At 43.3% G+C, this 72,089-nt stretch overlaps 1 protein-coding gene across 1 annotated transcript; it reads left to right on the forward strand.

Annotated features, from left to right (window-relative positions):
* Positions 1 to 39,950: 39,950 nt before the first annotated feature.
* On the forward strand, positions 39,951 to 53,172 carry LOC123483182 (NACHT, LRR and PYD domains-containing protein 7-like; the record flags this gene model as incomplete). Its single annotated transcript, XM_045212695.1, is given in 8 exon segments — positions 39,951 to 40,088; positions 40,091 to 40,169; positions 40,616 to 40,996; positions 40,999 to 41,375; positions 41,377 to 42,401; positions 42,664 to 42,846; positions 47,714 to 47,837; positions 52,651 to 53,172. Coding segments are annotated over 8 exon segments (2,829 nt in total), but the record flags the coding sequence as incomplete, so codon positions are not given.
* Positions 53,173 to 72,089: the final 18,917 nt, after the last annotated feature.

A 72,089-nucleotide genomic window follows, 5' to 3' on the forward strand; every position in this document is an offset into this window, starting at 1 on the left:
GTCTGATCAGAGCCTGAAGGTAAGGAGGTGCCGTTCCCCTCACAGCTCCGTAGGCAAGCACCATGGTCTTGTAGTAGATGTGAGCCTCAACTGGAAGCCAGTGGAGTGTGCGGAGGAGCGGGGTGACATGAGAGAATGACATGAGAGAACTTGGGAAGGTTGAACACCAGACGGGCTGCAGTGTTCTGGATAAGTTGTAGATGTATCCTCTGTTTAAACATTTAAACTACAATAACACTTAAAATACCAATGTGATACTTTTTTGTATGTCTTTTATGTTGGAAAACACATTGTATATGGACATATGCTCCATAATTGTACAATTGTACATGGATATATTGTACTTTTCATAATAAAACATACTTTAAACAAGAAAAAGCACGTTCATTGTGAAAACAATTTCGTTACCGATTTTACATTGTCCTCTCCCAGTCACAGGTTGACTTTTGTCATGAATTTTGCCCTTGAGTCAGAACTGCACGATTTCCTCTAGATATGCCAGCTGCATAGTCAAAATTGGCTATATCGTAAACATTTGTGGAAAATAATTAATTTAAGGTAAGGATTAGCAGTGAGGTTAAGGTTAGCATTAAAATCAGATATTATTACTTTATGCCTGTGCCAGCTAGTGACCACTTTGCGGAACTGCCTCCAGGGCAAGATTCATGACAATAAATGCCAACCTGCCTCCCAGTCATCCCCTCCCTATCTCTACAAGGCTGCAGAACATGCAAGCTAGTGATGCGTGGGGTTGTCTCATAACCCACAGTCCCCAGGCGGGTGGGTGGCAGGCAGGTTCAATACAGAGAAAACAATAGACTACATAAGAAAATCCATCAATGGATCATTATTGTGCAATTTACACTAAGTGGACAAAACATTAAGGACACCTGCTCTTTCCATGACAGACTGAGCAGGTGAATCCAGGTGAAAGCTATGATCCCTTATTGATGTCACTTGTAGATGAAGGGGACGGGACAGGTTAAAGAAGGATGTTTAAGCCTGGAGACAATTGAGACATGGATTGTGTAAATGTGCCATTCAGAGGGTGAATGGGCAAGACAAAATATTGAAGTGCCTTTGAACGGGGTATGGTAGTAGGTGCCAGGCACACCGGTTTCTGTCAAGAACTGCAACGCTGCTGGGTTTTTCACGCTCATGGTACACCACACAAAGGACATCCAGCCAACTTGACACAACTGTGGGAAGAATTGGCGTCAAAATGGGCCAGCATCCCTGTGGAACGCTTTTCCAACACCTTGTAGAGTCCATGCCCCGATGAATTGAGGCTGTTTTGAGGACAAAAGTGGGGAGGTAACTCAATATTAGGAAGGTGTTTGATATAACGTCTTTTGATACAGCATTTTATTAATGTCTTTAAAGTCATCAGCTGTAGGTGAGAGAGAGGAGAAGGACACGCCATGTGTTGTGTCGGTCCCGGATGGGGGCCAGAAGGCCGCGTGCCAAGATAGATTAGGGGCCACTGTTGCTCATCTTAGAAAGAGTACGTGATGGAATGGCCTGGCTCTGGGTGCCACACGATACTATGTATAGGGATCCTATTGTCTCCTGAGTGGCGCAGTGGTCTAAGGCACTGCATCGCAGTGCTAACTGTGTCACTAGAGATCCTGGTTCGAATCCAGGCTCTGTCGCAGCCGGCCGCGACCGGGAGACTCATGGCGGCGCACAATTGGCCCAGCGTCGTCCAGGGTAGGGGAGGGAATGGCGGCAGGGATGTAGCTCAGTTGATAGAGCATGGCGTTTGCAACGCCAGGGTTGTGGGGTTCAATTCCCACAGGGGGCCAGTATAAAAAAATAAATAAATATGTAAGTCGCTCTGGATAAGAGCGTCTGCTAAATGACTAAAATGTAAATGTAAATGTAAAATGGAGATGAGTGACACTCAATAATGGTTGGCAACTGTGGGATGGAAGTAGCTCGGAGAGCATTATATAAACTGAGAGGTTTCCTATGGAAGTCATTCAGATGACAAGAGGCTACGCCCGTACCGCTTGCCATTGAATCCAGTACTGTAACCATTAAATAACAATGAATCAACTCTCCATCTAAGTGGTCGACTACTCTCTTCCATCCTGAAGTACGAGATACCAGAGAAACTGGTCATAACAGTGTTGTGAATATTTAGTCCACTCAGTGTATAACCTGTAGCTACACTGTGCAGTTAGCACCTTAACAGAGCGGCCCCTGTCTTTATCAGCATCATAAAAGATGACAGTATTTCAACCACATCAAATATGCATCCAAGCCAAAGACTAATGACACAGGAGTGGTATCTGATTCTACACTATAGGAACCTTTTCAAGTGGTTATGAGAGGTCATATTATTTCATATGAGTCTGCCATAAAACAAAAGGGAATGACATGTGACTGGAGGAGATCGCCTGCCCAACATCCTCTATTCTGACCAACAGAGACAAATCCAGTCCCTTTGAACTACCTAGATCTGTCCAGCAGGGTTGCCCACTCAGTCCTCTGCTCTTCGCTGTCTCCCTTGAACCCCTGGCGATACAAATAAGGGATCATCCTAATATCCAAGGTCTTAAAGTAGGAAACATAGAAAGCATCATTTCGTTATATATGCAGACGATGTGCTTTTATACCTCTCAGACCCAGTAGCCTCTGTCCCTAACCTACTAGACTTAATCAATTCATTTGGCAAACTATCTGGAAATTCAATACATTGGGGGAAAAAGTGACCTCATGTGTCTCTCAGATAATTGTACAACAAGTGAGCTAGAGAGGATACCATTTAAAGTGGTGCATGATCACTTAACTTACCTGGGTCTAAACATACCTAGAAACCCAAAGTTTATCTTCAAGCTTAACTACAGTGATCTGGTTGCAAAGCTAAAACAAAACATAGAGAGCTGGTGAATATTGCCTCTTTCTACGATGGGGCGCATTAATGCCATAAAAATGGTTTCTCTTCCCAGGTTCCTTTTGTAACCAACTTCACATATCCCCCCAGAAGAAAGGCACACGGACACCCACACTTCAGGTTGACTCAGGTTTTATCTGCAGTAAAAGATATCAAACAGTGATGACAGGCATTGACAGGACGGTCACATCCACACGTTCACTGCTCTCAGAATATCTCTCTCAGACTGAATCCACAAAGTGATCGTATAGTATACATGCGTTGTGTTTAGAAAATAACAAAAATATAGAAAAGCATACCTGCAGTAAAAGATATCAAACAGTGATGACAGGCATTGACAGGACTGGTTAGGTAGGACACAATATATATTTTAGATAGGAGCAACAGTAGTGAAACATACCCTCAATGTGAAGTAATATTAATCCATAAATACAGAGCACAAGTACAACCCTTTTATATAAACCTTTTAAGGTAGTAAGAAAATAAACATTCACTTAGTTTCAATAAGTCACCTGCTGGCAATAGCTAGCGTGACGTTGTAGTGCAGTGACCAACAGTGCTAGTTAGCTCATCATTAACATGGCTAGCTAAGCCAGCAAAAACTTGGTTCACTTGCAGAAATAAGTCTTCAATACATTAACAGCAAAATAAATATATACATAGCCACATTTGCTATTGACTTTAGGATATATGAACCAGTTTTCCAAAACACTTATGTCATACAGCTTTAAACCGTTTTTATATCCAGAGGAACACGAACCTGCTCTCAGAATATCTCTCTCAGACTGAGGAGCAGGCAGACCAACTTCCCAAATAGGGGAGAGGCACTCCAAACCCACTAGTTGTTCTTTCAAAAGAAAATAGTACAAAAATGCTAAGTCCGAAGACCTCTCGCATTACCAACCTTACTACAATGGCAGCAAATATTTTTATGAATTCAGTAACACAAAATGAAAGGAAACTTTATTTATATCACCCCTTTTCCTGAAGTGAATGGTTTCACCCACTACTCCACCAGGAACTGCACCGTTCTTTGACGTCTACATCGCACCCAGGTTGATGGAAACTTTACATTTTCACTTTGTTACACTTTATCTTTGCCAGAATCTTCCTATTTGTCTTACCTCATCATTTTTTAAGACTTTGGACTCGGCAATCTTGTCATTTGTCTGGGGTTACAAAAACCATCGTATTCGTAAAGCCCACTTGCAAAAGCCCAAGGAAAGTGGCGTCTTAGGCCTCCCCATCTTTAAGCATTATTACTGGGCAGCAAATGCCAGGGCATTAACGTCCTGCCAACTGGGTTTCCCTGATCAGTTGGACACTGTTGTCCCCCTGTGGCATTAACGTCCTGCCAACTGGGTTTCCTGATCAGTTGGACACTGTTGTCCCCCTGTGGCATTAACGTCCTGCCAACTGGGTTTCCCTGATCAGTTGGACACTGTTGTCCCCCTGTGGCATTAACGTCCCTGCCAACTGGGTTTCCCTGATCAGTTGGACACTGTTGTCCCCCTGTGGCATTAACGTCCTGCCAACTGGGTTTCCCTGATCAGTTGGACACTGTTGTCCCCCTGTGGCATTAACGTCCTGCCAACTGGGTTTCCCTGATCAGTTGGACACTGTTGTCCCCCTGTGGCATTAACGTCCTGCCAACTGGGTTTCCCTGATCAGTTGGACACTGTTGTCCCCCTGTGGCATTAACGTCCTGCCAACTGGGTTTCCCTGATCAGTTGGACACTGTTGTCCCCCTGTGGCATTAACGTCCTGCCAACTGGGTTTCACTGATCAGTTGGACACTGTTGCCCCCTGTGGCATTACAGTTTTTCTCAATTGCTAAAACACTAAAACCCATTGGCTGAACAAAGTTCTCAGTTGCCTGGACTCATTTAGCTAATTATGCAGTCTGTTGTCAATACCTTAAACCATTTCACATGGTAAAACACAATATGCAGATCTCACTTAGACTTTTCAGCAAAACTCTAAACACATTCTCATTCTCAAAACACATTCTGCACTCTAATGCACATGTCATCCATACTGGTAAACACAAGTGGCAACAATCAAATACAAATAGAGAACACATGTCATTGATTGAACACAACCACTCAAAATGGATTTAACCTGTTTCAAATGATGCGACACAACCAATATAAGGCAGTTCAGAGAGCAAACAGGTTGTTGAAGGTGGGAAGGAGAAAGTCTGAGAATGGATAGAATAAACAATGTGAGAGGACGAGGGACGAAAAGTGCGATGCGAGGTGGGCGACGAGGAGGAAGAGGAGGAGGAGGAGGGCAAGAAAGAGGAAGAGGAGGACGAAGAGGAAGAGACAATGATGGAAAAACATGAAATTTGTTTTGAGAACTGTATGTTTTGAACAATGTGTTTTCTATTTTTCGGTGTATTGTTTACTGACTGCTTGAGAGTGTTTATCATTTTGATTACTTTGTTTATGATTTGAGAGCAGTGTTTGATTTTGAACACAGGTAAAAACTGTTTTGAGGCGAATGTTTCATTTTGCGAGAGGAGTCAGAGGTTTTGTAAATAGTGCTTGAAGATTAGGTTTTGTGTTTAATGTTTTCAGGAAATGGAGCAAGGTTTCAGAAATTGTGTTTTAGCAATTGAGAACAACTGTAATGCCAAACACCACAGACTACAATTAAAATGTACTCTCCATAAATATGACCATTTACGTCACATTAAATTAATCTCTTTTTCATATATCACTTCTAAACTGACAAATAAACATCAAATATACCTTTTACAAAGACATCAGCACGTTTAATACATTTGTTTCAAGCAATAGAGCATATGCTTTGAATACTGGTCTGTAGGGCAAATATTCAGTTTTGGGCAAATTCTCATATCACTTTGCTCAATGTGTCACATCCAAGGCTTTTGTATGGCTGTTGAAATGTGCAGAACAGTAATCAGCTATGCCTGCCCCATATGTACTGCCCTCTTTGAGTTGTTGCTGGTGCTGCTTTACTTTCTTGACTGTGTCATGTGATCTGCGCCTCCCCTTGTCACACTCCATTGAAGCAGCATCAGCTCTCACAACTCCTCTCTGATTGCTTCCAGTGTCACCAAAGTGCTGCCAATACACAATCAGTCCATCACATTTGATATAGCAGTGGCTCCCTCATTGAACGTGGCTACTGCCATACTGGCAATGAGGCTTTTGCCCAAGAAGACAGTTTTTGGGGCATCGCAACCATATTAGAGTTCAGACATTCATTTGCATTCAGGGTTCCTCCGTGCTACATTCTTTTGAGGACTTTATCATTTGACATCCTGTGATATACAGGTACCATTTTCTGTGCATCCTCTCAATTAAAGAATGTATGGCCTCCATGTTTTTTTGCGACTGGGTGGATCTTTACCATTTTCTAGGGCTGGCTGGTACCAGCACCAATGTACACACCTATCCCGTAGTTGGAAGTGAATCCTCTCTTGTGCCAAGAGCCATCAAAGGATCCATGAATGTCTATGATGGCATCCTCATCCTCCTTCAGCAACTCTGCTATGTCTGGGTCTATATCTGCGTATTCTAATTAGCTTTGCAGCACTCCCCATTGGCTGTTGCCCTCTCTGAATCTCTGCTACTAAAGTGGGGGAAAAAGTACTTATTATGATGTCTGCTTCGACATTACAGTCATAACTGCAGGACTAAATATCAGCATGTTACCCTATGTACATATTAGCATATCAGCATGTTACCCTATGTACATATTAGCATATCAGCATGCATTTACTTTATGTAAAGCTAATTTCTCAGTAATCACAGTTGGCTACTAAATATTATTTATCCACAGCAAGTCACCTGACAATAATGGGCTACTCTCCCTTTTTATTGACCTGTCACTCTCCTGTCATGTCTCTGATATGAGCTGAGACTCAGGGAAGGAATCCCTAGGACTTTGTTTATTTTCTTTAGAGCTGCATAACCAAGTCCAAGTTCGTGTGCTAGAAGAACCATCCTCACATTTATATAAAATGCCACATAAAATGCCACATCTCCCCTGGAGCCCTCCTGCAGCCTGGAGGAAGTGGAAACACTCCTCCTAAATGCATCACGATCCCCTTCTCAGGGTGCACATTCTATCATGACAGAATTACACAATCCCTGGTTGGTGGGGGTCTATGGTGATTTTCAGTCCAGTGTTTAGACACTTAGGGCAAATCAAATCATGTACAAGTTGGTTTCTTTGTGACATGTGGAATAAAAGCCACTGTCTGTCTGTCTGTCTGTCTGTCTGCTGTCTGGTTGATCGCTGCTAGCTGTCATCTTCATCTCAACTAATGTGCGTCTCGACGCGCTGCTGCCGGCCTCCTCCTTTTCCTCCTCTACCTGTACTGCCACTGCCTGGATCGGCTGATCAGGCTCATGATTTCTTTCATTCACTGCTTTTCTCGCATTGGCTAACTGAGATCGCCTATTTTTATCCACATACTGTAGGTATATTCTTCGAGATTTTCTCATTTTGTCTTTCTTTACATGGATTCCTCAGGGAGATATTTTCAAACAAGGAAACGCTATGCGGCACGTGAGGCCTTTTAACCAATCAGGGTTGCGGAAAGTGCCATTAAATGCCAGTAACCAATCAGGTTGCGGAAAGTGCCATCAAAATGTCAGTAACCAATCGGATGTCAGTAAACGCCTCCTCTTTCAGCCTCACGTCACAAAGGATATAGCCATATATGGACTAGTAATGATCTGCTCCGGAAAACAAGCTGTTGAATTATATATGATTCAACATGGAGAGTTTGAAAAATAGCTGTTGAATTATATATGATTCAACATGGAGAGTTTGAAAAATAGCCGGTTGAATTATATATGATTCAACATGGAGAGTTTGAAAAATAGCGGTTGAATTATATATGATTCAACATGGAGAGTTTGAAAACAAGCTGTTGAATTATATATGATTCAACATGGAGAGTTTGAAAAATAGCGGTTGAATTATATATGATTCAACATGGAGAGTTTGAAAAATAGCTGTTGAATTATATATGATTCAACTTGGAGAGTTTGAAAAATAGCGGTTGAAGTTCTACATGAAACATGCTAACAAAAACGACATTTATGCTAGGTGTAGTTGACGGAGTTGTGATAAAATGATACAAACCAAGTATTTATATACATTATTGCCGATGTAATTGGACATTTTATGGAAGTATGGAAGCTATAGTTCGAAATATCCCAAAATCGGAACATTGACAGATGGAAGCAAAATCACAATGTTTTGCCTGTGGTGCCTGGCCTTAATATTTTACAATTGGTTTCGATTTATAATGTCCGATTATCAAATGGGCATGAACAGGGTCAGGGGAACAGCTCGACTAGCGAATGGAGGCTGCTTTCCTGCCTGTTAATTTTTAGTTTTTCAATCATATGCTGTGTATACTCTGGTTATTTCACTCCAAACATCCACCACTGTTTGAGGAGCATGCAGCCTCTCGCTGCCCGACAGGTGATATTCCGCCCAAACTCTGTATGCCATGGGCTCTCCAACCCTGTTCCTGCAGCTACCCAGTGCTTCATTTGGGAAACCAGGTGGAATCTGTTTTGGATCATCAATAGTAACATGTTTTCACAAGGAAACATATTTCACTAAACTGTTGACAGCCCTTCTCTCTGCGCGCTCGAAAAATGAATGAAGGATAGAGGGGAGGAGATGGGAAACGCCCGGTGGTGAGATATTCTGTAGCTAAAGGTAATATGTCATCCTATTAATTATGAACATATTTGTTTTCTTCCTATTACTAGACTATATTAAAATCTAATTCTGTAAACCGGAAGGCTAACTCTGTAAGCTGCCCTGCACAATCAATGAACCAACAGCATGGCCTAGGCCTATACGTTCTCTCCCAGACTCATGGATAGGAAGTGTGGAGCGTAACATAAGGTAACCAGTCCATCCACTATGTATAATAATACAGTCATCACTCAAAGGACATTACTAGAATGTGTTTAATTGTGGAGTCAAGGCTAGACCAATTATGTACCGAAGACATCTTCAATACTTTTTCTGTTTTTAATGTTTTTCTGCCGTGTGTAATATGCAGTAGGCCATGTATTGTATAATGGTTCAATCATTATTTTATCATTAGTTTTTTTCGGGCTTGGTCTCATATATAGCCTATGTGAATACATAAACTCTAATATACAACATCCACAACAACCATGTTTTTCACTCAGTTTCAACCTGTTGAACTTCTTTCTTGTAATGGATCAATCACAGTGATGTGAGTTTTAAAAGCACCATACTGTTATGATAATAAGTGTTTGATGTGAATTGTTTGTGTGGTCCTCTGTAGCTCAATTGGTAGAGCATGGTGCTTGTAACGCCAGGGTAGTGGGTTCGATCCCGGGGCCACCCATATGTAAAAAAATATATATATGTATGTGCACATGACTGTAAGTTGCTTTGGATAAAAGCGGCTGCTAAATGCCATATTTAAGTTTTGTTGTGTGAGAGAGAGAGTCTTTGTTTGAAGTTGTTGAGTGGTTTTTGGCAATACACCGTAGATGTACGTGTTACAGAGTAGAGGAGTGTTCCAGGGTAGATAGTGTTCCAGAGTAGAGAGTGTTCCAGGGTAGAGAGTGTTCCAGAGTAGAGAGTGTTCCAGAGTAGAGAGTGTTCCAGAGTAGAGTGTTCCAGAGTAGAGAGTGTTCCAGAGTAGACAGTGTTCCAGAGTAGAGAATGTTCCATGGTAGAGAGTGTTCCAGAGTAGAGAGTGTTCCAGAGTAGAGAGTGTTCCAGAGTAGACAGTGTTCCAGAGTAGAGAATGTTCCAGAGTAGAGAGTGTTCCAGAGTAGACAGTGTTCCAGAGTAGAGAGTGTTCCAGAGTAGAGAGTGTTCCATGGTAGAGAGTGTTCCAGAGTAGAGAGTGTTCCAGAGTAGAGAGTGTTCCAGAGTAGAGAGTGTTCCAGAGTGAGAGAGTGTTCCAGAGTAGAGAGTGTTCCAGAGTAGAGAGTGTTCCAGAGTGAGAGAGTGTTCCAGAGTAGAGAGTGTTCCAGAGTAGAGAGTGTTACAGAGTCGAGAGTGTTCCAAAGTAGAGAGTGTTCCAGGATAGAGAGTGTTCCAGAGTAGAGAGTGTTCCAGAGTAGAGAGTGTTCTAGGGTAGAGAGTGTTCCAGAGTAGAGAGTGTTCCAGAGTAGAGAGTGTTACAGAGTAGAGAGTGTTCCATGGTAGAGAGTGTTCCAGAGTAGAGAGTGTTCCAGAATAGAGAGTGTTCCAGAGTAGACAGTGTTCCAGAGTAGACAGTGTTCCAGAGCAGAGAGTGTTCCATGGTAGAGAGTGTTCCAGAGTAGAGAGTGTTCCAGAGTAGAGAGTGTTCCAGAGTAGAGAGTGTTCCATGGTAGAGAGTGTTCCAGGGTAGAGAGTGTTCCAGGGTAGAGAGTGTTCCAGAGTAGAGAGTGTTCCAGAGTAGAGAGTGTTCCAGAGTAGAGTGTTCCAGAGTAGAGAGTGTTCCAGAGTAGAGAGTGTTCCAGAGTAGAGAGTGTTCCAGAGTAGAGAGTGTTTCAGAGTAGAGAGTGTTCCAGAGTAGAGTGTTCCAGAGTAGAGAGTGTTCCAGAGTAGAAAGTGTTCCAGAGTAGAGAGTGTTCCAGAGTAGAGAGTGTTCCACAGTAGAGAGTGTTCAAGAGTAGAAAGTGTTCCAGAGTGAGAGAGTATTCCATGGTAGAGAGTGTTCCAGAGTAGAGAGTGTTCCAGAGTAGAGAGTGTTCCAGAGTAGAGTGTTCCAGAGTAGAGAGTGTTCCAGAGTAGAGAGTGTTCCAGAGTAGAGTGTTCCAGAGAAGAGAGTGTTCCAGAGTAGAGTGTTCCAGAGTAGAGAGTGTTCCAGACTAGAGAGTGTTCCAGAATAGAAAGTGTTCCAGAGTAGAGAGTGTTCCAGAGTAGAGAGTGTTACAGACTAGAGAGTGTTCCAGAGTAGAAAGTGTTCCAGAGTAGAGAGTGTTCCAGGGTTGAGAGTGTTCCAGAGCAGAGAGTGTTCCAGAGCAGAGAGTGTTCCAGTGTAGAGAGTGTTCCAGAGTAGAGAGTGTTCCAGGGTAGAGAGTGTTCCAGAGTAGAGAGTGTTCCAGAGTAGAGAGTGTTCCATGGTACAGAGTGTTACAGAGTAGAGAGTGTTCCAGAGTAGAGAGTGTTCCAGAGTAGATAGTGTTCCAGAGTGAGAGAGTGTTCCATGGTGAGAGTGTTCCAGAGTAGAGAGTGTTCCAGAGTAGAGAGTGTTCCAGAGTAGAGAGTGTTCCAGAGTAGAGAGTGTTCCATGGTAGAGAGTGTTCCAGAGCAGAGAGTGTTCCAGGGTAGAGAGTGTTCCAGAGTAGAGAGTGTTCCAGAGTAGAGAGTGTTCCAGAGTAGAGAGTGTTCCAGAGTAGAGAGTGTTCCAGAGTAGAGAGACCCACAGTAGCAACTGTAATTGAGTACTGACAGTGTCTGCTGTGGCAGGTGAGAAGGTGCAAGTTACCTGAGAAATATCTAATCTCTCAATGTTCTAATCTCTCAATGTTCATCTCAAAGTGCACCAAATTCATGCATTTAGCTGTTGAAATGCTCCGGACCCCCACACTGTCTTTGGGCTAAGCCCCCAATGTCTTCAAATCCTAGAAAAGTCCCTGGACAGGCCTCACTCCAGTCACAGCTACAACCACCACCACCGACTACCGCTACTGTTACCTCTGGGAGAGAGGAACTTCTACCCCTGGGGTGAGAGGAGTTGCTACCCCTGGGGTGAGAGGAGTTTCTACCCCTGGGGGAGAGAGGAACTTCTACCCCTGGAGAGAGGAGCTGCTACCCCTGGGGAGAGAGGAGCTGTTACCCTGGGGAAAGAGGAGCTGTTACCCCTGGGGAGAGAGGAACTTCTACCCCTGGGGAGAGAGGAGCTGTTACCCCTGGGGAGAGAGGAGCTGTTACCCCCTGGGGGAGAGAGGAGCTGCTACCCCTGGGGAGAGAGGAGCTGCTACCCCTGGGGAGAGAGGAGCTGCTACCCTGGGGGAGAGAGGAGCTGCTACCCCTGGGGAGAGAGGAGCTTCTACCCCTGGGGAGAGAGGATCTTCAACCTTGGAGAGAGAGGAGCTGCTATTAGGAGAAACTGCGACCCTGCTCGGGAAGCGCTGAACGATTGGTGATTGTTGGGGCCTGTTTTGCAGGAACCTCAGTGACGAAGATTGCTCAACTTGCTGATGTTTCACAATATGCCATGGCCGTCTCAGTCACCAGGTCTCTAGAGTTGTAGAATGTATGCCAAGGCACATTTGTATTAATATAGTTGATGATATTGTTATGAGTATTAATATAGTTGATGATATTTTTATGTGTGTTAATATAGTTGATGATATTGCTATGTGTATTAATATAGTTGATGATATTGTTATGTGTATTAATATAGTTGATGATATTGTTATGTGTATTAATATAGTTGATGATATTGTTATGTGTATTAATATAGTTGATGATATTGTTATGTGTATTAATATAGTTGATGATATTGTTATGTGTATTAATATAGTTGATGATATTGTTATGTGTATTAATATAGTTGATTATATTGTTATGTGTATTAATATAGTTGATGATATTGTTATATGAATTAATATAGTTGATGATATTGTTATGTGTATTAATAAAGTTGATGATATTGTTATGTGTATTCATATAGTTGATGATATTGTTATGTGTATTAATATAGTTGATGATATGTTTTGTGGACAGTGTTATAATAGGCCTACTCTCCTTAAAATGTTTTGGATATAAATTAGATGCGTGGGGTGAATTTCGTTCTGTTTCCATCTGTGTGCCCCAGGGTGATCGCTCCTACACTATCTAGAATCTAAAAGGGTTATTTGGCTGTCCCCCATAGGAGAACCCTCTGTAGAACCCTTTTTAGTACTAGGTAGAACCCTTTTGGGTTCCATGAAGAATCCTTTCTACAGAGGGTTCTACATGGAAGCCAGAAGGGTTCTACCTGGAACCCAAAAGCGTTCTCCTATGGGGACAGCCAGAGGACCCTTTTGGAACTCTTTTTTCTAAGAGTGTACTGTATCATAGGTCTATAGACTTGTCTTCTCAAAACAGGCTTAAAAACACAACAAGCAACAAACAAACATTTTCTCTTTCTAATCTACTGTTAACTCTTTTTCACTCAGGAAGGTATGTTGTGTGAAAGAGAGACAAATGAATATTGTGGAAAGACTAACAACAACTTACACTTCCTCAAAACAGGTTGTGTGTGTTCATTAGTGCCCACCGTAGCAAAAACGCTTTGGCAACAGAAACCGTTTAGGTCACGTTGTACAGCGTTTGGAGTAAACTGTTTATGCATTGTTGCAAAACTGTTGGCTGCTGTGTAAACTAATGAATACGACCCAGGTAGTAGCCTACAACTCGGCTGTTGATGTCCGCCAGATGCTGAAACCTGAACTTAGCCTGAGGGGTGGACTATGATGCAAGCTAGATATACTGGTTTTCTAAAAGCTAGATTCAGAAAGATTCACATTCCAGCTCAGGCCTCATCCATAGGAATGTACAGAGTGCCAGTCATCAGGAAGGTGCTCTCAGAATGGAAAATATATAATGACTTGACAGTTTAATCATACAAAATGGCGCTAACTGGATGTGGGCAAGTCAAATTCAATCAGTGGAGGTTGCTGAGGGGAGGACGGCTCATATTAATGATACCATTCCACCTATTCCGCTCCAGCCATTACCACAAGCCCGTCCTCCCCAATTAAGGTGCCACCAACCTCCTGTGAATTCAATACATCAATATTCATTCATCCTAGTTCTACATTTCACATTTCGTATGATAAACGTAATTGTATCATAGTTCTACTATAGTGTAGCGATCTGTGCAACTTCCGGCGTGAGCTTACTGTGAACACTGAGGCTGTACCCACTTTAAGTTACAGTTTTAACAGAGACCAAGTAGGCTATTTGATCATAATGTAAAAAAGGCCTCCAATAACATTTAACATGGAAATAGCTGTTCTATCATTCAGCCTACAGTAGCAGCCAATGTGTGGTGTTCAATGTAAGCCTACATTCCATGAGACATTCAAAAAACATGCAGAGCTTGACATTAACCTGTTTATCTACTTGTCCTTCACACAAGGAGGAGGTGACTGAAAATGTTGTTGTGTTTGATGCAAGAAACCACTTTACTAAATAAAATGCATCATTATTCCCATGTACTATGATGCAATTCCAACCAAGTAACCCAATTGGCGCCAGTGGCGCGATGCGTAGGTTGTTTGCCTTTTTACAAGTGCAACCTGGGTTCACTTCCCTGCCCCGCTGTTTGCTACATTGGTGTCAGAAGTAGTATGGTGTCTGTGAGGCCATCAGATTGCACGGCCCGGATGTGTGAGGGGTCTGAGTAGTCGAAGCACGAGACTTGCTTTTATAGGGGGCAGTGTGAGACAGGTTACAATTCCCCATCGCAGCAATAGGGTTAACCTAGTTTTGGCCAGCGACCTGGGTTCACTGCCCTGCCCGCTGTTTGCTACAATATTAATATCACAGGCTACCCGACGTCCGTTGAACAAAGAGACAATATGAGTGAAAGGATTTTAGGATAATATCAGTAAGTGTTGATTTAAAGTTGTCTTCTGGGTTCAGCCTTCTAGCTGCCTTTATCAATAGGGTGAAATATAACAAATGACATGGTCTCAAAGTTAGGAGATAACCAGTCCCAGTTTAAATCGCCCATGATTTCCATTTCATTATTTCCCCAGAGCAGCAAGGGAATCTAGAGACTCAACCTTTGCAGAATCAGAATCACCTTTATTCGCCAAGTACATTTGCATGTACATATGTAGGATCTTAATTTGAGCCAGTTTGCTACAGCAGGAAAATATTCCTGCAGCAACAGTAAATGTGATTTATAATTAATGGACATTTTTGTAGCGGTTGATACATTTTTAGTAATGGAAACTCAAGTCTGCCATTTCCAAGTGGAAATTACAAACTTCAGAAGCCTTTTTAAAACCTCAAATACACTACAAGTTTTACATTTACTGCGTTGAGGAAAGTTATTCTGCAGTGGGGGATGATCAAATTAAGATCCTATATCTGTACACATAATTCTACATGGTGATTTTTTACATTTTAGTCATTTAGCAGACGCTCTTCTCCACAGCGACTTACATACATTGCGTAGTGCATACATTTTCATTTTTTATACTGGAATCGAACCCACAACCCTGCCGTTGCAAATGCCATGCTCTACCAACTGAGCTACATACCTGCCGGCCATTCCCATAATAATTAAAATGTCCTGTTGCTGCAGGATTATTTTCCTGCTGTAGCAAACTGGCTAAAATTAAGATCCTACATCTGAAGCAATACACCTCTCTTTGATGTACATGGCTATATCAGGATTGACTTTTGACCATTTGACATCTTTTATTTACTGTTGTTTAGGCTGGTTGAATGAGTCGCCTATAAAAGCTACTTCATCTGCAAGAGAACAGGCGGCTGCACCAGCGACTGTAAGAAGTTATGTGATTTCCTCATATGAACGTGAAAGTAAGTGTGTAGCCTACGCAGTTACACAATGGCTGTTGAAACTGTGGCACATATTTCTCGGTAACATTAGAAGTCGGATGAATGTGTTGATATGTAGGAAAGACGGGCAGACCCTGGTAAGTCTAGGCTAAACTACAAACTATTATAAGGTTAGGTCGACTTCAGACATTCAATAGTCAGAGTAGGTTTGAGCTATGATCACTTATCATGCTGACAAACCTGATGGTCTCTGTTGGAAATGGTGTGTAAAATACCATGCCTAGGCTACAAGCTCTGTCCTGCTACTGTTAGGTCTATAACGTTATGGGAACTGATCTGAACAGGTTTAGGCTGGTCATCTAGGCTATAGCTGAGGTCAGTGGTGATTTTAGCATGTCAATCTTGGTGGGGCAAAACATAAATAAAGGGGGGATGCATGCCAGCAAAGCCACTCCACAACACAACACTAAACAATACATTCATTGCACTATAACGGTGACAAACGGTGGCCACAAACTGTTAGGGCCTACATAAAGCAGAGTCCCAACAGCAGAGTCCCAACAGCAGAGTCCCATCAGCAGAGTCCCAACAGCAGAGTCCCAACAGCAGAGTCCCAACAGCAGAGTCCCAACAGCAGAGTCCCAACAGCAGAGTCCCAACAGCTGTCCTATCATTTCTCTTCATTATTTCTCTTCATATGACAAGGATTAAAAAGGATTTGCCTGTAGATTGTCGACCTGATTCGTGATGATGACTGCTGGCTAAGATTTTGAAAGTATGATGTTGACATGATCAGTCCAATCAAAGCTACTGTAGATATAATGTGATTTGATGTCATTTTATCGGTGGCCAATGACCTTCTTGGATGGGCACTTCTAATGTAACTCTGTGGCAGCACCCAAGGGGCTTGAATTTTTTTAGCTCTACCCTTAGACTTGGCAGTGACGTAGTGTCCCCATGAGTGACAGAACAGTGAGCCAATCACGGCGCAGCGCTCCGTATTTTCCGCTGGCTGCCCCACCACCACAGAAAGCACTGAGCTAGGCTGAAACACCTGCATTTTGGAGCTGCCTTACTCAAGAAAGCAAAAAAGAGACCATGTTTGTATGCGGCTTTATTAACTCAATGATATATATATATATTTATTTATTTAAAAAAAATTGCAAACTGATATGTGACACGTACTAATGCCAAAATAACATGCAAAACAGGAAAGGCCACCTGCCCTGAATAACGGGTCGCTGGTTGAGAGAATGCCAAGAGTGTGCAAAGCTGTCATCAAGGCAAAAGGGTGGCTATTTGAAGAATCTCAAATATAAAACATATTTTGATTTCTTTAACACTGTTTTGGTTACTAAATGATTTTATATGTGTTATTTCATAGTTTTGATGTCTTCACTATTATTCTACAATGTAGAAAATAGAGAAAATAAAGGCAAACCCTTGAATGAGTATGTGTTCTAAAACTTTTGACCGGTCGTGTATATATTTTTTACGTTGTTAGCAAACTGATATGTGACATGTATTAATGCCACAATAACATGCAAAACAGGAAAGGCCACCTGCCATGAATGTCGGGTCGCCACTTGCTGAGGTATAGACCTTGATCTGCTTTACACAACAACAACAAAACTGTTATACATTATAACCTAGCCTACTTTAAATAATATAAAATCTCTTAATTGTTGCAAAAAACCTTTCTTTATAGATCACTGATCCCCCCAGATCAATCAAGCCTGTTTTAGCCTTTCTGTCTACATTCTCAGATATGTTTAGAAAAGAACAGATTCAAAATAATAAATGGCCGACTTTTAATGAATACAAATAAGTGTGTGACATGGCCTTGTGTTGCTGCACTGTCTATAACTACCTTAACAAACAGTGACTTATTATTATTATTGACAGTTAACATGGAGAAGAGATGTCACAACTACATATTCATGTGATTGCATTAAATAGCCGACTGTTTCGATATGTCTGTTAGTAAATGTTTTGTAAGAGATAATTAATAAATTATAACAATTCACATTCAAGAATTACTGTGTTAACTACAACCAACATGTTGGATCTCTGTTTAGGGTCAGTGATCTAAAATGAGTCTCTCTGGGGAGAGAGAGGAGGGGGCCCTGCCTCTAAAATGAGTCTCTCTGGGGAACATGACACCAAAGATAAGAGGTGAGATGACAATTTTGTTTAAGAATTATTAAGAGTTTATTTCCTAAATGCTATTTCCACAATTTTTCACATGTGTTTTTTAATCAGAAATGGTTGCTTATATACCTTCAATATTACTGTTCTCAGATGTTTAATTAATAGATTTTAGATTATTTTTATTGTAAAACGCTCTATATCCATTGTTTAGCTGAAATTGAATGTTCGTATCCTGTATATTTGACTGTATTATCTGGTTGTCTCACCTACAGTGGGGAGAACAAGTATTTGATACACTGCCGATTTTGCAGGTTTTCCTACTTACAAAGCATGTAGAGGTCTGTAATTTTTATCATAGGTACACTTCAACTGTGAGAGACGGAATCTAAAACAAAAATCTAGAAAATTGATTTGTATGATTTTTAAGTAATTAATTTGCATTTTATTGCATGACATAAGTATTTGATACATCAGAAAAGCAGAACTTAATATTTGGTACAGAAACCTTTGTTTGCAATTACAGTGATCATACGTTTCCTGTAGGTCTTGACCAGGTTTGCACACACTGCAGCAGGGATTTTGGCCCACTCCTCCATACAGACCTTCTCCAGATCCTTCAGGTTTCGGGGCTGTCGCTGGGAAGTACAGACATTCAGCTCCCTCCAAAGATTTTCTATTGAGTTTAGGTCTGGAGACTGGCTAGGGCCACTCCAGGACCTTGAGATGCTTCTTACGGAGCCATTCCTTAGTTGCCCTGGCTGTGTGTTTCAGGTCAATGTCATGCTGGAAGACCCAGCCACGACCCATCTTCAATGCTCTTACTGAGGGACTGTCACATGCCGGGCTAGAACTCCGGTCTCAAATGTGTAGAGCTGGGGGTACTACCCCTTAGCCACAGAGGAGATGTTGTAGGACCCAAATGAAACATCCAAGGCAATACTCCAGGTAAGTAGATTTAATGTTCCAAAACAGGAGGCAAAACAAAACAACTCCCGAGGGGAGAAAAACAAACTAAAGATAACTTCGAATAACTTACTAGGACTGATACGGTGGGACAAAGCAGGAGACACATAGACAGGACGCAATAACCAAGTGAGAAACAAGGGAAAACACACAGCTAAAATACTCAAGGGGAAACAAGGCACAGGTGACATAGATAAGCTAATTAGGACACATGAGGAAAAACTAAGGCAAAGGGGAACACAGCTGACCTCTAGAGGCCAGGAGACAAACAGGGGAAGCAGGAAGCTGACAGGACCCCCTCCTCTAGGAACGACTCCTGACGTTCCTTCCAGAACACCCTGGCCCCAGGGTGCGAAAATCTCGGATCAACCCTGGGTCCAGGATGTCCCTGGCCGGAACCCAGGAGCGCTCCTCTGGCCCGTAGCCCTCCCAGTCCACCAGATACTGCAGAGAGTTCTGGACCCTCCGGGAGTCCAGTATCCGGCGGACTGTGTAGGCTGGCTGGCCGTCTATGATCCTGGGAGGTGGCGGGGTCTGTGTGGGGGGCAAAAGGAGAAGACAAGACAGGTTTAAGGAGTGAAACATGGAAAGTGGGGTTAACTCTAAGGGAGCGAGGCAGAACTAAACGATACGACACAGGGTTAACCTTACTAGAAATGCGGAAAGGGCCGATGTATCTCTGGGAAAGCTTCTTGGATTCGACCCGGAGGGGCAAGTTCTTAGTGGCCAACCAAACTCTCTGACCAGCTCGGAAACTAGGGGCCGTCCCGGGCGGTGGCGATTAGCCTGACTTTGGTATCTCTGGGAGGTCCGAAGGAGGGTACACCTGGCCTTCTTCCAGGTCCGCCTACAGCGTTGGACAAAGCGCTGGGCCGAGGGAACACCAACTTGCGCCTCTTCCTCTGGAAACAAAGGAGGGTTGTAACTCGAACTGGCATTCGAAGGGGGACAATCCGGTGGCTGAGGACTGGAGGGTGTTGTGGGCATATTCAGCCCAAATGATATAGGTGGCCCAAGACGTGGGATTACTGGCCGCCATACACCGCAGGGTGGTCTCCAGATCCTGATTAATCCGTTCCGTTTGGCCATTAGACTCTGGATGGAATCCTGACGATAGGCTGGCTGTGGCCCCAATAAGCCTGCAGAAGGCCCCCAAAACCGGGACGAGAATTGGGGACCTCGGTCAGAGACCACGTCCAGGGGAATGCCAAATATCCGGAAGACATGGTTCATGAGGAGCTCCGCGAGTCTCCTTAGCCGAGGGCAGCTTGGGCAGGGGAATAAACCGGGCAGCCTTAGAGAAACGGTCTACCACCACAAGGATGACGGTGTTGCCCTGGGATAGAGGAAGTCCCGTAACAAAGTCCAGAGAAAGGTGTGACCATGGCCTTCGAGGAACAGGTAAGGGATGGAGCAGTCCCTGGGGTCGCTGGCGTGTCGACTTTCCCTGGTTGCACACAGGGCAGGCCTCAACATAGACCTGCACGTCCTTCTTAATGGACGGCCACCAAAACCGCCGGTCGGAGGAACTCCAGTGTGCGAGCACTGCCAGGATGGCATGTCAAGGGCGACTCATGACCCCACTGCAAGACGCGGGCCCGAACCGAGAGAGGAACGTACAGGCGACCGGCAGGACCACCGCCTGATCGGGCTCATGGGCAAGAGCTTCTCGTGCCCCTCTTTCTAGTTCCCACTGAAGAGGTGCGACGATCCTAGACCTCGGAATAATCGATGCCAAGGGCTTCTCTTGTACCTCGGAGAATAGACTCGAGACAGAGCATCCGGCTTGACGTTCTTGGTGCCAGGTCGGTAAGTCAGGATGAACTGGAATCGATTAAAGAAAAAGGGACCATCGTGCTTGCCGAGGGTTCATCCGCTTAGCCTGTTGGAGATATTCCAGGTTCTTGTGGTCTGTGAGAACCTGGAAAGGGTGCTGAGCCCCCTCAAGCCAATGGCGCCACTCTTCCAAGGCCAGTTTAACCGTAAGCAACTCTAGATCCCCACGTGGTGAAGTTGCGCTCGGCCTCAGACAAGCGGCGAGACATGAAGGCACAAGGGTGTAATCTCCCATCCGCACCCCTCTGTGACAGGACGGCTCCCACCCCCACCTCTGAGGCGTCCACCTCCACCAGCGAAAGGTCTCTCTGGGTCAGGGGTCACCAGAATCGGAGCCGAAGTGAAGCGGCGCTTGAGATCCTCGAAGGCCCCTGCTGCTTCCGGACCCCAGTGAATCTTGGTCCCTCCTCCCTTGGTAGCGTCGCCAAGGGGGCTACCACCGAGCTGGGAATTTTGATGAACTTTCGATAGAAGTTAGAAAAGCCAATGAACCGTTGAACCTCCTTGACCGTGGCAGGTGTGGGCCAATCGTGGACCGCCTTGACCTTCTTGGGATCCATCTCTAGGTGCCCGGGAGTGACAATAAACCCGAGAAACTGAGTCTGAGAAACATGAAATTCACACTTCTCAGGCTTAACGTAGAGGTGATTGTCAAGGAGCCTCTGGAGAACCCGGCTAACATGCCCCTCATGCTCCTTCAGTGACCTCGAGAAGATGAGGATATCGTCCAGGTACACGAAGACGAACAGATTAAGCATATCCCGGAGAACATCATTAATCAGGGCTTGGAATACTGCGGGGGCATTGGTGAGCCCGAACGGCATCACCCGATATTCATAGTGTCCCGTGGGCGTGTTGAACGCCGTCTTCCATTCGTCTCCTGGCCGGATCCGCACGAGATGGTAAGCATTGCGGAGATCCAGCTTAGTAAAAATGGAAGCCCTTGAAGCAGCTCAAAAGCAGTGGCCATGAGAGGAAGAGGGTATCGATTCCAACCGTGATCTTGTTGAGTCCCCGGTAATCAATACAAGGCCTCAGACCCCCGTCTTTCTTTTCAACAAAAAAGAAGCCCGCCCCCAGCCGGGAAGTAGAGGCATAGATGAGGCCGGCTGCCAAGGACTCCTTAATGTAGGTGTCCATAGCTGCGTGCTCGGGGAGGACAAGGAAAAGATCCGACCTCTAGGAGGGCAGCACCCAGGAGTAGATCAATGGCACAGTCATAAGTGCGATGAGGCGGTAAGGCAGTAGCCCGGGCCTTGCTGAACACTGCTTTTGAACCGATGGTAAACACTGGGGACTCGGGAGACGTCAACAGACTCTTGAAACTGGGTACTAGGGCTGAGGAACTCTGAAGCATGCAGGTGAGTTGGCAAGTGGGACCCCAGCTAAGAATGGTGCCAGTAGGCCAGTCGATCTGGGGATTATGTCTGCATAGCCAAGGGTGACCCAGGATAATAGGATACTCGGGAGAGTCAATGAGATAGAAGGTCTCCTCCTGCTGGTGTTGAGAGATGGTAAGTCGCAGGGACTGAGTCGCCTCAGTAACTTTTCCTGGTTCCAGAGGTCTGCCATCTAAGGCTGTAACTGCCTGGGGTTGAGGAAGTAGTTGGGTAGGGATCTTAAGTTCCTTAGCCAAGGTTACATCCATAAAATCACCTGCGGCACCGGAATCGATCATAGCCTGGACCCGATGCTGGTGGCCCTCCCAGGACAGAGTGGCTGGAATAGCTAGGACCGCGTTAGTAGGGAGGAGCTCTAATTTTCCCCATCACAACCCTCCTGTAGCTGGGCGGGGACAGGCGTTTCCCGAAAGCTCGGGGCAAGTGGAGCGGAAGTGGCCGGCAACCCCGCAGTAGAGGCACCGACGCTCCCTCATGCGACGCTCCCTTTCGTTGGAAGAAAGCCTGGAACGGCCTAACTGCATGCTCTCCGGGGAATCCTGGGGCAGTTCCGAGCCGGGCAGCTCTGAATGACGGAGTCCAAACAGGAGAAACAGAGCTGCTCAGAGGAACTTGGGACTGAGACACCTGACGGCGAGCCGTTCTCCGCTCTCTTAGACGATTGTCCAGGCGGATGGCCAAGGCTATGAGGGACTCGAGATCTTCAGCTGGTTCACGGGTGGCTAACTCATCTTGAAGGGGCTCAGATAACCCTCCCTGAAAGCAGACCCTCAGCGCTTCATCATTCCATCCGCTCCTTGCTGCTATGGTTCGGAACTCAATGGCAAAATCTGCCGTGCTTCGGGGGCCCTGACGGAGAGACAGTAGGCGCTGGAAGCCTCCCGCCCCCTGACAGGATGATCGAACACCCGCTTGAACTCTTCTACAAATGCAGCGTGGGAGTCACAACAGGCCTCCTGGGACTGCCACACCGCAGAGGCCCAGGCGAGCGCCTTGTCTGAAAGAAGGGTAATGAGGTAGGCAATCTTGGAACGGTCTGTGGGAAAACTTGAGGGTTGGAGCTCGAAGGTGAGGGAGCATTGGGTGAGGAAACCCTGACAAGAGCTAGGATCCCCAGAAAAGGGCTTGGGAGGTGGTAGTCGGGGCTCCGCCAACCGAGAAGTCCTGTCGTCACTGGGAGGTGACCGGGGGGAAGGGGGAGAACCAAGGGAGGCGTTCAAAGAGCTGGTGAAGGGAACTCATCATTTCGGCCAGGAGTTGAGAATGTCTAGCCATCAGCTCCTCTTGTCGGCTGAGAACGGCTTCATGGCGCTGGAAAGAAGCCTCATGTCGAATGATCACCGCCAACAGGTCCTGGGAACTGAGTGTTTCTGGGTCCATGATTGACTTGGTTATTCTGTCACATGCCGGGCTAGAACTCCGGTCTCAAATGTGTAGAGCTGGGGGTACTACCCCTTAGCCACAGAGGAGATGTTGTAGGACCCAAATGAAACATCCAAGGCAATACTCCAGGTAAGTAGATTTAATGTTCCAAAACAGGAGGCAAAACAAAACAACTCCCCGAGGGGAGAAAAACAAACTAAAGATAACTTCGAATAACTTACTAGGACTGATACGGTGGGACAAAGCAGGAGACACATAGACAGGACGCAATAACCAAGTGAGAAACAAGGGGAAAACACACAGCTAAAATACTCAAGGGGAAACAAGGCACAGGTGACATAGATAAGCTAATTAGGACACATGAGGAAAAACTAAGGCAAAGGGGGAACACAGCTGACCTCTAGAGGCCAGGGAGACAAACAGGGGAAGCAGGAAGCTGACAGGGACGGAGGTTGTTGGCCAAGATCTCGCAACATATGGCCCCATCCATCCTTCCCTCAATACGGTGCAGTCGTCCTGTCCCCTTTGCAGAAAAGCATCCCCAAAGAATAATGTTTCCACCTCCATGCTTCATGGTTGGGATGGTGTTCTTGGGGTTGTACTCATCCTTCTTCTTCCTCCAAACATGGCCAGTGGAGTTTAGACCAAAAGCTATATTTTTGTCTCATCAGACCACATGACCTTCTCTCATTCCTCCTCTGGATCATCCAGATGGTCATTGGCAAACTTCAGACGGGCCTGGACATGCGCTGTCTTGAGCAGGGGGACCTTGCCGTGCGCTGCAGGATTTTAATCCATGACGGGCGTAGTGTGTTACTAATGGTTTTTTTGAGACTGTGGTCCCAGCTCTCTTCAGGTCATTGCCCAGGTCCTGCCGTGTAGTTCTGGGCTGATCCCTCTACTTCCTCATGATCATTGATGCCCCACGAGGTGAGATCTTGCATGGAGCCCCAGACCGAGGGTGATTGACCGTCATCTTGAACTTCTTCCATTTTCTAATAATTGCGCCAACAGTTGTTGCCTTCTCACCAAGCTGCTTGCCTATTATCATGTAGCCCATCCCAGCCTTGTGCAGATCTACAATTTTATCCCTGATGTACTTACACAGCTCTCTGGTCTTGGCCATTGTGGAGAGGTTGGAGTCTGTTTGATTGAGTGTGGACAGGTGTCTTTTATACAGGTAATGAGTGGGAGAACAGGAGGGCTTCTTAAAGAAAAACTAACAGGTCTGTGAGAGCCGGAATCTTACTGGTTGGTAGGTGATCAAATACTTATGTCATGCAATAAATGCAAATTAATTACTTAAAAATCATACAATGTGATTTTCTGGATTTTTGTTTTAGATTCCATCTCTCACAGTTGAAGTGTACCTATGATAAAAATTACAGACCTCTACATGCTTTGTAAGTAGGAAAACCTGCAAAATCGGCAGTGTATGAAATACTTGTTCTCCCCACTGTAGCTATCTTAAGATGAATGCACTTGCTGTAAATCGCTCTGGGTAAGAGCATCTGCAAAACAGGTGGGGCTCTGCCCTGAATGACAGGTCACCACTGCTCCAAAGCAATTACATGTTGCACAGGAACCACTGACTCGCTGCATGTTTCTATTATCAAGACACCTGCTGGTACCTCTTAACTGGTTAGTACAGCTCATGAGGTGTCCTAAATATCTGCCAACTAGGTGGGACACTTATGAATTAAGAGGCTTCATGCATAGCTTTAATTTATACCCATAAACGTAGGACTAAAATGGCTTTATTCTCAGCAATTATACAACACATTTTCTACTCTGAGACGCTTTTTGGATATGGGCCCAGATCTCAAAATATTGTTTTAAAAACGAATCATTTTTGTTTTACATAATAAAATATTACTAATGTAACTGACTTTAAAGACTTGGATTAGTTTATTGTGTTGCTCTGCTCATGTTCGCGTTCTGGAACTGTCCGCGTCACCGTACAGAACTGTCCGCGTCCACGTACGGTTTGGCGCCAAGCATATTGTCCAGTTACGGCAGAGTGGTCTGAGGTGATCTTGTGGAATAACGACGGAGTTCGTTACAGTGTTGAGACACCGAGTTTATTGTTCAATATTATTTTTTGCGTAATGGTCAGTGACAGTATGAGTGTAGCCAGATCCTTTTCACTCGCTGTTCTTGTTTCATCTTGTGTGGTTCACCGGATTCGTCATCATCCTCAATGGACAGACGAACAACCTGCTAGCTAGCCAAGCTTAGTCGGTACAGCTAGCTAAGCTAGCTACTCTACCAGCAGCATCCTAGTTATCCTAGCTACCACTACATCATCACCGGCTGCCTGCATTTCTTGTGGACCGATGGAGCTCCCTGGTTGTTTCTTCCACCTGTTAAATACCGTGGAGGGCTTCTCCCTCTCCTCGTTGACGGATGCTGGCTACCTACGCTCCCTCTGTCCGGTTCTCCTCTCTTCACTAGATGGACGGTAACTTTACCGTTTAACCCCTCTGTGTCCAAGGACTGAACTTTTGAATATTATTTTCGGGGCGCCTCAAGTTACATTTTTTACAACGTTTATTTCTGATAAAATTAGCTCATTGCATCCGCCATGGAGCCCAGTTTCATAATATTACCTTCAGTCCCTGGTTATGAAGTAATCACGAAAAAACAGGCCTTATGTTTGGGCATTTTTCACCCTACCAGCTCCAATTAGTTCTATTGAGCTCCGTGACACCGACTTCGCCTTCAGAACGCGTTCTATTCCCAGTCCATTGTTCTGCGTCACAATGCCAGCTTCACTATTGTTATCAATGAGACCTGCCTGCATTAACCCTGTAGGTTTACCTCAGGTAACTTATTATTAACAAGGTTACGGCTACTTGGTGAGCAGCTCACTGTTCACCTGAGTACATGTTGTGGTCACCTATAGTGAGGTGAGACACAGTTTAAGAGGCGATGGCTGGCGGAGAGCCATCAAACATTAAACATTTTCTGGTCATGAGTTAACCATATTTGTTTTAAGAAAAAAGTGTACAATCTAAACAAAACGCATGTCCCTGTCCTCTTTTTTCAAGATGTGGCCGATTTCAACAGCCAGAAGAAATGTTTTAATTAAGAAATAACCATTTTTTGGACGACTTGTTGTATCTAAATGGCTGCTGGGTAATTTGATATGCATCGAAATCTTCGTTCATAGGCATCAAATTGAGCGAATGCTGCGCAGGTTCACTGAGTTGCAAACCAAATGGGTATAATGGGGTGATTGTTGTATAATCGGTTGGTCTAGCTAATGGATTTGTAGATCAGTACTCAGATTATGAGCCTAGCAAGTGTCATGAATGAGTTATGTAGTACCCACATACGGCCACAAGCAGGAGCAAGAGTGCCATAAACCCATACTGTTTTTTGCCATATAAACCCTAAACCTAACAATCAATCAAATGTATTTATAAAGCCCTTTTTACACCAGCAGATGTCACAAAGTGCTATAAAGAAACTCTTACCCTACTTATAACCTATTTTAGCCGTAACCCTAACCCCCTTAATTCTAGGGTAGGGTAGCCTAGAACACTTTTAGAAACTACTTTAGTAATAATATTATCTTAGTAAATACAATTATAGTATTAAATAGCATTTTGATTATTTTGTTGTTATTTTATTATATGTATAATTGCAAGACAGAACACTTGATAATAAGACACATTTGTTTTATTTTTCAAATGTGGTTTGAATTGGGTGACCTAGTAACCTCTGTGTGAAAGTCCAGCAATTGGCGTGGGACAGGTTTGAGACTGATCTAATAATAATAATAATAATAATATGCCATTTAGCAGACGCTTATTATCCAAAGCGACTTACAGTCATGCGTGCATACATTTTTCGTTTATGGGTGGTCCCGGGATCGAACCCACTACCTTGGCATTACAAGCGCAGTGTTCTACCAGCAGATCTAATACACTTTATTTCTCAGCTGCCTCACCAATTGTTATTTTATTATATGTATAATTGCAAGGCTGTACGTGAATTAATAACTTTTTAATTGCTAAATATTTCCAATAGATGGGAGCATAAGACCACCGAAGCATCAGTTATAGGCAACAAGCAGCAATATGATTTACATAAAATAGCATGCAACCAAATACTATATGTCCCATGATTTTCTAAAATGGTCAGTCATTACTTTAGTTAGCTATATATCTTGTATTAGGCATGTGATGCTTTTGGGAGAGCAATTAAATAGTGACTATAGCAGGTGTTGAACCCCTGGTAAATAATCACTAGTCAGATGCTCCAACCTCAACCCTAATGTACATGCATTTTTAAATATCTAATATTGCGATTAAACAACCTCGGAATAGATAAGACAAGAGTGCGTCTTCCAGCCCACCAATAAATTACATCATGCAACCCTCGGTAAGCAAATGTACCTCAACATGCCCCTCGCTTGTGCTAGAAGGCAGAGTGCTCGCTGCTGGTTGATGAATCTGACAATGAATGTACTACGAAAATACGTTTTTCTCGACCAGAGGTGACTAAATTAATGTTCAGGCTTATTGATAATCGTTATAGTAATGAAGTATAATTTCAAAACATGAGCATAAAAACAGCTAATAATAAACATGAATCATCATTATATTATTTCACAGTAATCTGTTAAATGCTTTTTTCTCAGTCGTTCCTCTTGCATTAGCAGTGTGGAAGGGACAGTAAAAAGCGTGTGCAGGAGTTTTCCTGTGAGGGGGAGTGGTGGTGTATCCAGGGAGAAAACTAAACTAACCTTCTGAAATGTCATTCATGGTCTTATGCTGCCATCTATTGGAATTATTTAGTAACTGCAGTAGTACTGAATAAAGGATATCCTTACTAAAGTAGTATTTACTCAGAATTTCAAAATATGACATTTTCTAGTTCATTCTACCACTTACAACCATAACATAACCATTTATAGCATAACAAACAATGAAACTGACATAAACCAAAAACACCATACATTTAGTTAATCATCTTTCAAAGCAGAATTACTTTCCCATTGTTCCACAACTGTAGTGTATGATATGCCTTTTTCTAGCTGAGTCTCTACTTTTATCCAATGTAAAAAAAAAACACAATTTCAAATTTTGCTACATTTGACTGTGTAAAACCTAGCAGTACTACTTATTTCTCTGAGAGTGAGGCAAAGAGAATATTACTGTGTAAAACCTAGCAGTACTACTTATTTCTCTGATAGTGAGGCAGATATATATTATGACTGTGTAAAACCTAGCAGTACTACTTATTTCTCTGAGAGTGAGGCAGATACATAGCATTTTGCAAAAAAACATGATTATTTGTCTCTCTGAAATGAAACCATCAAGTGATAGATTTTAAACAAATACATGTCTCTCATTGAACAACACCATGCCATGATTAGATAGTGAAAAAACACACCAATTTCTTTCATAATTTCTTTAAACAATAAAAGCTCATTTACGAACATATTCTGAAAAATGGATATATAGGCGTTTTGGAATGAAACTCTTGTTTCCCCATCTGAGCTCAGAGTATATGAGAGACGTAATGTTTGTCTCTATTGTTGAAGTCCAATCAAGCAGGAGAGACCAGCCTCCCCTGTACCCAGCTGTGTGTCCATGAAGAGTGACTGGTCTATGGATCTACCTATTAGGTTTAGAGAGGGGAGACTTTTCTACTGAACAAAGGTAAGAAGAACTCATGGGTCATGGTCAGTGAGTTAAACAACACTGTCTCTAGTCATTTTCCTCTCCCATTTTACCATTTATTTTTGTTGTTTTCATAATCCATAGGCTAATCCTTTTTTCCATTTTCATAGTCCTGAAAACAATATTAAACTAACACAACATTCCCTCCCGTGTGTGTGTGTGTGTGTGTGTGTGTGTGTGTGTGTGTGTGTGTGTGTGTGTGTGTGTGTGTGTGTGTGTGTGTGTGTGTGTGTGTGTGTGTGTGTGTGTGTGTGTGTGTGCACTCCTGGATGAGGAGATGTAATCTCTATCCTGATTGCCTAGTCACTTTCACCCTACCTACATGTACATATTACCTCAATTACCTCAACTACCTGGTACCCTGCACATTGACTCAGTACTGGTACTCCTTATAGCCTCATTATTATTATTTTATTATGTTACTATTTCCTTTTTTATTTAGCTAATTTTGTTACTTTTTAACTAAATTGTTGGGAAAGGGCTCGTAAGTAAGCATTTCACGGTAAAGTGTACCACTGTTGTATTCGCGCATGTGACATAGCAATTTCATTTTTAATTTAATTTGAAGGTCATGCGAAAAAACCTGTCATCAGGTCGAGCAGTCGCTCTCACTCCGAACGGTCGTCTCACGCCGAACTGCGCATGTGCAGGCCGTCAAAATCAAAGGTACTCCTTCCAATAAAGTTGTTTTTGACAACATGAAAACGTGTCAGTTTGTCCTTTCACGAGGTTGAAGTAATGATGTGTTCAACTACTAAAGACAGAACATTTATAAAATGAACAAATCAATCAATCCAAATTAGATTTGTCACATGCTCCTAAAACAACAGGTGTAGACCTTACTGTGAAATGCTTACTTTACGAGCCCTTAACCAACAATGCTGAGTTAAAAATTTAAAATGTGTCAGTTTGTTAAACTACTTAAGTACAGAACATTTTCAAAATGAACAACTAAGGAAGTGATTTTTACCTCTCATTGACTTCTCAAACCCCAAACCCTGGCCTGGTCTGCTTCATATGCGTACCACAATTGTATATATTTTTACATCAGCAGTTGTCACAAAGTGCTTATATAGAAACCCAGTCTAAAACCCCAAAGAGCAAGCAATGCAGATGTAGAAGCACGGTGGCTAGGAAAAACTCCCTAGAAAGGCAGGAACCTAGGAAGAAACCTAGAGAGGAACCAGGCTCTGAGGGGGTGGCCAGTCCTCTTCTGGCTGTGCTGGGGGAGATTATAAGAGGATATGGCCGTTAAGTTCATATCGTTCTTCAAGATGTTCAAATGTTAATAGATGACCAGCAGGGTCAAATAATAATCACTGTGGTTATAGAGGGTGCAACACGTCAGCACCTCAGGAGTTAATGTCAGTTGGCTGTTCATAGCCGAGCATTCAAGAGGTCGAGACAGCAGGTGTTGTAGAGAGAGAGAAGGAGAGGGGAGAGAGAGAGAGAGGGTCGAAACAGCAGGTTCGGGACAAGGTCGCACGTCCGGTGAACAGGTCAGAGTTCCATATCCGCAGGCAGACCAGTAGAAACTGGATCAGCAGCACGACAAGGTATCAGCGTCGGTGGAGCATGGATCGAAACTGATAGGATCGAAGAAGGGAGCGCTGCTCTCTGATCAGTTTTCTCCATTAAAATCTTCCTTATAATTATAATTATTTCACAATGCTGACCATGGATCAGCTTTAGAAAGATATTACTACCTACGGCTGCAAATATTGAGGTAGTTTATTCTAATGCCTTACACACAATAAAAATGCACTAAATCACAGATTCGGCACATCATTGCGCATGTGTTAGGCTACACATCATGAAATATATTGAGACAATTTTACAGACAGTAGCCCACAAGTAGTAAAATAAAACTAAATATATTGAACATTGAATATATACCAATATGATTGAAATAGGCCTATAGCCTAATGTTTATATTGTAATGCAGTCATCTCGGTTTTCATTTGAAGCTAAATGTGTGTACTTCCTTGTTTAAATCAATTGCAAAGACATTGGCAACTTTGTATTTGTAGTCAACTTTGTTCTGAATTTATCTGCGGGTCACAAAGAGACGGATAAACCAGTGATTCTATGTTTAGCGGAGATCTTCTGTGTATAAAGTGACGCGGGAGGGCAAAAAAAGCATCTAACAACGCACTTGGCTGTTCTACAAGTGGTCTGAGGCAGGTGTTAGAATATGAGCGTTTTCAGTGCAAGTTAATAACGGTGGTTTTGGGGAAACAGCTCAGAGATTTAACAATGCTCCTACGTAAGGTTCTAACGATTAACTTAGCCTTAAGATGCTTTTGGGATACCAGGCCCTGGACAAAAACATCTGCTAAATTCAAAGGTAAATGTTTTACATACAGATCTCATATTACTGGATTAATTTTTTTAAACAATTTTTATATTGATTTGACAAATGTATCATGTGTACAGTTCTTTATAAAAAATGCAGTTATTTGTTACATTTGACTGTGTAAAACCTAGCAGTACTACTTATTTCTGAGAGTTGCGGCAGATGTACATTCAAGAATTAGTTGTCACTGTGTCAACCACAACCAACATGCTGTATCTCTGTTTAGGGGTTAGTGGTCTAAAATTAGTCTGTTGGGGAGAGAGAGGACCAATTTTCTACTCTGAGACGTGTTTTTGATACGTGCCCAGATCTCAAAATATTGTTTTAAAAACGAATAATTTTTGTTTGACATAATAAAAAAAGAATATCACTAATGTACCCGACTTTAAAGACTGGGTTTAGTTTATTGTGTTGCTCTGCTCATGTCCGCGCTCTGAACGTCCGCGATCTCGCACAGAACTGTCCCGTCCACGTACGGTTTGGCGCCTGCATATTGTCCAGTTACGCACAGAGTGGTTGAGGTGATCTTGGGGAATAACGAACGAGTTCGCTCAGTGTTGAGACGCGTTATTGTTCAATTTGCTTTTATGCGTAATGGTGGTGACAGTATGAGTGTAGCCAGATCCTTTTCACTGCTATTCTTGTTTAATTGTGTGGTTCACGGATTCGGCCATCATCCTTGAGGCACAGACCCGAACAACCTGCGTAGCTAGCCAAGAGTCGGGTACAGCTAGCTAAGCTAGCTACTCTACCTAGCAGCATCCTAGTTATCCTAGCTACCAATACATCATCACCGGCTGCCTGCATTTCAGTGGACCGATGGAGCTCCCTGGTTGTTTCTTCCACCTGTTAAATACCGTGTAGGGCTTCTCCTTCTCTCGTTGATGGATGCTGGCCTACGCTCCCTCTGTCCGGTTCTCCTCTCTTCACTAGATGGACGGTAACTTTAGTGTTTAACCCCTTTGTATAATAACATAATATGCCATTTAGCAGACGCTTTTATCCAAAGCGACTTACAGTCATGCGTGCATACATTTCTTTTTTTTTGTGCATGGTTGGTCCCGGGGATCGAACCCACTACCTTGGCGTTACAAGCACCGTGCTCTACCAGCTGAGCTTTGAGTCCAAGGACTGACATTTTGAATATTATTTTCGGGGCGCCTCAAGTGACATTTTTTATAACGTTTATTTCTAATAAAATTAGTTCATTGCATCCGCCATGGAGCCCGGTTTAATAATATTACCTTCTTTCCTTGGTTATGAAGTAATCGCAGAAAAACTGGCCTTATGTTTGGGCATTTTTCACCCTACCAGCGGACATTAGTTCATTGAGCTCCGTGACACCGACTCGCCTTCAGAACGTTCTATTCCCAGCCCATTGTTCTGCGTCACAATGCCAGCTTCACTATTGTTATCAATGAGACTGCCTGCATTAACCCTGTAGGTTTACCTCAGGTACCTTATTATTAACAAGGTTACGGCTACTTGGTGAGCGTTAACCCTGTAGGTTTACCTCAGGTAACTTATTATTAACAAGGTTACGGCTACTTGGTGAGCGTTAACCCTGTAGGTTTACCTCAGGTAACTTATTATTAACAAGGTTACCGCTATAGTGAGCGTTAACCCTGTAGGTTTACCTCAGGTAACTTATTATTAACAAGGTTACGGCTACTTGGTGAGCGTTAACCCTGTAGGTTTACTCAGGTAACTTATTATTAACAAGGTTACGGCTACATGGTGAGCGTCAACCCTGTAGGTTCACCCTCAGGTAACTTATTATTAACAGTTACGGCTACTTGGTGAGCGTTAACCCTGTAGGTTTACCTCAGGTAACTATTATTACCAAGGTTATGGCTACTTGGTGAGCGTTAACCCTGTAGGTTTACCTCAGGTAACTTATTATTAACAAGGTTACGGCTACTTGGTGAGCGTTAACCCCTGTAGGTTTACCTCAGGTAACTTATTATTACCAAGGTTATGGCTACTTGGTGAGCGTTAACCCTGTATGTTTACCTCAGGTAACTTATTATTTACAAGGTTACTGCTACTTGTTGAGCGCGCACACTGTTCACCTGAGTACATGTTTTGGTCACCAATAGTGAGGTGAGACACAGTTTAAGAGGCGATGGCTGGCGCAAAGCCATCAAACATTAAACATTTTCTGGTCATGGTTAACCATATTTGTTTTTAAGAAAAAAAGTGTACAATCTGAACAAAACGCATGTCCCTGTCCTCTTTTTTCAAGATGTGGCCAATTTAAACAGCCAGAAGACATTTTTTAATTAAGAAATAACCTTTTCTTTGAGGACTTGTTGTTTCTAAATCTTCGTTCGTAGGCATCAAATTGAGCGATCGCTGCGCAGGTTCACTGGAGTTGCAAACCAAATGGATATAATGCTGGTGATTGTTGTCTAATCGGGTGGTCTAGCTAATGGATTTGTAGATCTGACACAGTTGCTACCTCAGATTATGAGCCTAGCAAGTGTCATTAATGAATTATTTAGTACCCACATTCGGCCACAAGGAGGAGCAAGAGTGCCATAAACCCATACTGTTTTTTGCCATATAAACCATAAACCTAACAATCAATCAAATGTATTTATAAACAGGGGTGCACATAACTTTTTCAGTGAGTTACTTAGGTGAGTACCAGCAGATGGTGTCTGGTACTCACCCCATATGTAGCGTGGTCTTAAGAAGTGCAGTCTTCCTCACTGTCCTCCTCAGATGCCGCCACCACTGTCCTCCTCAGTGCGCCACCACTGTCCTCTTCAGTGTTGCCCCCCACTGTCCTCTTCAGTGTTGCCCCCACTATCCTCTGCGTCAGCTTCCTGCATGGTAGATGATGAAGATGCTGCAGATGCAACTCCCTGTCCTTGGTTGAGCCTCCCGATTGGTCAACAGCAGGCTTTGGTTCAAATGTCTCTGTGGTCTGCTTTGACAGGTGAATGTGCATCAGGGCTGAGAGACGAGCATGTGACAGATGAGATCTGTACTTGGTTTTTATTATGTTGAGATGTGAGAATCCCTCTCACAAGCTGCACTGCTTAAAGGCAGTGTAAGAGACAGCTTAACCATGTTGATTTTGGAGTAAGCATCTGGGTTACTTGTTTTTACTATTTGGACCAAGTCATACACAGAAGAGGGCTCCCAGGCGTTTTCCTGCCTGCTTTAAGCGCATCCATTCTGTCACAGTGGTATTCTTTGTCAAGTTGCAAGGTGGCCTCATATTTCTTGAGAATGTTGCAAACTGTTGTGTTTCCAAAACTGTGTAGGTCTTGCATTTCCTGAGGCCATGTTGAAGGATCAAATACTAAGAAATTATCACATGACTTGAGGGGAGTCATATCTGATTTCAAACTCTTCAATTAACCCCCTGAGTAAGTGTGTCTTGTCTCTGTCAGCATCAGCATTGGAAACAGTGTGTGCCCTGTGGCTTTCACCATCAAGCAGAAGTGTGAACTGTCCAATGGCCACCATGAGTTCATCCTTACATTCTCCAATGGTCAGCTTTTCCTTCTGAAACCTAATGGATGTGGTCTTCAAAATGTTGCAATGTCAAGCATGTTTGACAGAAAGCACTGAAAACGCTCTGTGCAGAAATGCTGCAAGTCTGTTATCGCTCGTAACCAGTTGCATATTAATGGCTGGCAATAGTCTTGATATTTTTAAGTGTTTCATGCCTCCATGCAGACCATCTGATATTATGAAACTTACCCAGTTTCACAAAGGAGATCCCCATTTTCTTCACATAGCTTATTCAGTGCAGCAGTTTTTTTTGCTCCCACCTTTTGTAAATAAAACTGCAGCAGCTTGACCACAGAGCGATTAAATGTCTCACAGTAAGGAACGCTACGATCAGCTGATTTCGCGCAATTCTCCAGTGTGTGACCGTGCACAGAATGTGCACAAGGGAGTCTCCAACCGCAGCAAGTTGCGGGAGTTTTGGCACAACGCCGTTGTAGATACCTACGCTTAACAGCAGCCGTCTGTGCACACAGCGACCAACTTTGTTGTCCAGTCATCCAAGCCTGTGTCCTGAAAAAGTCTCACAAGTCTGTCTGTTATGGCTGCGCAGTTCGGTCAGCACCCAATTCAATCAGTCCAATAAAGTCCGAAGTAAACTCTCCGTTGCTGGACACAGACACAATGTAAACGATTTCCTGCTCAGTTTTTGTGATGTCCTCAGATCCATAAAAATGCAGCCCCCAAAATTCAGCAGACTGCAACCTGGCTCAGTAACCACCCGCTGATGGGTGAGCGATGCTCTGCATGATCCGTGTGCCCCCTTCACGTGAATGATATGCTGCACCTCCGACATTTACTCCAGCCGCTTCAGTAAAGGAACATCCTCAGAATAGGAAGACATGGGACGTGCGGTTTAGCTTTATGGAAGGCGAGGAGAAAAAATATTAAACAGAGCTTGCCGCTGTTCTTCATTCAGCTTGTCTCGCCATCTGGCAAGTGGGCGACTGGACATTTCTTCTCAGCTAGCTTAGCAATGGCTTGCGCCATATTCGTGTGCTCCTTGCTCTTTCTCATGTTTGTCAAATAAAGGAGGGTTGAAATTCTTTGAGCCTTTATAAAAATGCACCTGTTTTGTCTGCTAGATGTGGATTTGAGCGGCCAAATCTTGCACCACATTTCAGTGCGCTCATCGTTAGCTTCAAGCCACTGCACATCTTGGAGCCACTTTTCCGAAAAAAGTATTTTCGGCTCTGGCTCCAGTTGGCGTTTCTTTGTAGGTGGCGAAACGCCAAAGAAGCTGCTTAATGTCTGTTGCTTTTTGACATCCCTGACAGTAGTTGACAAGCAACATGTCATGTGTAAGGTTAGATGAGAAGATTGGTCCCAAGTACGCAAAGTGCGCGTAGTAACACAAGTGGCATTACGCATTCCTGATTTTTGTCGTGCTTATGCGTACCTGCGGACCAGTTATGTGCACCCCTGTTTATAAAGCCCTTTTTACACCAGCAGATGTCACAAAGTGCTATACAGAAACTCTTACCCTACTTATAACCTATTTTAGCCGTAACCCCTAACCCCCTAAATTTAGGGTAGGGTAGTCTAGAACACTTTTAGAAACTATTTTAGTAATAATATTATCTTAGTAAATACAATTATAGTATTAAATAGTGTTTTGATTATTTTGTTGTTATTTTATTATATGTATTATTGCAAGACAGAACACTTGATAAATAAGACACATTTGTTTTATTTTTCAAATGTGGTTTGAATTGGTGACCTAGTAACCTCTGTGTGAAAGTCCAGCAATTGGCGTGGGGCAGGTTTGAGACTGATCTAATTACACTTTATTTCTCAGCTGCCTCACCAACGTCTGTACGTGAACTAATAACTTTTAATTGCTAAATATTTCAATAGATGGCAGCATAAGACCACGAAGCATCAGTTATAGGCTACAAACAGCAATATGATTGACATAAAATATTATGCAACCAAATACTATATGTCCATGATTTTCTAAAATGGACACTCATTACTTTAGTTAGCTATATGTCTCATATTAGGCCTGTGATGCTTTTGGAAGAGCAATTAAATAGTGACTATAGCAGGTGTTGAACCCCGGGTAAATAATCACTAGTCAGATGCACTAACCTTCAACCCTAGTATACATGTATTATAAAAAATGATCTTTAATATCTGATATTGGGAGTAAACAACTCTCGGAATAGAAAAGACAAGAGTGCATCTTCCAGCCCGCCAATAAATTACATCAAATCAAATCAAATGTTATTTGTCACATACACGTGTTTAGCGGATGTTATAGCGGGTGTAGCGAAATGCTTGTGCTTCTAGTTCCGACAGTGCAGTAATATCTAACAAGTAATATCTAACAATTTCACAACATATACCCAATACACACAAAACTAGTAAGGAATGGAATTTAAGAATACATACATGGACAAGCAATGACAGAGCGGCATGGACTAAGATACAATAGTATATTATAGAATACAGTATATACATATGAGATGAGTAGTGCAAGATATGTAAAAATTATTAAAGTGACTAGTGTTCCATTTCTTAGAGTGGCCAGTGATTTCAATAGGCAGCAGCAGCCTCTAATGTGCTAGTGATGGATATTTAACAGTCTGATGGCCTTGAGATAGAAGCTGTTTTTCAGTCTCTCGGTCCCAGCTTTAATGCACCTGTACTGACCTCGCTATTGGATGATAGTGAGGTGAACAGTCAGTGGCTCGGGTGGTTGATGTCCTTGATGATATTTTTGGCCTTCCTGTGACATCGGGTGCTGTATGTGTCTTGGAGGGCGGGTAGTTTTCCCCCTGATAATGCAACCCTCACGGTTAGCAAATGTACCTCAACATGCCCCCGCTTGCGCTAGAAGGCAGAGTGCTCGCTGCTGGTTGATGAATCCGACAATGAATGTACTAGGAAAATACGTTTTTCTCAACCAGAGGTGACTAAATTAATGTTCAGGCTTATTTATAATCATTATAGTAATGAAGTATAATTTCAAAACATGAGCATAGAAACAGCTAATAATAAACCTGAATCATCATTATATTATTTCACAGTAATCTGTTAAATGCTTTTTCAGTCGTTCCTCTTGCATTAGCAGTGTGGAAAGGGACAGTAAAAAGCGTGTGCAGGAGTTTTCCTGTGAGGGGGAGTGGTGTTGTATCCAGGGAGAAAACTAAACTAACCTTCTGAAATGTCATTCGTGGTCTTATGCTGCCATCTATTGGAATTATTTAGCAACTGCAGTAGTACTGAATAACGTGTAAATCCTTACTAAAGTAGTAATTACTCAGAATTGCAAAATATGACATTTTCAAGTTCATTTTTACCACTTGCAACCATAAAATAACAATGTATAGCATAACAAACAATGAAACTGACATAAACCAAAAACACCATACATTTAGTTAACTATATTTAAAAAACTATTTATTTAGATGGGTGACATTATCTGCCAAAGTAACACCACTGTAGATAAAGAAGAGCTCTCCAGTAGGTGAACCAAAACATTCAAAGGCCATTTTCTCAAAATTGAGGTTACAAGTTTATCATCTTTCAAAGCAGAATTACTTTCCCATTGTTCCTCAACTGTAGTGTATGATATACCTTTTTCTAGCTGAGTCTCTACTTTTATCCAATGTAAAAAACACCATTTCAAATTTTGCTACATAAGACCGAATCGAGCCGGTCGGCCACATTTGACTGTGTAAAACCTAGCAGTACTACTTATTTCTCTGAGAGTGAGGCAGATATATTATTGCTGTGTAAAACTTAGTAGTACTACTTATTTCTCTGAGAGTGAGGCAGATATATATATTATTACTGTGTAAAACCTAGCAGTACTACTCTATTTCTCTGAGAGTGAGGCAGATATATATTATTACTGTGTTAAACTAAGCAGTACTACTTATTTCTCTGAGAGTGAGGCAGATATATATTATTACTGTGTAAAACCTAGCAGTACTACTTATTTCTCTGAGAGTGAGGCAGATATATTATTACTGTGTAAAACCTAGCAGTACTACTTATTTCTCTGAGAGTGAGGCAGATATATATATTATTACTGTGTAAAACTATTAGTACTACTTATTTCTCTGAGAGTAAGGCAGATATACAACTTTTTGCACAAAAACATGATTATTTGTCTCTCTGAAATGAAACCATCAAGTGATAGATTTTAAACAAATACATGTCTGTCATTGAACAATCGCATGCCATGATTGGATAGTGAAAAAACACCTATCTCTTTCATTTATTAATTTTTATTTAACCTTTATTTAACTAGGCAAGTCAGTTAAGAACAAATTCTTATTTACAATGACGGCCTACACCGGCCAATCCCGGACGAAGCTGGGCCAATTGTGTCCGCCCTATGGGACTCCAAATCATGGCCGGTTGTGATACAGCCTGGAATCGATCCAGGGTGTCTGTAGCACACTGCTGCGCCACTCGGGAGCCCATCATTTCATAATTTCTTTAAACAATAAAATCTACATTACGAACATTTCTGAAAATGGATATATAGCGTTTTGGAATGAAACTATTGTTTTCCCATCTGATCTCAGGGTAGATGAGAGATGTAATGTTTGTCTCTGTTGTGTTGAAGTCCAATCAAACAGGAGAGGCCAGCCTCCCCTGGACCCAGCTGTGTGTCCATGAAGAGTGACTGGTCTATGGACCATCCTATAATGTTTAGAGAGGGAGACTTTTCTACTGAACAAAGGTAAGAAGAACTCATGGGTCATGGTCAGTGAGTTAAACAACACTGTCTCTAGTCATTTCTCCTCTCCCATTTTCCCATTTATTTTTGTTGTTTTCATAATCCATAGGCTAATAATTTTTTCCATTTTCATAGTCCTGAAACAATATTAAACTAACACAACATTCCCTCCCTGTGTGTGTGTGTGTGTGTGTGTGTGTGTGTGTGTGTGTGTGTGTGTGTGTGTGTGTGTGTGTGTGTGTGTGTGTGTGTGTGTGCGTGTGTGTGTGTGTGTGTGCACTCCCTGGATGAGGAGATGTAATCTGAAGTTTTGTCCCCAGAAACCAACAGGAGAGATCAGAGTCAGAGATTCTCAGTGGTCAGTCTTCCCAGAGTCATCAAACAGACCTGGCCTCCATATTCAGTGTATGTGGTCCTGTTATGTACATTTGCTTTTGTTTACACTCAAGTAAAGTTGATCTGTCAATCATTCATTCATGTGTTAATGAGAAAGCATTTAGTCTCTTGCTTAACTTATTTACTTAATTTATTTCAGTTGCTTGAAGAGAATATTATGACATTTGTGAAGAACGAGCTGAAGATGTTCAAGAGGATTCTTAGTCCAGAACTCCCAGAAGGCTTTGAGAGTCAGAAGCAGGATAAGGAAGTGGTGGATGCTGAAGATGAGAAGCAGGAGAGCAGTGCCAGAGAGGGGCTCTGAAGATCACTGTGCACGTCCTGAGGAAAATGAACCAGAAGGAGCTTGCTGACACACTGGAGAAAAGTAAGAGCTGTCTGCCTCATGTTTAATGCTGTTTTAGAACAAACATTTAAAAGCTGTAGCTAAAGTACAGCTAAAGTAGCTGTGTAACTCAATGATATTGTAGCAGCCTTAACACACAACACCTAGTGACCTCATCAAGTAGCAGCAGGGATGTGTTGTGGTGATTAATAGAGAGAGAGAGAGAGAGAGAGAGAGAGAGAGAGAGAGAGAGAGAGAGAGAGAGAGAGAGAGAGAGAGAGAGAGAGAGAGAGAGAGAGTAGAGAGAGAGACAATAATAATATAATCAGTCACTCCAGTCTGTAATGCATTATGAAAACATTTACACATTTATACAGTCAGTTAAGTGAAGAAATTATTATAATTTAAAATATTATAACAGTCCTAGAATACTGTAGGCATTAAAACAGACGTAATATTAATATCCTCTATGTTATTTCTTCATTCAGATGAGCTTGCTATGATTTGCCAACGTGAACTCAAATCTAATCTAAAGAAGAAGTTTCAATGTGTATTTGAGGGGATCGCTAAACAAGGAAACCCAACACTTCTCAATAAGATCTACACAGAGCTCTACATCACAGAGGGTGGAACAGGAGAGGTCAATAATGAACATGAGCTGAGACAGATTGAGACAACAACCAGGAAACAAGCAAGACCAGAGACTGCAATCAAATGTAACGACGTCTTCAAACCTTTAACTGGACAAGACAAACTTATCAGAACTGTGCTGACAAAGGGAGTCGCTGGCATTGGAAAAACAGTCTCTGTGCAGAAGTTCATTCTGGACTGGGCTGAAGGAAAAGCAAATCAGGATGTCCAATTTGTATTTTCATTCCCTTTCGGGAGCTGAATTTGATGAAAAAGGAAAAACACACTTTCATTGAACTTCTCAATCACTTCTCAATGGAAACCAAAGAATCAAGGATCTCCAACTATGACAAGTACAAAGTTCTGTTCATCTTTGATGGTCTGGATGAGTGCCGACTGCCCCTAGACTTCCAGAAGAACAAGATTTGTTGGGACGTCACAGAGTCAACCTCAGTGGATGTTCTGCTGACAAATCTCATCAAGGGAAATCTGCTTCCCTCTGCTCTCCTCTGGATAACTACCCGACCCCCAGCAGCCAATCAGATCCCTTCAGGGTGTGTTGACCAGGTGACAGAGGTACGAGGGTTTAATGACCCACAGAAGGAGGAGTACTTCAGGGAAGAGATTCAGTGATGAGGACCTGGCCAGCAGAATCATCTCCCACATAAAGACATCAAGGAGCCTCCACATCATGTGCCACATTCCAGTCTTCTGTTGGATTTCTGCAACAGTCCTTGAACACATGTTGAGTACAGACAAGACAGAAGAGATGCCCAAGACTCTGACTGAGATGTACACGCACCTTGTGGAGTTTCATACCAAACAGAAGAATGAAAAGTATCTTGGGAAAGAAGAGACAGGTCCACACTGGAATAAAGAGAGCATTCTGTCACTGGGAAAACTGGCTTTTCAACAGCTTGTTGACGGCAATCTGATTTTCTATGAAAAAGACCTGAAAAAGGCTGGCATTGATGTCAATGAAGCCTCAGTGTACTCAGGATTGTGCACTCAGCTCTTTAAAGAGGAATGTGTGCTGTACCAGGACAAGGTGTACTGCTTCGTGCATCTGAGCATTCAGGAGTTTCTGGCTGCTGTATATGTGTTCCTCTCATTCATCAACAACAATGAGAATCTAATGGCCGAACCTCAATCAACATCCAGCAACTTTTCTGTGAGGATCAGACAGAAGCGTAAAGTTACTGTCTACAAGAGTGCTGTGGATAAAGCCTTACGAAGTGAGACAGGAAACCTGGACCTTTTCCTCCGCTTCCTTCTGGGACTCTCACTGGAGTCCAATCAGAATCACTTACGAGGTCTACTGACAAAGACAAGAAGCAGCTCACAGAGCCATGAAGAAACAGTCAAGTACATCAAGAAGAAGATCAGGAAGAATCCCTCTCCAGAGAGGTGCATCAATCTGTTCCACTGTCTGAATGAACTGAATGACCATTCTCTAGTGGAGGAGATCCAAATCTACCTGAGATCAGGAAGTCTCTCAGAAGCCAAACTGTCACCTGCACAGTGGTCAGCTCTGGTCTTTGTGTTGCTGACTTCAGAAAAGGAGCTGGAAGTGTTTGACCTGAAGAAATACTCCAGATCAGAGGAAGGTCTTCTGAGGCTGCTGCCAGTGGTCAAAGCCTCCCAGAGCTGCTCTGTGAGTACATAAAATGACATTTAAGTACTAATCATCAGGACAACATATTAAGATTAGAGAAAAATATGTATTATGAAATAACATATTGAATCAGTGCATTGGTGTTCACATTAGTATAACAATATGACCATGCAATTCTAGGAGACGGAAGATTAATCTATATGTTGTTTAAGAGAATAAACCAAATGCATCTGCCATTGTCCTTCTACACTACTGGTGTTAAATTAACATTTTGTGAAATCATGATGATCTCTCTGTCAGGCTGTCAGGCTGTGGAGTCACAGAGAAAGGCTGTGCTTCTCTGGTCTCAGCTCTGAAGTCAAACCCCTCACACCTGAGAGAGCTGGATCTGAGTAACAATGACCTGAAGGATTCAGGAGTGAAGCTGCTCTCTGCTGGACTGGGGAATCCCCACTGTAAACTGGAGACTCTGAGGTCAGTATTCCTGTAGTTGGTCAACAAGTGATAACTGTTCACCAGATCCACATGTGTTTACCAGGCACACATAGTCCACACCATATGTGTTTGGACAGTGAAGCTTACAGTTTTACATTTGGTGCTATGCTCCAGCAATTTGGATTTGAGATAGAATGTTTCATATTAGGCAACAGTACAGAATGTCACCTTTTATTTGAGGATATTCATATATATTTTACAGTTTAGAAATGAAAGCACTTTATGTGTCTAGTTCTCCCATTTGAAAAAGTCATAATTATTTGGACAAATTCATTTATATTGTATTAAAGTAGTCATAAGTTTAGTATTTGGTCCGATATTCCATGCCTGTAGTGATTACATCAAGCTTGTGATTCTACAAACTTGTTGAATACATTTGCAATTTGTTTTGGTTGTGTTTTGGATTATGTTTCCCCCAATAGAAACTGAATGGTGAATAATGTCCTGTCATTTTGGAGTCACTTCACTTGTATTGTCAGTAAGAATAGAATATGTTTCTGAACACTTCTGCATTCATGTGGATGCTACTATGATTATGAATAATCATGAATGAATCGTGAATGATGATGAATGAGAAGGTTACAGAGGAACAAGGATCATACCCTCTGTTATTGGTAGTGGTGAGAGGTTAGTATGTTTTGTTGTAGCCTCTGTAACTTTCTCACTCATTATTATTCATGATTCATTCATGATTTTTCTTAATCATGGCAGTCACAGGCTTGATTTAGGTATTGCATTCAAAGAATTTGGGACCAAATACTCAGCTTTTGTCTACTTTAATACACTATAAGTTAATTGGTCAGAATACTTAGTGACTTCTTGAAAAAGTGGGAGTAGATACATAAAGGGCTTTTATTTTTCTAAATGGTGAAACAGACTTGTATAAAAATACCCTCAAATAAAAGGTGACATTATATACTGTCACCTCATATGAAACATTTGATCTCAAATCCAAAATGAGCATAGAGCCACATTTAAAATGTTAGCTTCACTGTCAAAATAGATATAGTGTGGACTGTATACTCAATATAATCTAAATCTGATACCTCACTGTCTGTCTTTTGACTAATACTGCTTTTTAAACTGCTCTGGTCAGTCTACTCAAATAATTGTACTACACATGTTTCTCTCTACAAGCAATATTATTATAATTTCTAATAATGATACATTAATGTATTAATAGATATGGCAGGTTTCAGGACACTGATGTATCTTAATATGTAGAAAAAATATACTGCCACTATTTTCACCACCAAAGAATAGCAGTGTGGTTTTAATATGATTTGACTCTTTGCAGGCTGTCAGGCTGTCTAGTCACAGAGGAAGGCTGGTGCTTCTCTGGTCTCAGCTCTGAGGTCAAACCCCTCACACCTGAGAGAGCTGGATCTGAGTAACAATGACCTGAAGGATTCAGGAGTGAAGCTGCTCTCTGCTGGACTGGGGGAATCCCCACTGTAAACTGGAGACTCTGAGGTCAGTATTCCTGTAGTTGGTCAACAAGTGATAACTGTTCACCAGATCCACATGTGTTTACCAGGCACACATAGTCCACACCATATGTGTTTGGACAGTGAAGTTTACAGTTTTAAATTTGGCGCTATGCTCCATCATTTTGGATTTGAAATTGTTTCATATTAGGCAACAGGACAGAATGTCACTTTTTATTTGAGGGTATTCATACATACAGTCGTATGAAAAAGTTTGGGCACCCCTCTGAGGCTGCATAATAATTTACTCTGTCATCACAGAAAATGATCACAGTGGCATGCCATTAACTTTCTAATAAAAGCTGAGTACTGGGGTATTGTCCAGACAAAGATTTTTAGTGTAGCAATATTAAGTTGTATGAAATTAAATCAGATGTGAAAAAATAGGCTATGCAAAAATTTGGGCACCCTTGTCATTCTGTTGATTTGAATACCTGTAACTACTTAGCACTGATTAATTGGAACACACAATTGGTTTGGTGAACTCATTAAGCCTTGAACTTCATAAACACATGCATCCAATCATGAGAAAAGGTATTTAAGGTGGCCAATTGCAAGTTGTTGTTCTCTTTGACTCTCCTCGGAAGAGTGGCAACATGGGGGCCTCAAAACAACTATCAAATGACCTGAAAACAAAGATTGTTCAACATTATTGTTTAGGAGAAGGATACAAAAAGCTATCGCAGAGATGTAAGCTGTCAGTGTCCACTGTGAGGAACATTGTGAGGAAATGGAAGACCACAGGCACAGTTCTTGTTAAGGCCAGAAGTGGCAGGCCAAGTAAAATATCGGAGAGGCAAAGGCGAAGGATGGTGAGAACGGTCAAAAACAGCCCACAGACCACCTCCAAAGACCTACAACATCATCTTGCTGCAGATGGTGTCACTGTGCATCGTTCAACAATGCAGCGCACTTTGCACAAGGAGAAGCTGTACGGGAGAGTGATGCGGAAGAAGCCTTTTCTGCACACACGCCACAAACAGAGTCGCTTGAGGTATGCAAACGCACATTTGGACAAGCCAGCTTCATTTTGGAATAAGGTGCTGTGGACTGATGAAACAAAGATTGAGTTATAAGGTCATAATAAGGGGCGTTATGCATGGCGGCAAAAGAACACAGCGTTCCAAGAAAAACACTTGCTACCCACAGTCAAATTTGGTGGGGGTTCCATCATGCTGTGGGGCTGTATGGCCAGTGCCGGTACTGGGAATATTGTTAAAGTTGAGGGTAGCATGGATTCCACTCAATATCAGCAGATTCTTGGCAATAATGTTGAAGAATCAGACACAAAGTTGAAGTTACGCCGGGGCTGAATATTCCAACAAGACAACGACCCAAAACACTGCTCAAAATCTACCCGGGCATTTATGCAGAGGAACAAGTACAATGTTCTGGAATGGCCATCCCAGTCCCCAGACCTGAATATCATTGAGAATCTGTGGGATGATTTGAAGCAGGCTGTCCATGCTTGGCAACCATCAAACCTAACTGAAGTGGAGATGTTTTGTAAGGAGAAATGGTCCAAAATACCTTCATCCAGAATCAGACACTCATTAGAGGCTATAGGAAGCATCTAGAGGCTGTTATTTTAGCAAAAGGAGGCTCTACTAAATATTGATGTGATTTTTCTGTTGGGGTGCCCAAATTTATGCACCTGTCTAATTTCGTTTTGATGCATATTGCATATTTTCTGTTAATCCAATAAACCTAATTTCACTCCTGAAATATGACTGTGTCCATCAGTTATTTGATAGATCAAAATGAAATTGCTGATCCAAACACCCAATTATTTATAAATGGAAATCATGGAAATTGTCAGGGGTGCCCAAACTTTTTCATACGACTGTACCTGTTTTACTGTTTAGAAATGAAAGCACTTAATGTATGTAGTTCTCCCATTTGAAAAAGTCATAAGTATTTGGACAAATTAATTTAGTCCAATGTTTAGTGTTTTAGTGTTTGGTCTTTGAATATTCTTTGCCTGCAGTGATTACATCAAGCTTGTGATTCTAAAAACTTGTTGAATGCATTTGCAGTTTGTCTTGGTTGTGTTTTGGATTATGTTTTTCCCAATAGAAACTGAATGGTGAATAATGTCCTGTCATTTTGGAGTCACTTCACTTGTATTGTCAGTAAGAATAGAAGATGTTTCTGAACACTTCTACATTCATGTGGATGCTACCATGATTATGAATAATCATGAATGAATCGTGAATGATGATGAATGAGAAAGTTACAGAGGAACAAGGATCATACCCCCTCTGTTATTGGTAATGGTGAGAGGTTAGCATGTTTTGTTGTAGCCTCTGTAACTTTCTCACTCATTATTATTCATGATTCATTCATGATTTTTCTTAATCATGGCATCATTAGGATTCATTTAGTAGTGTTTAGAAACATTTACATTTTAGTCATTTAGCAGACGCTCTTATCCAGAGCGACTTACAGTTAGTGAGTGCATACATTATTTTTTATTAAATTGTTTCATACTGGCCCCGTGGGTATCGAACCCACAACCCTAGCGTTGCAAACGCCATGCTCTACCAACCAAACTACATCCCTGCCGGCCATTCCCTCCCCTAACCTGGACGACGCTGGGCCAATTGTGCGCCGCCCCATGGGTCTCCGGGTCGCGGCCGGCTAAGACAGAGCCTGGATTCGAACCAGGATCTCTAGTGGCACAGCTACAGAAACCTGTTATCTACTCACTTAGACAGAAAATTACTCCAGTCATCATCCACCATTCAGTTACTATTGGGCAAAACATAACCCAAAACAAACTGCAAATACAACCAACGAGTTTACAACCAAATACTCAACTTTTGACTACGTTAATACACTATTAGTCAAATGGTCAGAATACGTTGACTTCGTCAAATGGGGGGACTAGTAAAATAAAGTGCTTTCATTTCTAAACGGTGAAACAGATATGTATTAAAATACCCTCAAATAAAAGGTGACATTATATACTGTCACCTCATATGAAACATTTGATCTCAAATCAAAATGCTGGAGTATAGAGCCACATTTAAAATGTCAGTTTCACTGTCAAACTAGATATGGTGTGGACTGTATACTCAATACAATCTAAATCTGATACCTCACTGTCTGTCTTTTGACTGATACTGCTTTTTAAACTGCTCTGGTCAGTCTACTCAAATATTTGTAATATGCATTTTTCTATCTACAAGCAATACTTTGATAATTTGTCATTTCTAATAATGAAACATTCATTTATGAATAGATATGGCAGGTTTCAGGACACTGATATATCTGAATATGTTGAAAAAAATATACTGCCACTATTTTGACCACCAAAGAATAGCAGTGTGGTTTTAATATGATTTGACTCTTTGCAGGCTGTCACGCTGTCTAGTCACAGAGGAAGGCTGTGCTTCTCTGGTCTCAGCTCTGAAGTCAAACCCCTCACACCTGAGAGAGCTGGACCTGAGTATCAATGACCTGAAGGATTCAGGAGTGAAGCTGCTCTCTGCTGGACTGGGGAATCCCCACTGTAAACTGGAGACTCTGAGGTCAGTATTCCTGTAGTTGGTCAACAAGTGATAACTGTTCACCAGATCCACAGATCCACCAGGCACACATAGTCCACACCATATGTGTTTGGACAGTGAAGCTTACAGTTTTACATTTGGAGCTATGCTCCAGCATTTTGGATTTGAGATAGAATGTTTCATATTAGGTGACAGTATTTAATGTCACCTTTTATTTGAGGGTATTCATACATATCTGTGTTACTGTTTAGAAATGAAAGCACTTTATGTATCTAGTTCTCCCATTTGAAAAGGTCTTAATAATTTGGACATATTCACTTATATTGTATTGAAGTAGTCATAAGTTTAGTATTTGGTCCCATATTCCTTACCTGCAGTGATTATGTCAAGCCTGTGATTCTACAAACTTGTTGAATACATTTGCAGTTTGTCTTGGTTGTGTTTTGGATGATGTTTTTCCAATAGAAACTGAATGGTGAATAATGTCCTGTCATTTTGGAGTCAATTCACTTGTATTGTCAGTAAGAATAGAAGATGTTTCTGAACACTTCTACATTCATGTGGATGCTACCATGATTATGAATAATCATGAATGAATCGTGAATGATGATGAATGAGAAAGTTACAGAGGAACAAGGATCATACCCCTCTGTTATTGGTAATGGTGAGAGGTTAGCATGTTTTGTTGTAGCCTCTGTAACTTTCTCACTCATTATTATTCATGATTCATTCATAATTTTTGTTAATCATGGCATCATCAGGATTAATTTAGTAGTGTTTAGAAACATGTTATCTACTCACTTAGACAGAAAAATACTCCAGTCATCATCCACCATTCAGTTACTATTGGACAAAACATAACCCAAAACACAACCAAAACAAACTGCAAATGCAACCAATGAGTTCACAACCAAATACTCAACTTTTGACAACTTTAATACACTAAGTCAAATGGTCAGAATACTTACAGTGGGGGAAAAAGTATTTAGTCAGCCACCTATTGTGCATGTTCTCCCACTTAAAAAGATGAGAGAGGCCTGTAATTTTCATCATAGGTACACGTCAACTATGACAGACAAATTGAGAAAAAAAAATCCAGAAAATCACATTGTAGGATTTTTAATAAATGTATTTGCAAATTATGGTTGAAAATAAGTATTTGGTCACCTACAAACAAGCAAGATTTCTGGCTCTCACAGACCTGTAACTTCTTCTTTAGAGGCTCCTCTGTCCTCCACTCGTTACCTGTATTAATGGCACCTGTTTGAACTTGTTATCAGTATAAAAGACACCTGTCCACAACCTCAAACAGTCACACTCCAAACTCCACTATGGCCAAGACCAAAGAGTTGTCAAAGGACACCAGAAACAAAATTGTAGACCTGCACCAGGCTGGGAAGACTGAATCTGCAATAGGTAAGCAGCTTGGTTTGAAGAAATCAACTGTGGGAGCAATTATTAAGAAATGGAAGACATACAAGACCACTGATAATCTCCCTCGATCTGGGGCTCCACGCAAGATCTCACCCCATGGGGTCAAAATGATCACAAGAACGGTGAGCAAAAATCCCAGAACCACAGGGGGACCTAGTGAATGACCTGCAGAGAGCTGGGACCAAAGTAACAAAGCCTACCATCAGTAACACACTACGCCGCCAGGGACTCAAATCCTGCAGTGCAAGACGTGTCCCCCTGCTTAAGACAGTACATGTCCAGGCCCATCTGAAGTTTGCTAGAGTGCATTTGGATGATCCAGAAGAGGATTGGGAGAATGTCATATGGTCAGATGAAACCAAAATATAACTTTTTGGTAAAAACTCAACTCGTCGTGTTTGGAGGACGAAGAATGCTGAGTTGCATCCAAAGAACACCATACCTACTGTGAAGCATGGGGGGTGGAAACATCATGCTTTGGGGCTGTTTTTCTGCAAATGGACCAGGACGACTGATCCGTGTAAAGGAAAGAATGAATGGGGCCATGTATCGTGAGATTTTGAGTGAAAACCTCCTTCCATCAGCAAGGGCATTGAAGATGAAACGTGGCTGGGTCTTTCAGCATGACAATGATCCCAAACACACCGCCCGGGCAACGAGGAGTGGGCCACTCCAGGACTTTCAAGGTCCTGGAGTGGCCTAGCCAGTCTCCAGATCTCAACCCCATAGAAAATCTTTGGAGGGGAGTTGAAAGTCTGTGTTGCCCAGCGACAGCCCCAAAACATCACTGCTCTAGAGGAGATCTGCATGGAGGAATGGGCCCAAAATACCAGCAACAGTGTGTGGAAATCTTGTGAAGACTTACAGAAAACGTTTGACCTGTGTCATTGCCAACAAAGGAAATATAACAAAGTATTGAGAAACTTTTGTTATTGACCAAATACTTATTTTGCACCATCATTTGCAAATAAATTCATTAAAAATCCTACAATGTGATTTTCTGGATATTTTTCTCATTTTGTCTGTCATAGTTGACGTGTACCTATGATGAAAATGACAGGCCTCTCTCATATTTTTAAGTGGGAGAACTTGCACAATTGGTGGCTGACTAAATAATTTTTTTCCCCACTGTATGACTTTTCAAATAGGGGGAATAGATACATAAAGTGCTTTCATTTCTAAACGGTGAAAAAAATATACTGCCACTATTTTCACCACCAAAGAATAACAGTTTGGTTTTAATATGATTTGACTCTTTGCAGGCTGTCAGGCTGTCTAGTCACAGAGGAAGGCTGTGCTTCTCTGGTCTCAGCTCTGAAGTCAAACCCCTCACACCTGAGAGAGCTGGACCTGAGCTACAATCACCCAGGAGACTCAGGAGTCAGACTGCTCTCTGCTGGACTGGAGGATCCACACTGCAGACTGGAGAAACTCAAGTATGTAGAGGGTTTATGTCAATGTTCATATCAGACATGTTGGAGTTATCAGGCTAGTTAAGACAAACATTCTGACCACCACTTGGACTAAGTTATATAAAGACTGTGTGTGTGTGTGTGTGTGGGGTCCAGTGTGCGTGTGTGTGTGTGTGTGTGTGTGTGTGAGGTGTGTGTGTGTGTGTCCAGTGTGTGTGTGTGTGGGTCCAGTGTGCGTGTGTGTGTGTGTTTGTGTGTGTGTGTCCGTGTGTGTGTGTGTCCGTGTGTGTGTGTGTGTGTGTGTGTCCAATTGTGTGTGTGTGTGTGTGTGTGTGTGTGTGTGTGTGTGTGTGTCTGTGTGTCCAGTGTGTGTAGGTATGCACGTGTATCTGTACACACACTGGACACACACACACACTGACACACACACACACACACACACACACTGGACACATACACACAAAGGAACACACACACACAAAGGACGCACACACACACACACACACTGGACAAACACACACACTGGACACACACACAGACTCACACTGGACACACACACACACACACTAGACACACACACAGAGTGGACAAACACACACACACTAAACAAACACACACACACTGGACACACACACACACTGGACAAACACACACACACACACTGGACACACACACACACACACACTGGACACACACGCACACACACACACTGGACACACACACACACACACACACACACACACACACACACACACATACTGGACACACACCGGACACACACACTGGACACACACTGGACACATACACACACACACAAACACACATTGGACACACACACAAACACACACACACACACACACAAATACAAACACACACTGGACACACACACAAACACACACACACTGGACACACACTGGACACACACACACACACACAAACACACACTGGACACACACACAAACAAACACACACTGGACACACACACACACACACACACTCTGGACACACAAACACAAACACTGGACACACACATACACTGGACACACACACACACTGGACAAACACACACACACTAGACACACACACATACACTAGACACACACACACACACACACACACACACACTAGACATACACACACACTGGACACACACACACAATGGACACACACACTGGAAACACACACACACACTGGACACACACACACACTGGACCAACACACACACACACACACACTGGACACACACTGGATACACACTGGACACACACTGGACACACACACTGTGTCCAGTGTGTGTGTATACAGTGTGTGCGTCCAGTGTGTGTGTGTGTGTGTGTGAGTTCAGGTGTATCCCTCAATGACTGTCTGTTCTTCTGCTTACCGCTACAGTGTGGAACATGGTGGAGAGAACAGAATGAAACCTGGACCTAGAAAATGTGAGTGTTGACTGCTGTGAAGAATATGACTAAGAATAAGTCTTAATTCAAGTGAAGTCAAAGTCAAAGACCACCATCATTACTTACTTGGTCATATTAAATATCAGCTGTAGTTCTACAGATGCACAAATCAGGGACACCAAAGTTCAAAAAGAGTTGCTTTGACATTGTGTGTGTCCGTGTTTGTGTTACTTTAGAAATGTGTGTGTGTGTTAATGCATGCATGAAGGTGTGTGTGTGTGTGTGTGTGTGTGTGTTCGGGATGTGTGTGTGTGTTCAGGATGTGTGTGTGTGTGTGTAATTAACAGGAATAAGTGTGTTTTATATTACCATACAGTATAACATATGATCATTCAACAAGTCTCAAGTTACCTTAACATCTCCTTTTGATACCTAGAAACATCTACATTAAATAAATTAGTGAAAAGTGAGTTAACGTTCTAATGTGAATGATGATGATTTCTAATATTGTGTCTGGTTTCATCCATCAGATGTCTGTGATCTCACACTGGACCTAAACACAGTAGACAGATTCCTCTCTCTGTCTGAGGAGAACAGAAAGGTGACAGGTAGGAGAGAGAAGCAGCCGTATCCTGATCACCCAGAGAGATTTGAGGACTGGGGACAGGTGCTGTGTAGAGAGGGTCTGACTGGGCGCTGTTACTGGGAGGTAGAGTGGAGTGGGAGATGGGCTGGTATAGGAGTGACATATAAAGGAATCAGCAGGAGAGGAGAGGGTAAGGACTGTGGGATTGGATGTAATGACAAGTCCTGGAGTCTGTTCTGCTTTGACAACCATTACTCTGCCTGTCACAATGATAAGTCCACTACCATAGACGTCCCCTCCTCCAGCTCCCACAGAGTAGGAGTGTATCTGGACTGGCCAGCCGGCACTCTGTCCTTCTACAGAGTCTCCTCTGACACACTGACCCACCTGTACACATTCCACTCCACATTCACTGAGCCCCTCTATCCAGGGTTTGGGGTTTATGGTGTTCATGGTGACTCCTCAGTGTCCCTGTAAATAATAACCATGGTAACACTGGACACACACACACACACACACTGGACACACTGGACACACACACACTGGACACACACACACACTGGACACACACACACACTGGACACACACACACTGTACAAATACACACACACACACACTGGACACACACACACTGGACACACTCACACTGGACACACTCACACTGGACACACACACACACACACTAGACACACACACACAATGGACAAACACACACACTGGACACACTCACACTGGACATACACACACACACTGGACACACTCACACTGTACACACACACACACATTGGACACACACACACACACTGGACACACACACACACTGGACACACTCACACACTGGACACAGTCACACACTGGACACACACACACCGGACACACACACACACACTGGACAAACACACACACACACACACACACACACTGGACAAACACACACACACACCGGACACGTACACACACACACACACTGAACACACACAAACACACACACACACACACACACTGGACACACACACACACTGGACACACACACACACTAGACACACACACACACTGGACACACACACACACTGGACACACACACACCTGCACACACACACACACACACACACACACAAACACACACTGGACACACACACCCACTGGACACTGTGATGTCACGAGAGGCTGTGTCCTGGAGGGGACGTTACATCCCCCTGAGATGGCTGCAAACCCAGACAGCTATGGCTCCATCTGCTGGTATGGTCGGGAACTCCAACCCTCTATGGCCAATCTTCCCACGCAGCTGAAACCAATCAGGAGCTGATGAGCTGAAGGTTTGGTTGAAGGGAAGGGACACACTGGGGGTGAGTGTGTGGGGGTGAGGAGACACGGTCTGGAGGGTGGGCTCGGGGAAGAAGAGAATTGTGTTATAATTTCGTTAGTTGCCGAAGACCTTTAATAAAAATCCTTGTTTTGGTTGAACCTGGACTCCTTGCACTACTTGGGCAACCCCGCTGGAAGCGGTAGCCTCTCGTGGCATCACAACACACACAAACACACACACACACATGCACACACACACTGGACACACACAAACACACACATACACACACACACACACAGCACACACACTGGACACACACACACTGGACACACACACACACACACTTGAGACACACACACACACACACAGACTGGACACACAAAAACACACACACACACACACACACACACACACTGGACACACACACACACACACACACACACAGACTGGACACACACAAACACACACACACTGGACAAACACACACACACACTGGACACACTCACACTGGACACACACACACACACACACACACTGGACACACACACGCAGGACAAACACACACACACACACACACACACACATACACTGGACACACACACACAAACACACTTGGGACACACATACACACACTAGACACACACACACACACACACTGGACACACACACACACACACACTGGACACACACACACACTGAACACACACACACACACACACACACACACACACACACACTGGACACACACACACTGGACACACACACACACACACACACACTGGACACACACACACACACACTGGACACACTTGACACACACTGGACACACACACACACTGGACATACACACACACACACTGGACACACACACACACACTGGACACACACACACTGAACACACACACACTGGACACACACACACACTGGACACACACACACACACACTGGATACACACACACACACTGAACACACACACAAAAATACAATTGATACACACACACTGGACAAACACACACACACTGGACACACACACACACTGGACACACACACACACATACTAGACACACACACACACACACACACACACACACACACACACACACTGCACACCCACACACACACACACACTGGACACACACACTGAACACACACACACACACACACTACACACACACACACACACACACTGGACACACATTTACATTTACATTTACATTTACGTCATTTAGCAGACGCTGTTATCCAGAGCGACTTACAAATTGGTGCATTCACCCTATAGCCAGTGGGATAACCACTTCACATTTAGTTGTTTTTTTTTGTCTTTTTTTTTTAAATAATTGTTTAATTTTTTATTTTAAATTTTATTTTATTTATTTTTTAGGGGGGGAGAAGGATTACTTTATCCTATCCCAGGTATTCCTTAAAGAGGTGGGGTTTCAAATGTCTCCGGAAGGTCGTGAGTGACTCCGCTGTCCTGTGTGTCGTGAGGGAGCTTGTTCCACCATTGGGGTGCCAGAGCAGCGAATAGTTTTGACTGGGCTGAGCGGGAACTATGCTTCCGCAGAGGAAGGGGAGCCAGCAGGCCAGAGGTGGATGAACGCAATGCCCTCGTTTGGGTGTAGGGACTGATCAGAGCCTGAAGGTACGGAGGTGCCGTTCCCTCACAGCTCCATAGGTAAGCACCATGGTCTTGTAACAGATGCGAGCTTCAACTGGAAGCCAGTGGAGTGTGCGGAGGAGCGGGGTGACGTGAGAGAACTTGGGGAAGGTTGAACACCAGACGGGCTGCGGCATTCTGGATGAGTTGTAGGGTTTAATGGCACAGGCAGGGAGCCCAGCCAACAGCGAAGTTGCAGTAATCCAGACGGGGAGATGACAAGTGCCTGGATTAGGACCTGTGCTGCTTCCTGTGTAAGGCAGGGTCGTACTCTCCGAATGTTGTAGAGCATGAACCTGCAGGATCGGGTCACCGCCTTGATGTTAGCGGAGAAACGACAGGGTGTTGTCCAGGGTCACGCCAAGGCTCTTCGCACTCTGGGAGGAGGACACAACGGAGTTGTCAACCGTGATGGCGAGATCATGGAACGGGCAGTTTTTTCCCCGGGAGGAAGAGCAGCTCCGTCTTGCCAAGGTTCAGCTTGAGGTGGTGATCCGTCATCCATACTGATATGTCTGCCAGACATGCAGAGATGCGATTCGCCACCTGGTTATCAGAAGGGGGAAAGGAGAAGATTAGTTGTGTATCGTCAGCGTAGCAATGATAGGAGAGGCCATGTGAGGATATGACAGAGCCAGGTGACTTGGTGTATAGGGAGAATAGGAGAGGGCCTAGAACTGAGGCCTGGGGGACACCAGTGGTGAGAGCACGTGGTGCGGAGACAGCTTCTCGCCACGCCACTTGGTAGGAGCGACCGGTCAGGTAGGACGCAATCCAGGAGTGAGCCGCGCCGGGAGATGCCCAGCTCGGGAGAGGGTGGAGAGGAGGATCTGATGGTTCACAGTATCAAAGGCAGCAGACAGGTCTAGAAGGACAAGAGCAGAGGAGAGAGTTAGCTTTAGCAGTGCGGAGAGCCTCCGTGACACAGAGAAGAGCAGTCTCAGTTGAATGACCAGTCCTGAAACCTGACTGGTTTGGATCAAGAAGTTCATTCTGAGAGAGATAGCAAGAGAGTTGGCTAAAGACGGCACACTCAATAGTTTTGGAAAGAAAAGAAAGAAGGGATACTGGTCTGTAGTTGTTGACATCAGTGGGATCGAAGTGTTGGTTTTTTGAGAAGGGGTGCAACTCTCGCTCTCTTGAAGACGGAAGGGACATGGCCAGCGGTCAAGGATGAGTTGATCAGCGAGGTGAGGTAGGGGAGAAGGTCACCGGAGATGGTCTGGAGAAGAGAGGAGGGGATGGGGTCAAGCGGGCAGGTTGTTGGGCGGCCTGCAGTCACAAGTCGCAAGATTTTATCTGGAGAGAGAGGGGAGAAAGAAGTCAAAGCATAGGGGTAGGGCAGTGTGAGCAGGACCAGCAGTGTCATTAGACAAGAAGTCGAGGGATTGGAGGGTAGCATAGGCTGGGATGAAGTCTGCCTTGTTGGCAGCAGAACTGCAGTTCCAGAGGCTGCCTGAGACCTGGAACTCCAGGTGAGTGGTGCGTGCAGGGACCACCAGGTTAGAGAGGCAGCAGCCACGCGGTGTGAGGCGTTTGTGTAGCCTGTGCAGAGAGGAGAGAACAGGGATAGGCAGAGGCATAGTTGACAGGCTGTTGCAGATGGCTACAATAATGCAGAGGAGATCGAATGAAATGAACTAAACATCTGGGAAAGGAGAGAGTAGGGCCTCCTCACCAAAACTCCCAAATATAACTCACCCAACTTCCACCTCAGAAACTATAATTGTTGTAAACTACAGCGGTTCAATGTTTTCTATGAATAGACTAACTCAGCTAGCTAACTAGGCGCAGCACGAACGGCACGAACACACAGAGAGAGCCAAACTAACGTTAACTAGTCACCCACGTCCCGAATTCCGACTCGGGCTATCAATATGTAAAAAACAAAACACAAATGGACACACTGGACACAACTACACACACATACTTGACATACACACACTGGACACATTTCCTTGTGTTGTATTTTGATGAAAGGAAATCCCTACTGGACAGGTCTTTGCTATGGCATCTTCTATTTGGGTGTCTCAAGTCAGGTCTGAGCCATGATCAGAATGTGTCTCTGTGTCTATTTCCAGCCCTGCCATTTCTACCTGTCCTGATCTAGTGTTTCACCCCTGACCTCCTCACACCGTCTCACTGTACATGTCTGCTTTTAGCTCCCACCTCTACTTCACTGTGTTATAATGGACCTTATGCTTGTTATGTCACCTCTGTAACCAGTTATCAAACATACTGACCTTTCTGACCCTATCCCATGGCCCCTACTTTCTACAACTGAACATTTAAATTCCTCTATGAGTTTTGTTTCGTGTCCATTTACTTATGTATGTATTTGTTGTATATTGGGGTTGTGCTGCAGAGCATCATGGGGGTTTGTATGTGTTGAGATGATCACGTTCCAGATAAATGGTTGAACTGATTCCTGTCTCCTGTCTCATCATTATTGAATTGTTATACAGACGTGGTTATGAAACCCACGAGACATAACAAAAGATTAGCCATGAGTTAGTCTGAACCTACAGGATCTATTCTGTCTGGAAGAAGTGAGTTTTTACAACTGTTTAAAACTGTTATTTTCTGTGGTACAGAATAGGCTAATGTTAGCACAGTGTATTGATAGCAGAGGCAAGTGCATAGTCTAGCTAGCTAAGAAAGAGCGTTAACCAGTGATGTAAAGTACTTAAGTAAAAATACTTTAAAGTACTACTTAAGTAGTTTTTTGGGGGTATATGTACTTGACTTTACTATTCAGTTTTTTGACTACTTTTACTTTTACTTCACTACATTCCTAAAGATAATAATGTAATTTTTACTCCATACATTTTCCCTGACACCCAAAAGTACTCGTTACATTTTGAATGCTTAGCAGGACAGAAAATTGTCCAATTCACACACTTATCAAGAGAACATCCCTACTGCCTCTGATCTGACAGACTCACTAAAGACAAATGCTTTGTTTGTAAATTGTCTGAGTGTTGGAGTGTGCTCTCTGGCTGAACGTACATTTTAAAAACAAGAAAATCGTCTGGTTTGCTTTTTATGTAAGGAATTTGAAATGATTTATACTTGTACTTTTACTTTTGATACTTTAGTATATTTTAGTAATTACATTTACTTTTGATACTTAAGTATATTTAAAACCAAATTCTTTTTAGACTTTTACTCAAGTAGTATTTTACTGGGTGACTTTCACTTTTAATTGAGTCATTTTCTATTAAGGTATCTTTACTTTTACTCAAGTATGACAATTGGGTACTTTTTTCCACCACTGGAGTTAACATCGTCATGGACGGTAGAAAAGGACTGGAGACGGACATCGAAAGGGAAAACAAAATGATTAAAAAGGAGGAATATACAGTGATTAAAGGAAATGACATTTACAGTGGGGAAAAAAGTATTTAGTCAGCCACCAATTGTGCAAGTTCTCCCACTTAAAAAGATGAGAGATGCCTGTAATTTTCATCATAGGTACACGTCAACTATGACAGACAAATTGAGAAAAAAAATCCAGAAAATCACATTGTAGGATTTTTAATGAATTTATTTGCAAATTATGGTGGAAAATAAGTATTTGGTCACCTACAAACAAGCAAGATTTCTGGCTCTCACAGACCTGTAACTTCTTCTTTAAGAGGCTCCTCTGTCCTCCCTCGTTTCCTGTATTAATGGCACCTGTTTGAACTTGTTATCAGTATAAAATACACCTGTCCACAACCTCAAACAGTCACACTCCAAACTCCACTATGGCCAAGACCAAAGAGCTGTCAAAGGACACCAGAAACAAAATTGTAGACCTGCACCAGGCTGGGAAGACTGAATCTGCAATAGGTAAGCAGCTTGGTTTGAAGAAATCAACTGTGGGAGCAATTATTAGGAAATGGAAGACATACAACACCACTGATAATCTCCCTCGATCTGGGGCTCCACGCAAGATCTCACCCCGTGGGGTCAAAATTATCACAAGAACGGTGAGCAAAAATCCCAGAACCACACGGGGGGACCTAGTGAATGACCTGCAGAGAGCTGGGACCAAAGTAACAAAGCCTACCATCAGTAACACACTACGCCGCCAGGACTCAAATCCTGCTGTGTCCCCTGCTTAAGTCAGTACATGTCCAGGCCCGTCTGAAGTTTGCTAGAGTGCATTTGGATGATCCAGAAGAGGATTGGGAGAATGTCATATGGTCAGATGAAACCAAAATAGAACTTTTTGGTAAAAACTCAACTCGTCGTGTTTGGAGTACAAAGAATGCTGAGTTGCATCCAAAGAACACCATACCTACTGTGAAGCATGGGGGTGGAAACATCATGCTTTGGGGCTGTTTTTCTGCAAAGGGACCAGGACGACTGATCCGTGTAAAGGAAAGAATGAATGGGGCCATGTATCGTGAGATTTTGAGTGAAAACCTCCTTCCATCAGCAAGGGCATTGAAGATGAAATGTGGCTGGGTCTTTCAGCATGACAATGATCCCAAACACACCGCCCGGGCAACGAAGGAGTGGCTTCGTAAAGAAGCATTTCAAGGTCCTGGAGTGGCATAGCCAGTCTCCAGATCTCAACCCCATAGAAAATCTTTGGAGGGAGTTGAAAATCCGTGTTGCCCAGCGACAGCCCCAAAACATCACTGCTCTAGAGGAGATCTGCATGGAGGAATGGGCCAAAATACCAGCAACAGTGTGTGAAAACCTTGTGAAGACTTACAGAAAACGTTTGACCTGTGTCATTGCCAACAAAGGGTATATAACAAAGTATTGAGAAACTTTTTTGTTATTGACCAAATACTTATTTTCCACCATAATTTGCAAATAAATGCATTAAAAATCCTACAATGTGATTTTCTGGAATTTCTTTTCTCATTTTGTCTGTCATAGTTGACGTGTACCTATGATGAAAATTACAGGCCTCTCTCATCTTTTTAAGTGGGAGAACTTGCACAATTGGTGGCTGACTAAATACTTTTTTTTCCCCACTGTATTCAACCGTGAAGACAAACCTTTTAATTAAATCTGCTAAATGAGCGAACTTAGGAGGAAACGTCAATGAGTGAAGTGAATGAAGATCCCGTGACTGAGGAAAATATTGCTGTCGTTGAGGACAATATTGAAGTGAGTGACAATCAGGAGCTTATTGAGAAACAACATATTATTGGAATTGTTGGAAACATTGGACAGTTTGATAAAAGTATTGAGTAGTGGAGCTCATATACAGAACGGTTTGAATATTTTGTTATTGTTAATGACATGGATGAGGACAACATTGTGCCTCCATGTTTTTAGTGTAATGGGGCCAAAGACATTTAATTTACTAGGCAGCCTGCTACAGCCAGACAGAACAGGTAATAAGACGTATGGTGATATTGTGGAGATAGCTTAAAGGACATTTTTCACCAGAACCACTAATTAATGCTGAAAGGTTCAGGTTCCACAGGAGACATCAGGAAGAGGGAGAATCAGTAACAATGTTTGCTGCTGCATTAAAGAAACTACCAGAACACTGAGTTTAATGCGTTCTAAATGACATCATTAGAGACAGACTAGTATCTGGGCTACGGAGTGAAGCTACACAAAGAGACCGTTGACTGAAAGTCATCTGACCTTGGCAAAGGACATTGAAATCAGTGTGTCCATGGAACTAGCTGCTAAAGAGGCTCACCAGTTGAGTTCATCAGAACTTAGTGGGTTCCAGGGCATGTGTTCATTAGGGCGATAAGGGCGACGCACTGCCAAACGGGAAAAGGAAGGGATTTTTTTTTCTAATCAATTATATCACGAAAAACAGTAGTTATCAGTGTTCTAATCTAGACGTCTGATCTGCCACTAAATGTCCAATCAGGCTAAAGTCGTGCTTCAAATGCCCCCCTTTGGGGCGATTTCAGTCAGGTTGAAAATCGCCCCAGAAGTCTCTCATAGACTCTCATGTAAAATCTTTTTTTTCAAATATCAGAGCTTTCAATACAATCTCTATGGGTTTCTGAGGGCTTGCACTTACGCTCATCTACACGTAACATAACCATGAACGTAACTAAGAAAAGAGCGGGTAGCAGGTCAATCAATTCAACGTACTACTGTCAAGATGGCTATAGCTTCAGTGCAACCTCGATTGTCTCTTTGAAAGAAGTTACTTTTTGTGGCGAACAAATCAAGATAAATTGGCAACGAAACAATTAGGACCTCCCAGACCAAATTTAATAATTCAACAGGTTTCTACTAAAGGGGGAAAGTCCTACACCCAAGGATTTTCCAAAAATTGGTACCGAACGAAAAACCTGGCTAGCAGGCTGCGATGTAGCTAATGCAGTCTTCTGCTACCCCCTGCTTACTCTTTCACCCTGAAGGCGGCACGGCAGACAGCACCGCTTGGACAGCGACTGGGTGTGTAACGGACATGCACCATCTTTCAGAAAAGATTAAGAAACATGAGCTGTCAAAGACCCACATGGATAGCTGTTTGAGATTGTCTGCTTTGGGGAGAGTGAACATTGCCACTCAACTGGATGAGGGATACAGGCTAGCTGTCCGCCGCCACAACGATGAGGTTAGCAAGAAACCGCCACATCCTCAGCCGGCTAATCCAGTGTGTGAAGTTTCATGGAGTGTTTGAGTTAGCTTTGCGAGGCAAAGATGAAACTGAGGGCTCCACCAACCCTGGTAAGCCAACACTTTTGAGATCAGTCAATAAATGCTTCTGGTATTGACTTATATGCTGCCCCTGTCTTCATGTTGTTGCTGGACATATCCTTTTTTAAATGTGTGTAGGTCACCTAAATCATCAGAAAAATTGCCCCCCTGAGAATTTTTTTCAGGAGCCGCCACTGGTGGGTTATCTAACAATCCTAATCACCAGCTGATACATTTTAATCTCATACCTTCCACCTAGAAAACATCATTTTATAGAAATCACAACCGTCCCGGTGATCTATGTAATCAAGGTGCCTTGGCCTCCTTTAATCATATGTACTGGGAGTGACCAGGGGACATGTTTTGGAAAGAGGTATCCTCATACCTTGTTGCCCCCAACTGTTATTACTGAATGATAATTCTCCACTTCATTACAGCAAAGAGCATAATGTTGTCAGGTTGGACAGCAGCTAAAAAGATGTTGGAACTAAGATGGTAACCACCACACCTCATTGGATCAGCACTTTTATAGATATAATTTATTTAGAACTATCCACTGCTAGGATCCATGGGGCTAGCCAAACAACAATTGCAGCTGAAACCATAAAATAACTCCTGTAGTGGGTTTTACCCAACAGATTGACCGTTAATTATCATTTTTGTGCAAATGTGTACCTTGATTTAGTATATAATTTAATGGAGATCAGGTTGGGTGTGTTGGGGGTGGTCCCAGGAGGGGTTGGAGGGTGGGTTGGGGGTGGTCCCAGGAGGGGTTGGAGGGTGGGTTGGGGTGGTCCCAGGAGGAGTTGGAGGGTGGGTTGGGGGTGGTCCCAGGAGGAGTTGGAGGGTGGGTTGGGGTGGTCCCAGGAGGGGTTGGGAGGGTGGGTTGGGGTGGTCCCAAGAGGGGGTTGAGGGTGGGTTGGGGGTGGTCCCAGGAGGGGGTTGGAGGGGTGGGTTATAATGTTGTCAGGTTGGACAGCAGCTAAAAAGATGTTGGAACTAAGATGGCAACCACCACACCTCATTGGATCAGCACTTTTATAGATATCATTTATTTAGAACTATCCACTTCTAGGATCCATGGGGCCAAACAACACATTTTGTATATGTGGTTTATTATAATTGTATTTATCTGCAATAACTAGTTTCCATAATATACTGATATATACTTTAACAGTATTGTGTCTCTAGCTGTATAACCATTCCTGCTGCTATTTGTTCTTGTCTGTGTTTCATTAAAATAAATAAAAAGTTGATCACAAAAGAATGAAAAGTGCACTAAAAATCAACTAAAAATCAAAGACCGGGAAATCAAGTCACATGCTTCCACTGTGGCAAGGTGGGACATCAAGTATCAACATGTTGGTGTAAGGACATGGATTGTCCAGCCTGTGGTAAAAAGGGCAACATCGGACAAGTCTCCAGACACAAAAAGAGAACAGAGAAATCACAAAAAACGGGAAACAAGAAACAGACATTCCAACGAAAGACACATAGACATGTTCACACTGTTGAGTAAGAGAACACTGAGGTGAGTGACTCATCAGACGAGGAAGTTACACTGAAAATCCTGACTTTTTTCCTGGGGGCCGCACGTGCTACTAGTATCCCCCTTGCTAGAGGGACAGCCGTGGGTATGAGATTGACACAGGGGGCAGCTGTATCTCTTGTGTCAGAAAAAAGACACTGAAACACCTTCCACTTCAACCAGCGCACCTCTTGTTAAAGACTTACACAGGTGAATCTGTCGCTGTGAGAGACATCACTGATGTCACAGTTCAGGTAAACAGATAAACTGAAAAGCTGCCACTCTATGTTGTGAAAGGAGACTATGCATCACTACTGGGATGTTCATAGTTGGAGAAAATCACACTGGACTGGCCATCAGTGCATAAAATGACACATGGAGACACAGACCTACCTGCCATCTTAAAGAAACATGGAGAAGTCTTTAATGGACAGCTGGGTAGTATGAACGACATTACAGGGAAGCTTAGCATTAAGCCAGACAGCAAACCAACGCTTTCTGAAAGCACGATCTGTACATTATGCTATCAGACCAAAGGTCAAGGCTGACTTGGAGGCTTTAGTCAAGAACAATGTACTGGAGCGGTCAGCATGAGTGAATGCATGAGCAACACCCATCTACCAGTCCTTAACACTAGAACCGCCTGTTCTTTCAGCATATAAGAACCCGCTTAGAGAAAGTTACCAGGCGTCCACTTTAGCATATGCATCAGATGCATATCAACCAGCAAGGTGCAAGGTGTGCAAACATGGTTTGTTAAATAAACGCTTGATAAATAGTGAATAAATATTGTAAAGGATTAATTACATGAAGAAGTATAACCATTATGCAGAAGTCACATATATTATAGTGTCTATCTGGTTTCATTGGCCATTCATCCATTGACATAGAACAGCATATTTTAACTGGAAGATGTACTAGTTTTGTAGTTGCAGAGAATGCGTGCTGGAGGGATGTGATAAATACATTGACAGACAGATATTGTTGAGAAAAGTGACATTTGGAAATAGAGGACCTTTGAATGGAGAGTATTGAAAAGGTAAGTGTGATAGAAACTGCAGAATATGCTCTTTCAGATACAGCACTATATAGAAATCACAATGTTTTACCTGCATGGGACTCTGAAGAGGATTTGATAAAGAGATGCTCCTTTCCCTGCATCTTTAAGCTAACTCCCCACCCGAAATCAAGTGTTTATTGGTATCTTCCACTAGATGGCAGTAAAAACCTGCTGTAAATAGACTTTGCAATAGTATGTGTTCGGGTTTGGTCCTGGTGACTCCTGGGCCCTTATTCATAAAGGCAGCGTAGTTAATACACCCATAGTTGTTTGGACTTGGGGATGTGAAGAGACCTTGGTGGCATGTCTTGTGGGGTGGCGAGTGGTCTCAAGGCACTGCATCGCAGTGCGAACTGTGCCAAGAGATCCGGTTCGAATCAGGCTCTGTCGCAGCCGGCCGCGACGAGATGGGGTGGCGCACAACTGGCCCAGCGCGCCAGGGTAGGGGAGGGAATGGCGGGAGGGATGTAGCTCAGTTGATAGAGATGGGGCAACGCAGGGTTGTGGGTCTGGACTCCCACGGGGGCCAGTATAAAAAAAAGATATGTATTCACTAACTGTAAGTGCTTCTGATAAGAGCGCAACAAAATGACTAAAATGTAAAATGTATGCATGGGTGTCGAGGTGTGAAGTAGTTTAAACAGACGGCTTGCATTCAACATGTCAATACCTCTCACAAATACAAGAGAGTAATTAACACTTTGAGCCAGAGAGATTGACATGCATATTATCAAGTCCTCGGACAAAGGGCAGGGCCGTGGGCCATGTAATCCAAGTCCCTTTTTGTGGCACCGACCACACAACTGACCAGTAGTTAGGTGCGACAAAAAGGGCCTGTAGGACCTGGCTTGTTGAAGTAGTGAAAAGGCAGAGCAGCGTAAATGGACAAATCTCCATCTTAGCTACTGTTGTGTCAATATGTTTTGACCATGAAGTTTAAATAGGGTTACTCCAAACAGTTTAGTACCTCAACAATTTCCACATTATTTATTACAAGATTTAGTTGAGGTTTAGTGAATGATTTGTCCAAATACAAAGCTTTTAGTTTTATAAATATTAGGATAACTTATTCCCTTGCCACCCACTCTAAAAACAGAAAACAGAGAACACAGGTATAAATACCCGGGAAATGGGGAAGATGGGCGATTGGTCAACGGTGGGGGGGAGACAATCACTAAGACAGGTGAAACAGATCAGTGACATTATCTAAATAATAATTCACTGCAGTGAAAAAAGGGTAAATTAAGATATGTATCTGTAAATGCATTCATCTTAAGGTAGCTAGGTGAGAAACACATATACAGTAAATATACAGGATAAAAATTACATTCCAGCTAAACAAGGTATAGTTTGCACAACAAAAAAATATTTTCATAAATTAATATTAAAAAAAATTGAGAACAGAATTTTGCAGGTACCCACAAGCAATCATTTCTGAGGAAAAAACAAAATGTGAAAAAAATGTGTATATAGCTTTGGAAATAACCGGAAATCAAATAAAATATCTCACCTCCTAGCTTTGGTGTCAGGTCCAGAGAGACTCATTTTAGAGGCAGGGCCCCCTCCCCCCCCAGAGACATTTTAGACCACTGACCCCAAACAGAGATGCAGCATGTTGGTTGTGTTAACAAGTGAAAAAATTGAATGTAATTGTTTCTTGATTCATTATCTCTTCGAAATAAAACAGTTTACTAAAGACACATCCAAACAGTCAGGTGATTTAATGCAATTACTTTTTTCTAGCCCAATGACTACTCAAAACCCGTCCACAAGTCCTGAAAACTAGGCCAAAAGATAGCCCCCTGATAGGCCTACATCTTATTTCAGACAGCCTATAGTGGAAGAGGAGGAAGATGTAAGCTGAATGATTTAGCAGCTTGGTAGCAAATTGACAGATTATTTATTTAACATGAATAGCAAGGCGATGTTGAGGTAGGAAGTGCTTGTTACCCATAGCTGGGAATAGGCTACTGAGAATGGGGCGAATTAATCAAAATGAAACATTAAGAATATTGATATGAACAAATAGGCTATGCTTGTCAACAACAGCCAGGTTATTTTTACCTGTAGCCTAATGGCTGATGTTACTTCAATCTAATGCATTCTAAATCGATAGCAATTAAAAGAACGTGAATGGTGAACTTGATAACTTCCAATTGAATTAACTAAACACGCCATATTAATACATAATAACACAAGGACAACAACAAAAACCGAAGTTAAAGGCATGATAATCTGTTTGCCAGCTCCAGGTGGGCACACAAGTGGCAAAAATGGTTGCAACGACTCAGTATTTAACATATTTATAGTATAAAATGGAGGCACAGAGCCTAGACAGGCAAACAATGAATAGGTACTTGATGGTCAACAGATCTATCATTCTCCACATTTAATGTCTGTTTATTGTGGAGTTTTTCTCATAACAGAAGCACATGATGGAGTTCCACAACTTATTTTTTAAAATTTACACTCGAGAAACCCAAGAACTGAGCATGTGTAAAAACCTCGCATGATATGGTTTTCCATAAGCAAAGTCGACATTAGAATGCAGTTTAAACCACCCCGACAGAATGTATCTAACGTGCTCTAGAGCGCCCAAAGTAGTTTCCTGATTGGTACTTATTTTGATGCGATCAGTCTACAGCGAACAGTTTTATGGAATAAGGTTGTAAAATAGGTGTCTCCTTAATGACAACCTAAATAATATGTATAATAGTACCTTTATATCTCATTCAATTCATTCTCTACTCTGTCCTTTAGAATAGATTATTGTTCAGATTATTGTTCAGAAATACTATTTATTATTAGTTCTCTCCATATAGTGTTTTTCTGCTCTGTCATCTCCAAAATGGACAGCTCAGCCGCAGCTCAGTCCCTAAAATGGATCCGTACAAAAGAACAACCCTCTGTTTCACTCAGCAGGCTCACACCCGATAATAAAGTGTTATTGGTATCTTCACTAGATGGCAGTAACCACCTGCTGTAAAGACTAGACATGTGTTGTAACATGCAGCTTCCCAGAGGAGGAGTGCTGATCTAGGACTCAGGTCCCCCGTCCATTTAATGTCATATGATCTAAAGGCAAAACTGATCCCAGATCAGTACTCCTACCTTTATGAATACTGTCACAGGTGACCCCTCAAGATGAGGCCCAGGATTTATAAGTTATATTCTTTAAGAATCACTTAATATCATTAATTGAACTGCTTTGCCATGAACAGATCTGTGAGGTTTAACTTAAAGGTGCATATAGACTTTATGGTTATTTTAATGGGGTTGAAATTATCCATCAGATTGTGTGTATTTAGGAGTTCAGAAAAATACTGACTTGGAAGACTCTCGACACCCCGCTGAAACACACCCAAGCAAAGACCACATAGCTACAGTTATATGCTGTTGTTTTTACCCCCTTTTAGAGCCAATTAATGGATGGATATATGAATCAGTGGAATATACAGACTAGTTAACCATGAATAATGTTTACATATCTTGCACTACTCATCTCATATGTATATACTGCATACTATTCTATAATATTCTACTGTAACTTAGTCATGCCGCTCTTTCATTGCTTGTCCATATATGTATATATTCTTAAATCACATTCCTTACTAGTTTTGTGTGTATTGGGTATATGTTGTGAAATTGTTATATATTACTTGTTAGATATTAGCATGTGGAGTAGAAGCACAAGCATTTCACTACACCTAAACATCTGTAAACAGGTTGTGACAAAAAATGTGTACAATGCATTTCAATGGGGGAAAGCAAACAATAATGTAGAATGCACACCAGGATTATCGGTCAATGCAGCTTGGAGCAGCTACCAAGCTGTCTTCCGCACAAGAGTGCCGCCCCACGCTGCGAGTGATAACAGGAATTAGTATTCCATAGCAACGAGTTGTTTATGGAACACTATAGCAATAGATACTCAACCATTGGTCAACGCCTGCCCACCCTCATCAATGTAATGCAAAGCCCCTTCTTCTACATTATAAAAAACATTAAAAAAATCCGATTATATTATATACAAACATTTCCAATCAAATCACAGAAATCAAGCAGAGATTGGCAGCAACGCCAATAAAGAAAATCACGCCTAGCCTATTTCTGACGTTGCACGGCATTTCCAAAAGCATCAAATAACTAAATATACAAGCCCAGCCAGGCTGCCTGTCACCCAGATTCAAAAGAGTTGCAGCCGCCTTGATGCTGTGTTGAACCTCCTCAGCAGTCTCTCCTTCCACTCCCCACGGAAATTGCTTGTAAGATCCCTCTCAAATGCCAGTTGAATCAGCTGCCCTTTCCTCCTCTGCAACATGCTCCGTCTGTGCTCACTGAATATGTTTTTCTATGTTGAAAAATAGTTCTGGCAAGCTGTCGTGGGATGCTCCAAATGTTAATCCCTGCTTCAACGCCATCATCACAGTAGACATTGCTGTTAGAGGCCCGGAGAATCTCTCCAAAATGCTCGCGTTGTCCATTTTTCTTCTCCAGATCGGGCGATTTCAGTGTGTAGAAACTGGCGTGCGACAGTAAACTAAGTTTCCACAAAAAATCTCCTGAGATTAAGTCCAGCAGTGGTTCCACTTTTTCCACATCCATAAAGGTTTCATTCTCTGGGTGCAAGGGCAAGTTGGCTGTTTCGTTGGTTAAATCTTGCTGACATTTCTCTCAGTACAGCATCCAGAGTGCTGAAAAACAGTCTGTTACACTCCCTCTCATTGTCCTCTTCTAGCTGGCCCATTGGTGTTTCCCACCACATATTCTTTTCAGATTACTACTCACTACTCTTTGCCGCTTTGCTTGGAGCGGGGTGTCTGTGTGCTTGTATTTCTCCCATAACTCATCAAACTGCATCTGCCTTGCAGCAGTCACTCTCTGCCTTGAACCACGTGCTACAAAATGTCAGTTTTCTCCCACAGTACAGGCAGGTTGGGTATTTCCCAGACAAACCTGCGCTGGCTCCTCATCACCGAGGTCGCCAGGCACTAACGGAGGCGTCGGGTGCTTGTAATTACTGCGTGTGCTGCTGCTAGGTTTGGGTCTTGGCGGCTGCAGGCCCCCTCGGGCTGGTTACCTCCTATGGCACCAGGCTGCAGGCCGGGTTGGTTACCTCCTATGTCACCAGGCTGCAGGCCCCTCCTCGGGTTGGTTACCTCCATGTCACCAGGCTGCAGGCCCCCCCTCGGGTTGGTTACCTCCTATGTCACCAGGCTGCAGGCCGGGTTGGTTACCTCCTATGGCACCAGGCTGCAGGCCCCCCGGGTGGTTACCTCCTATGTCACCAGGCTGCAGGCCGGGTTGGTTACCTCCATGGCACCAGGCGCAGGCCCCTCCTCGGGTTGGTTACCTCCATGGCACCAGGCTGCAGGCCGGGTTGGTTACCTCCCATGGCACCAGGCTGCAGGCCGGGTTGGTTACCTCCATGGCACCAGGCTGCAGGCCCTCCTCGGGTTGGTTACCTCCTATGGCACCAGGCTGCAGGCCCCTCCTCGGGTTGGTTACCTCCCATGGCACCAGGCTGCAGGCCCCTCCTCGGGTTGGTTACCTCCCATGGCACCAGGCTGCAGGCTCCCTCTCAGGTTGGTTACCTCCCATGTCACCAGGCTGCAGGCCGGGTTGGTTACCTCCTATGGCACCAGGCTGCAGGCCTCTCAGGTTGGTTACCTCCGTGTCACCAGGTGCAGGCCCCTCCTCGGTTGGTTACTCCTATGTCACCAGGCTGCAAGACGGTTGAGCAGGTGCCTTTGCTGCTGGGCTCAGCGGCCTTGGCCTCTGTGATTAGCGTCGGCTCAGCGGCCTTGGCCTCTGTGATTAGCGCCGGCTCAGCAGCCTTGGCCTCTGTGATTAGCGGCGGCTCAGCGGCCTTGGCCTCGGTGATTATCGGCCGCTCAGCGGCCTTGGCCCGGTGATTAGCGTGGCTCAGCGGCCTTGGCCTCTGTGATTAGCGCGGCTCAGCGGCCTTGGCCTCGGTGATTAGGTCGGCTCAGCGGCCTTGGCTTCGGGTGATAAGCGCCGGCTCAGCGGCCTTGGCCTCTGTGATTAGCGCCGGCTCAGCGGCCTTGGCCTCTGGGTGATTAGCGCCGCTCAGCAGCCTTGGCCTCTGTGATTAGCGGCTCAGCGGCCCTGGCCTCGGTGATTAGCGTTGGCTCAGCGGCCTTGGCCTCTGTGATTAGCGGCCGCTCAGGCTGGCCTCGGTGATTAGCGCCGCCAGCGGCCTTGGCCTCGGTGATAAGCGCCGGCTCAGCGGCCTTGGCCTCGGTGATTAGCGCCGGCTCAGCGGCCTTGGCCTCGGCGGATTAGCGTCGGCTCAGGGCCTTGGCTTCGGTGATAAGCGCGGCTCAGCGGCCTCGGTGATTAGCGTCGACCAGCAGCCTTGCCTTTGGCCTCTATGTGGCAGGCTTCTCCTCCTCCGCTCGCTTGATCCGATGCTGCCGAGTGCCGGCGAAGCCACTTCTAATATCCATCATACTATCAGCTACCTACCAAACTGTAACATTAGGCTAAATTCCATCCAGCTGCGCGGTGAATGTTTTTTTTACACCTTTATTGAGACCATGAGCGCAACATTGCCATGTTCAACATTTCATTTGGCAGAAATAATAATACATATAAAAAATAAATGTTTTATTATTTTCCTCCACTAAATGGTCTTTCTCAACCAAACAACATCTAGGCAAAACTAAACACCTGAACGTTTGTGGTGTGTGTGTGTGTGTGTGTCTGTATGTGTGTGTATGTCTGTGACTGAATGTTGGACATGTTCATTTAATCAGAGTCACAGTTGTGACAGTGGTATGGCGTCCTGGGGTTCAGGCTTGGTGACAGTGGTATGGCTGTCCTGGGGTTCAGGCTTGGTGACAGTGTAGGGCTGTCCTGGGGTTCAGGCTTGGTGGGCCCATCATTCCCAATACTGCACCCAGACCTCCTTGGACAAGGAATTGTTCAAGTGCTCCATGCACACAATGCCATTTCCCTTTTAAACCCTCGTGGCGCAGGGGCCTGCATGGGGGAACACAATTAGGGAGAAACTCTCTTCAGCTGGTGGTGCTAATGAGAGAGGGGTGTGGTGGACTATACAGGTTGGTCCTCAGGGTGAGCGGTACTGTGGTCAATCTCCCACCTAGTGGTCAATTACACAAATGGAACCACTAAAACAATTTGGGAGACAGTGCAATCATATTTCAACTGCAGTAGATATCATTGATGTAAAAC

The sequence above is a fragment of the Coregonus clupeaformis genome, unplaced genomic scaffold (genome assembly GCF_020615455.1).
Source record: "Coregonus clupeaformis isolate EN_2021a unplaced genomic scaffold, ASM2061545v1 scaf0040, whole genome shotgun sequence".
Taxonomy (NCBI): Eukaryota; Metazoa; Chordata; class Actinopteri; order Salmoniformes; family Salmonidae; genus Coregonus; species Coregonus clupeaformis.